Here is a 72,089-nt window from a genome sequence, read left to right as displayed (position 1 = left end):
TCATTGAAGGGTGAGGGAGGTGCCAGGACTTCAGTGAGAATGATTATCTTTGTTTCCACTCAATGGAAGGACATCGCCTTCTGTTGGATACTCCATCGCCATATCTGTGGAAGTGTCCAGTGTACTGGCTGCAGGAAGGCACGCCACAGGGGCATAACAGTGGCCCCGCAGCCCCTACGGAGCAGGGGTCCCGCAGGATTACCTATATTGGAGGGGGCCCCTACTGATGTGAGTGTGAGGGTCCCTTCAGCGAATCTTGCAGGGGTGGCCCCTCACGTTTTGTTACGCCACTAGCCTGCCAGCCGTGAGCCTGGTCGTCACCATTGGCAAATGCAGACAGGCTTTAGGGATGTGAGTCCGGTCCACATCGGCCATGGGTCCCCTTCCTGCACTCCTCCTCTTCAGAACTCTTCAGAACTGACCAGATTTCAGTCTCAGTGGCTTCTAAACATGTCTGGGTGGAATGTGTGCTCTCTGGGGAATCTTTTGATAATAGACTGAAGCATTCGTCAATTCTGACATACATGCTCAGTTCCATGATGCCCGTAAGGCTAGAAGCCACTTTATTTCACGTGGTATTTTCTGAACATTTCATGCATCTACTAGTGAAGCGTAGCCTTAGTTTCAATGTTGACAAACAGAACTGTCATTTTAGGAAATTAACCAATTTAGTAACATGCTTACATATCTTTATCTTCATTTCAAGGACTTCTCACATTATCTCTCTGGGAAGATCCTGCCTCCTGCTGATAGTTTCATCTACTAGCGGTCACCAGTAGGTAGTTATAGTTAGGCCCAAAGTTTTCATAGGAAAAGTGTTTTTTGTTTTGCCAAAAACTTTGGCTCAATTTGACAAATCTCCACAAAATTTTCACAAAACTTTCACTTTCTGGCTCACCTGCTGTGTTGAAAGTTTTGGGGTGATCCGGCAAGCAGGGGCCGAGAAAAAAGGGAGGGTTCTCAAAACGCATTTTCCCCATGTTGTGTGTAGGGGGATGTTTTGTTTTCTGAACATGGCTACAGCTGTAACTACTGAGTGAAATTACACCAAATTTGGCAAAAAGCTAGATGTTGGTCCAGAATGTTTGCTTTTTGTAATTTGGTTCAATTCTGTTTTAGCAGTTTCAGAGAAATTACATTTTAAAAACTATTGATATCTGGGACGAGTCCTTGCAGTATACTCATGGATCCTACTAAAATTTGATTGGCTGCCAACACTTCAACCAGGAAGTGTTGGCACCCATCTTGGGACTCGGCTTGAAGCTGAGTCCCAGAAAAAAAGTAAAAAGTAAAGAAAAGGGGACAGGGTAGGAATACTTTGACCCCCCAGATATGGGAGGTGTTGGTCCCATAAGGACCCCGTGGGGTGTAAAAGCAATTTTTTTTTTAATTTAGCTGCAGACTCGTGAGTGTACCTACAAATCCGAGGCAATTTTGAAAAAATAAGACCCACTTCTTTTTCTAAAGCCCCCGGGTGGGCCAAATCCCGGTGGCATGAAGTTAATGAAGGAGCAGGGCTCATGCGGAACCCTCCTAGGCTTTCCTTAAGCCCTGGGGACCGCCACCTCCACAGGGCACTGAATACTATAAATGTGGGGGGCTGCACGGCCCCCCTGCTGCCCTTGGGGCTACCACTTCCCAGGGAAATGTGCATTAATTAAATTTAAAAAACAATGCGGGCGAGACTCTAGGCCTTTCCCGCTGCCCCAGGGACTGCCGCATCCCCGGGGCCATAACAAAATGTGGGGAGCTACGTGACTCTCTCAATCCCATGGGGTCCACCACCTTGCCGGGGCACAAACATTAATTTTTTTTTTCTTAATCAATGTTGGACACGGCCTCGTTGCGTGGTCCTTACCCCCGTGGATTGTGCCCGTTCCCCGCCCCGGCCTTCACGGGCCACCCTTCCGAACTGCACCAAGACCCCTCATCCCGAGCCGCACGAGGTCGCATACCCCTCGTGGCTCCGCCATCTTGTTGGCATCCACGTGACTCTGTGCACCAGCCGGCGCGACCCCGCTCAACCCGGCCTCGGCCCCAGCGAAGCCCCGACATCGAGGCACCAAGAACTGGCCAGGGGGTGCCGCAGGAACCATTCACCGCCCCCGGCGGAGGACAGTATCGATGAGACCCCCAACTGTCCTCCCATCCCTAGGTGTGATCGCCCTGCAACTCTCTTTGGCCTGGCACCTCTCCTGCTGGGCGTCTGGCCACCTCCACCCGGCCTCTCCGCCCCCCCCGGGCGCCAGGGTCCGGACATCAAAGGGCTCCAGACCTATATCTGGGGCGACCCCGCCACAGATCGGCAGTTGTATCCCGGAGTCGAGAGCCCTGCTGATTGAATCGCGGCTGACCCTACGGAGAAGAACTCTTGTCGGAACTATCACGAGCCCTGCAGACTGCGTCGCGGCTCCTTCTTGTGAACACCTTGAAGCTCCCCCGGAACATCGGGGCCCTGCTGACGCTGTCGCGGCCCAACCTCGCCGAAGCCTCCCTCGGAGCCCTGCTGACGACGTCGCGGCTCGAGCTGAGCAGAAACCATCTTGAGAGCCCTGCTGATCTGATCGCGGCTCTCCACGAACTGTACGCCAGAGCCCTGCTGACGCCGTCGCGGCTCGACCCCTCTGAGATCCGGAGGTCCTCCAGCTTGAGGATAAGAACTGGGCCCCAGGTACCCTCGTACCGAGCTCCTGCCAAAGACTGTCCCGCTACCCCTACCCTTCCAAAGAGACACTGAGACTTTTGTGGATCCCTCGATCCCTTCGTGTAAATATTGATCTCGTAACCTTTTAATACTGATAAAGAATTGCTCGTCTTGAGACAACCTCTGTGAGTCCTGTGTGGTGGTGTTACTGTGCTAGTACGTGATAGGAGAAGGATCTCTCAGGAGGCTTCTCGGCAGCGCTCGGCTACTTCGTGCAGTGTGAGGGCCCCCCTTGGTGGTCTCGCCGACTCCTCGGGGTCCGCCTTCCAACAATCAATGTGATGGAGGCCCTATGGCCTCCCCCTCAGCCCTGGGGGCTGCCACCTACCTGGGACACAAATACAATAACAAAGGGGGTCAGTTGCGGACCCCAGGCCCTGTGGATCACCACCTACCCGGGGCTTACTTAACAAAGGAGGGGGGCAGATCAGCCCCACTCATGGAGATCTACATTGCTCGGGGACAGCCACCCCACAAGGCCAGCTCCAGCAATTTCCCGCGTTGCGGTTTGCAATGGCTTAATCCATAGCAAACATGGGCTCTGCTTTCAGCAAGCAAAAGCACAAAATGCACTTGCTGAAAGCAGAGCATTTGTCTGTTTTCCCGCTGGCTGTAAAGCGAGCAGGGAAACAGACACATTGCTTTGGGATCCATGGAGCTGCATTTTAGCAGCTTCCTGGATCTCAAAGCAATGCCTGCTCCCGCAGGAGTCAGAAAGCCAGTTGGGGCTATGGGGTCCTTGAGGCTCCTTCCCGGTCCTCAACATTTTAAATGTTGGTACCCTGGGTGGGACCAGGGCACCTACTACAGGCTGGGCTCCGGGGGATGGGATCCTTTGGGCCGTGTAGGCCCCTCCCTTTTTTTTTTTTTAAAACTGGTGCAGGCCCCCGGAGATAGGGTACCCAGGGCTGAAATTGGCAGAGGAAGGGGGCTGTCTGGCACCCCTCCCTTTTTTTTATATATAACATTTTGTTTTTAAGGGGCATGTCCCAGGGGATGGGGTCCACAGGGTCCAATAAAGTCCAGGGACGGGCATATGTGGCCCTCCTTCTAAAAGAATAGATAAAGATACATTTTTTAAAAGCCGGGAAATCGCCGCAGGCCCTGCCCTTTTCTTAACCACTCTGCAAACGCACTCCTGGCACGCTGCTGGTTGTTAGAAAAAGTCCCCTTGACTGCTGGGGTCCGTGGGTCCAATAAGACCTCCTGTTACCTCCAGTAAACCCCAAATCTATGCAAACATTTTGCATGGCAAATATGAACCATGATAAAGTCACTTTTAGAAATGATATTGTATCATGTTGGTAGCAATGGGAATGTGCTAAAGTAATGTTTTGATCATGTACTAGACATATGAGCAAACACAATAAAAACTTGTGTATATTACATCGCAATCAAAAAGAATTGTATAAAATGTTGATAACAAAAAAGTATTGCCAATATGCATTAAAAAGTAAAACCTCCCACAATGCTTCATAACAAGCAAGTGTGGGAGCAGTATACAAGCATCAACACTACTGTGACAAAGGCCCTGTGAGGTCGAAACGTGTTAGTGGAGTAGAGGTGAGCTGATTAAACAATAATTAACCAAGATTTATCAAGTGTGGCATATCCTTGGACTTGAAATTGATTTTGAGCTACATGGATCAGCCCCACGACAACCCCGCAGATGTGTGCTCCAAGCAAAACCACATTGTAGGCTCGCGTGCGCACCCACACACACAAACACATATATATATATAGAAGGGGGAGCACACTGCCTCACACTCCAGCCCTCAGTTTGCCCGGATGCAGCATAATAAATGCAGTGCATGATAACCCTTTCTTCGGTGTCAGGCTTTAGTTTTTCACCCTTGTTGGTGCAGCCAGTGCTGTGTATCTCTAGACACGTGTTTCAGGATAATTGTCCTTCTTCAGTAGAGAGAAACACTTTTTTTGGGGCTGCTGGAGATTCTGCCCAAAGTCTTCTCAGGTCTCAGTACCACTCGCTGGTTGCAGCTGCATCAACCAGAGCTCATCAGATTGTTAGCTCAAGGGAACCTTTTCAAATAGGAGGGGGGTGGGCGCACACTGCCTCACACTCCAGCACTCAGTTTGACCCGATGCATCATAATAAATGCAGTGCATGATAACCCTTTCTTCAGTGTCAGGCTTTAGTTTTTCACCCTTGTTGCTGCAGCCAGTGCTGTGTATCTCTAGACACATGCTTCAGGATAATTGTCCTTATTTAGTAGAGAGCAACACTTTTTTGGGGGCTGCTGGAGATGCTGCCCAAAGTCTTCTCAGGTTTCAGTACCACTCGCTGGGCACAGGTGCATCAACCGGAGCTCATCAGCTCGTCAGCTTGTTAGCTCAAGGGAGCCTTTTCAAATAGGAGCGGGGTGGGCGCACACTGCCTCACACTCCAGCTCTCAGTTTGCCCCGATGCATCATAATAAATGCAGTGCATGATAACCCTTTCTTCAGTGTCAGGCTTTAGTTTTTCACCCTTGTTGGTGCAGCCAGTGCTGTGTATGCCTAGACACGTGCTTCAGGATATTTGTCCTTCTTTACTAGAGAGCAACACTTTTTATGGGGGTGCTGGAGATGCTGCCCAAAGTCTTCAGCTCGTTATCTTTTTCAAATAGGTGGGGGCTGAAACACATGTCTAGAGATACACAGCACTGGCTGCACCAACAAGGTTGAAAAACTAAAGCCTGACACCAAAGCAAGTGTTATCATGCACTGCATTTATTATGATGCATCGGGGGAAACTGAGTGCTGGAGTGTGAGGCAGTGTGCGCCCACCCCCCTCCTATTTGAAAAGGCTCCCTTGAGCTAACGAGCTGACGAGCCCTGGTTGATGCACCTGTGCCCAGCATGTGGTACTGAGACCTGAGAAGACTTTGGGCAGCATCTCCAGCACTCCCAAAACAAGTGTTGCTCTCTACTGAAGAAGGACAATTATCCTGAAACACGTGTCTAGAGATACACAGCACTGGCTGCACCAACAAGGGTGAAAAACTAAAGCCTGACACCGAAGAAAGGGTTATCATGCACTGCATTTATTATAATGCATCGGTGCAAAGTGAGTGCTGGAATGTGAGGCAGTGTGCGCCCAACCCCCTCCTATATATATATATATATTTGCGTGTGCATGTGTGTGTGTGTGTGTGTATGTGTATATATATATATATATATATTCACTGAAAAAACCATAGGTTTCACACATGTTATAGTTAGCGGAAATTTTACTGATAAAAAACCAGTGAAATTGCCCCGTTATAGTTAGTGCTGGCAACTATAACTCACGCGACCGCAATCCTCTGCTGATGCTAATACTGTATTTAGACACTTATTTGCCCATGTCTTCTTCCATACATTTTTAGCTATACATACATTACAAATATTTTATTTTCATAAAGACACATATGTCATCAGCAGAAGATTGCCGTCGCGTGAGTTATAGTTGCCAGCACTAACTATAACGGGGCAATTTCACTGGTTTTTTATCAGTAAAATTTCCGCTAACTATAACATGTGTGAAACCTATGGTTTTTTCAGTGAATTTGCAAGGTTTTTTAAATGCTAATTCCTAACTATAACGTGTGTGAAACCTATGGTTTTTTCAGTGAATTTGTACGGTTTTTTAAATGCTAAGTTACTTTACGCCATTCGAGGCGTGCGCGCCCACTTAACGCAGTTCGTTCCGTGCACGGTTTTTATCAACTTTAATAAGCCCTGTACATTTGGTGGCCTTTGGCCACCAAAAGCACAGGGGGTGGGGTCAATGTGGATAGTGTTTTTTTTATTTCGATTTTATAATTTCATGTTGCCAAAATTTAGTTTTTTTTACCTATTAATAAGCCCTGTACATTTGGTGGCCTACGGCCACCAAAAGCACAGGGGGTGGGGTAAGTGTGGATAGTGTTTTTTTTTTTTTTTTTTTTTTACCGTACGCTTACGGTAAGCGTACGGTAAGCGTACTCTGCGAAATTGCCGAAAAAAAAATAAAACCGTTTTTGCTCTTGGGGGATGTTTGGGGACTCCCTCAACATGACTATGTGGGAGGGAGTTGTCAAAACAGCCCCGTAACATGTTTTTGGCCATCTTGTTTGATAAACAACACTCAGTGCGAGAGACAAAATGGCGGCCGCCGCTTCCTGGTTTCGGCCGATTCGAATGTTTACTAAGATCTAAGAGCCAATCAGAATCGCGCTCGCGCACGCCACCGTACGCTTACGGTAAGCGTACGGTAAGCGTACCGTAAGCGGGCTCAGATATATATATTGATTTAAAGGCTATTTTCTCAGAATCTACTGAACAGATTTACACCAAACCTACAAAAAGGCACTTCCTTGACCTAGGGACTACCTCTCTGCCAAATTTCTAGTAATTCTGTTCAGCCGTTCGGGCTGTAGCTCGTTCTAAAGGTCCTATGGAAAAATGCATGGGAAAAACGCGTTTTGGGACCCCCCTTTTATCTCAGCCCCCGCTTGACGAATCCCCCCGAGACTTTCAGGGTAGGAGCGGAGCGTAGCGCCCCACCTATTTTGAGAAATTCGCGAGGATTCATCGACCGGCGCCAAAGTTATTCAAAATAGAATGTTGAGGTTTTCCTATGGAAAAGGGGTCCTAACTATAACTACCTACTGGCGACCGCCAGTAGGTAATATATATATATATATATATGCAAAAAAGAAGCAGAGAACTCTGGGTAGTTCTCAAGTTTAGGTGGAAAGCAGCTCCTGTATGGAGCACTCTCAACACCAGCGACACTCTAGATCTGCTCACCTCAAATGTCTGTTTTTCTATCAAAATCTTTAAGCATAGTATTAGCACAGTGCCATCCACGCCGAGATAGAAAAGGACAAAGTCTTTTGCCATTTGTACAGCAAAGTCTTTAAGCATAGGACTAGCACAGTGCTGTCCTTGCCGAGCTGTAAAATGACAAAAGCCAATTACCACTCCAGGCACAGTATTACAGCTTTGAGTTGGTAAAATACCAATCAAGCCAACCTGAAATGAGTAAAAGCAACCCCTGACACAGTGTTTCGCTCTAATTAGAGCTCTTCAGAGAGGTATAGCTTTGTCCAGACACAAGGGAGCACCCAGTATAAGTCAAAGAAATACCCTTTCAGGCATAGAGTGACGAATAAATTATGCAAAAAAGAAGCAGAGAACTCTGGGTAGTTCTCAAGTTTAGGTGGAAAGCAGCTCCTGTATGGAGCACTCTCAACACCAGCGACACTCTAGATCTGCTCACCTCAAATGTCTGTTTTTCTATCAAAATCTTTAAGCATAGGATTAGCACAGTGCCATCCACGCCGAGATAGAAAAGGACAAAGTCTTTTGCCATTTGTACAGCAAAGTCTTTAAGCATAGGACTAGCACAGTGCTGTCCTTGCCGAGCTGTAAAATGACAAAAGCCAATTACCACTCCAGGCACAGTATTACAGCTTTGAGTTGGTAAAATACCAATTAAGCCAACCTGAAATGAGTAAAAGCAACCCCTGACACAGTGTTTCGCTCTAATTAGAGCTCTTCAGAGAGGTATAGCTTTGTCCAGACACAAGGGAGCACCCAGTATAAGTCAAAGAAATACCCTTTCAGGCATAGAGTGACGAATAAATTATGCAAAAAAGAAGCAGAGAACTCTGGGTAGTTCTCAAGTTTAGGTGGAAAGCAGCTCCTGTATGGAGCACTCTCAACACCAGCGACACTCTAGATCTGCTCACCTCAAATGTCTGTTTTTCTATCAAAATCTTTAAGCATAGGATTAGCACAGTGCCATCCACGCCGAGATAGAAAAGGACAAAGACTTTTGCCATTTGTACAGCAAAGTCTTTAAGCATAGGACTAGCACAGTGCTGTCCTTGCCGAGCTGTAAAATGACAAAAGCCAATTACCACTCCAGGCACAGTATTACAGCTTTGAGTTGGTAAAATACCAATCAAGCCAACCTGAAATGAGTAAAAGCAACCCCTGACACAGTGTTTCGCTCTAATTAGAGCTCTTCAGAGAGGTATAGCTTTGTCCAGACACAAGGGAGCACCCAGTATAAGTCAAAGAAATACCCTTTCAGGCATAGAGTGACGAATAAATTATGCAAAAAAGAAGCAGAGAACTCTGGGTAGTTCTCAAGTTTAGGTGGAAAGCAGCTCCTGTATGGAGCACTCTCAACACCAGCGACACTCTAGATCTGCTCACCTCAAATGTCTGTTTTTCTATCAAAATCTTTAAGCATAGGATTAGCACAGTGCCATCCACGCCGAGATAGAAAAGGACAAAGTCTTTTGCCATTTGTACAGCAAAGTCTTTAAGCATAGGACTAGCACAGTGCTGTCCTTGCCGAGCTGTAAAATGACAAAAGCCAATTACCACTCCAGGCACAGTATAAATATATGAAGCCCACCTCAGAGTAATTCCACAACTTCTCAGGCACATATTAAATTCACCTAAGAGTAGATTCCGCTGCATATTAGGGTCTTACTTTACCCCCTTTACACAATATCTTACGGAATCTCCAGGGCATATCATACAGTAGCTCAGTTTCATAATATACATATTATTTGGGGAACAATCTGCAAACCTTGGAACAGGTCATGTCATGTTGTGTAAATTTTACACCAAAGTCCACTGTGTGTGCTGGGCACAATCTTCACTTTCTGTGACATTGATGTTACTGCAGCTCAGTGTGGATTTCTGCTTCATCTCATGGGGACATTCACCAGCCTCTGTGGGCAGCCTCTGTGCCATCACAGTTGTATATTTATTACCAACTCAGGAGCAGCTTGCACAGCTCTTCAAGAATTACTTCTGAAGCATCCTGGGTAGTACATTCTGCATCTCATGGGGAAATAGTTCAGGTCCATGGGGGTGGATTAGTGGCATCTCTGGGGCGGTAACTTTTACCTTTCTGGTACACGCTAAGCACTGCAGCGTTATTTACTGCATTATCTGACAACAGATTCTGCAGCACTGAGAGCACTATTCTAACAACCTCAGGCTGAGGGTTTGATTCTAACAAACTCGGGTTGAGTGCTCGATTCTAACAACCTCAGGCTCGATTCTAACAACCTGGGAGTGAGGGATTGATTCTAACAACAAGTTGAGGGCTCGATTCTGTCCACCTTGGGTTGTGGTCTTGATTCTAACAACCTCGAGATGAGGGCTCGATTATAACAACCTCAGGCTGAGGGCTCGATTCTGTCAGCCTCGGGTTGAGGGCTAGATTCTAACAACCTCAGGTTGAGGGCTTGATTCTAACAACCTTGGGTTGAGTGCTCGATTCTAACAACCTCGGGTTGAAGGCTTGATTCTAACAAGCTGAGAGTGAGGGATGGATTCTAACAACCTCAAGTTGAGGGCTCGATTCTGTCCACCTTGGGTTGAGGGCTCGTTTCTAACAACCTCGGGTTGAGGGCTGGATTCTAACAACCTCAGGTTGAGGACTGGATTCTAACAAGCTCGGGTTGAGGGCTTGATTCTATCAACTTCAGATTGAGAGCTGGATTCTAACAACCTCGGGTGAGTACTCAATCCAAACAACCTTAGGCTGATGGCTCGATTCTAACAGCCTTGAGATGAGGGGTCAATTCTAACAACTTCAGGGGAGGGGGGTCGCTTGTTTCTGTCAATCTCGGGTTGAGGGCTCGATTCTGTCAACCTCAGGTTGAGGGATTGATTCTGTCAACCTCGGATTTATGGCTCGATTCTATCAACCTCGGGTTGAGGGCATGATTCTAACAACCTTAGGCTGAGGGCTGGATTCTAACGACCTCGAGTAGAGGGCTCGAGTCTAACAACTTCGGCTTGATGGCTCGATTCTAACAACCTAATGTTGAGGGCTTGATTCTAACAACCTAAGGCTGAGGGCTCAATTGTGTCAACCTCGGGTTTAGGGATAGATTCTAACAACCACGGATTAAGGGCTCGATTCTAACAACCTCGGGTTGAGTGCTTGATTCTAACAAACTCAGGCTGAATTCTCGATTCCAACAACCAGGGAGTGAGTGATTGATTCTAACAATCTCAAGTTGAGGGCTCGATTCTGTCCGTCTCGGGTTGAGGGCTTGATTCTAACAGCCTCGGGGTGAGGGTTCAATTCTAACAACCACTGGGTGGGGGCTCGATTCTGTCAACCTCGGGTTGAGGGCTCGATTCTGTCAACCTCAGGTTGATGGCTCGATTTTGTCAACCTCGGGTTGAGGGTTCGATTCTATCAACCTCGGGTTGAGTTCTTGATTCTAACAACCTCAGGCAGAGGGCTGGATTCTAACAACCTCGGGTTGAGGGCTCGATTTTAACAACTTTGTATTGAGAGCTCAATTCTAACAACCTCAGGTTGAGGGCTTGATTCTAACAACCTAAGGCTGAGGGCTTGATTCTGTCAACCTCGGGTTGAGGGCTCGATTCTAACAACTACGGATCAAGGGGTTGATTCTAACAACCTCGAGTTGAGGGCTCAATTCTAACAACATCAGGTTGAGGGCTTGATTGAAACAACTTCGGAGTAAGGGCTCGAATCAAACAATCTCAGGGTGAGGGTTCATTTCTAACAACCTCAGGGTGAGGGCTCGATTCTGTGAACCTCGGGTTGAGGGATCGATTCTGTCAACCTCTGGTTGAGGGCTTGATTCTGTCAACCTCAGGTTGAGGGCTCGATTCTGTCAACCTCGAGTTGAGGGCTGGTGTCTATCAACCTGGAGCTGAAGGCTCGATTCTAACAACCTCACGCCGAGGGCTGGATTCTAACAATCTCAGGTTGAACAACTTCGGATTGAGGGCTTGATTCTAACATTCTCTGGCTCAGGGCTCGATTCTAACAACCTCAGGGTGAGGGCTTGATTCTGTCCACCTCGGGTTGAGGGCTTGATTCTAATAACCTCAGGCTGAGGGCTGTATTCTAAGAACCTCAGGTTGAGGGCTAGATTCTAACAACTTCAGATTGAGGGATCGATTTTAACAACCTCAGGTTGAGGGCTCGATTCTAACAACCTAAGGCTAAGGGCTCGATTATGTCAACCTCGAGTTGAGGGCTTGATTCTAACAACCACAGATTGAGGGCTCAATTCTAACAACCTCGGGTTGAGGGCTCGACTCTAACAACCTCGGGTTGAGGGCTCGATTCTAACAACTAAGGATTGAGGGCTCGATTCTAACAACCTCGGGTTGAGTGCTCAATTCTAACAACCTCAGGCTGAAGGCTCGATTCTAACAACTTGGTAGTGAGGGATTGATTCTAACAACCTCAAGTTGAGGGCTTGATTCTGTCCGCCTCGGGTTGAGGGCTTGATTCTGTTTTTTTTCCTTTTTTATTTGGAGGAGTAAGCACAGTAATCAAACAAAAAAAAAAAAAATCGGACCCGCAAGCAATACATATACAGCAGGGAGAGCAAGAAAAGGGAGGATTCTAACTGCCTCGGGTGAGGGCTCAATTCTAACAACCTCTGGGTGAGGGATCGATTCTGTCAACCTCGGGTTGAGGGCTCGATTCTGTCAACCTCGGGTTAAGGGCTTGATTTTGTCAACCTCGGGTTGAGGGCTCGATTCTATCAACCTCGGGTTGGGGGCTCGATTTTAACAACCTCAGGATGAGGGCTGGATTCTAAACAACCTCGGGTTGAGGGCTCGATTCTAACAACTTCGTATTAAGAGCTCAATTGTAACAACCTCAGGTTGAGGGCTCGATTCTAACAACCTATGGCTGAGGGCTCGATTCTGTCATCCTCAGGTTGAGGGCTCGATTCCAACAACTACAGGTCGAGTTAATACACCTGGAGTTCCTCTCGATATATGCTGTCCTTTATATAGTCTTCACGCAGCAATCGTGGTTTGCGGAGGACCCTCTATCCGGAAATTAGATGTCATCAAATAAATAAATCCTTGCACTAGCGGATTAATATATCGAAATCAAAATAAAAGGACAGCATATATCGAGAGGAACGCCAGGTGTATTACAATCCTGGGTTGGAGGTGTAAAATACCCATTTATATGGGAGACTAATTATTCAAGTTTATCTTCACCCTTGGCTAAGATGCAACCAATACTCCACAGCTTTCAGCAGTAACAGTCACTACCTGATCATCCCAGTGCGAGATATAAGAAACCAACTTTGACAAATAGTGGCCCCTTTCCTGACGAAGGCACTGTCTAGTGCCGAAACGCGCGTCGAATACAACAGTTTACTAATTTTGTTTCTCCACAATCATCAGAAACAGATTGTCATCATTGTCTTGTTAAACACAAAGAAAATTGTGATTTTTATATTGATTGCCAGTCACATGTTGTATGAATGAAGATGAATGAATGGGTGTAAATGGGGTGTTATTTTAGCATGAAATAATTTGTTCGCTATTTAATTGATTATTAATAAAAACTTATTTTTGTAAAGAAAAACAGATATGTTGGTTCCTCCCTTGTTTTCTATATAGTTTGTTTAAATATTGTAATGGTGGTATTATTGTTTCCTTAAGTCTGAGGGCTCGATTCTGACATCCTCGGGGTGAGGGTTCAATTCTAACAACCTCAAGGTGAGGGCTCGATTCTATCAACCTCGAGTTGAAGGCTCGGTTCTAACAACCTCAGGCTGAGGGCTGGATTCTAACAACCTCAGGTTGAGGGCTCGATTCTAACAACCTCGAGTTGAGGGCTTGATTCTGTCATCCTCAGGTTGAGGGCTCGATTCTATCAACCTCGGGTTGAGGGCTAGATTCTGACAACCTTAGGCTGAGGGCTGGATGCTAACAACCTCGGTTGAGGGATCGATCCTAACAGCTACGTATTGAGGGCTCGATTCTAACAACCTCGGGTTGAGGGCTCAATTCTAACAACTTCAGATTGAGGGCTCGATTCAAACAACTTCGGATTGAGGACTGGATTCTAATAACCTAGGAGTGAGTGCTCTTTTCTAACAACCTCGGGCTGAAGGCTCGATTCTGTCAACCTCAGGTTGAGGGCTCGATTCTAAAAACTTTGGGTTGAGGGCTGGATCCTAACAACCTAGGAGTGAGGGCTCAATTCTAACAACCTCGGGCTGAAGGCTCGATTCTGTCAACCTCGGGTTGAGGACTCTATTCTAACAACCTCAGGCTGAGGACTGGATTCTAACAACTTCAGGCTGAGGGCTCTATTCAAACAACCTCAGGATGAGGGCTGGATTCTAACAACCTCGGGTTGAGGGTTCGAGCCTCACAGCTACAGATTGAGGGCTTGATTCTAACAACCTCGGGTTGAGGACTGGATTCTAACAACTTCGGGTTGAGGGCTCGATTCTAACAACTTCGGGTTGAGGGCTCGATTCAAACAACTTCAGATTGAGGGCTGGGTTCTAACAACCTCGGAATGAGGGCTGGATGCTAACAACCTCGGGGTGAGGGCTGGATTCTAACAACCTTGGGGTGAGTACTCAATTCAAACAAACTCGGGACGACGCCTTGATTCTAACAACCTGGGAGTGAGAGATCGATTCTAACAATCTGGGAGTGAGGGTTCAATTCTAACAACCTCAGGTTGAGGGCTCGATTCTAACAACCTCAGGTTGAAGGCTTGATTCTGTCAACCTTGGGTTAAGGGCTCGTTTCTAACAACTTCGGGTTGAGGGCTCGTTTCAAACAACTTCAGATTGAGGGCTGGATTCTAACAACCTTTTGGTGAGGGCTCGAATCTTAAAACCTCGGGGTATATTCCTCGCCAGCTCTTGGACAGAGTCTAAACCAGCCAGGGTTTTAAGTGGGCCCGTTCTCACCGGGTCCTGAGCACCGGCAGTTTTTTAAAGGGGACCTCGAAACGGGTATCTATCAGGCTCTGTTTTGAGCCCTGGCACAAGCGGTCCGTTGTTTTCCGGACTGCAGTGACAGCATGCACATAAATGTGCACTGCTCACACTGCTCACTTCTCACTAGTGGAGAAGTTACAGCGTGACCTAATACCAAGTGAGCGTTGTAGTGGAAGGGATATCCTTGCTTCTTACATCTCCCCTCTGCCTGCATTTTAAAACACAAGACTCCGAGCGCTGTTGCAAGTGAGGGTGTCGTATTGAATAGCGCACACTGCACATTGCCACTTCTCTTTTTAAAACTCAGGAGCAGCAACATTGTTGTGGTGTCACCAGGGCTTTAAGTGGAAGGTTTTTCAATATTATACACAAGCCGTAGTTGCTGCTTATTTATCTTATGCAGCCAACAACCACTGACGAAGCCAATAGCCCTGACTTGTAGGTATGATGTTACTCAAGCTACAGAACATCCAGAACGCCGCCGCAAGACTGGTCCTCAACCTGCCAAGACACTGCCACATCTCCCAGCATCTGCGCACACTCCACTGGCTCCCCATCGAAGCTAGAGTCACCTTCAAGATGCTCACCCACGCACACTAGGCCCTCCACGACACCGGACCAGCATACCTGAACAGCTGACTCAAATTCCACGCACCCCAAAGGACAATACGATCAGTCCAGCTCTCCTATGCCATGATCCCCCGCACCAGAAAGACCAGATCAGGCGGCCGCTCCTTCTCCTTCCTCGCGGCCAGAGCCTGGAACGCCCTCCCTCTCCACCTCAGACAGACAACACCTCTCCCCATCTTCACAAGAAACCTCAAAACCTGGCTCTTTGACAGATCCCCTCCTTGATGGACTGGAACCTGCGAAACCTCCCCTCCCCCAGCCCCTTGAGACCCTCACGGGAGAGTAGTAGCGCTTAACAAACACATGATTGATTGATTGATTGATTGATTGTATCATATCAGGATGCAATGACAGAAACAGCAAAATACAAGTCGGGTGGCACACCATGCTAAGCACAGATTGTTAGCTTATGTGTTTTAGGCCACGCCTTTAATTACGTTGGCCACGCCCCTTGATAGACCCCCTTCAGTTTTTTCATCCCACTTAAAGCCCTGAAACCAGCCCTGTTCCAGCCACAACTGCACCTCGGATTAAAACATCCAATCAGAGACTGTGCAGTCTCTTGGGGAAGATTTTACACCTTCTCAGACCTCAGTACCCGGGGATGGGTTGAGAGACCCTACTATGACCATCCAATCTGTGCACAGCTTCGCGCACTACCCGCTGTCAGACTTCCACAGGTCATCAGCAACCCTCCACCTCCGCTTGGTTATTTCCATCTCTTGTGTTAGCGCCTAGACAGCTCCGGGTATTAGAGCGCCTTATGCATTTATTTTTCATTTCATCGGGTTCTTTAATCCGTGGTTCATAATCCGAGTTATCCGTTCCTCCTCCGAGGGGCTATGGCGTGTCGCCCCCTTCCCTTTGCCCTCCCCTCCTCAGACATCTTGCTCTGCGCGCGGGGCTGTGCCGAGGATGACTGCGGGGGGCTGCGGGCCACGCTTTGCATCAAGCACGGCTCGAAAATGAAGAGAAACACGTGTAGCTCATGTGTAAAAATCTGTCGTTTACAAACAGATCTTCACTTTCCATGTACACAGAAGGAATAAATCCGTGAGCGCGGAAGGGAGCCGGAGAAGGGTTTAGAAATTCAGCAGGTGAACAGCGAGCAATACCTTACGTCACTGGGCAAAAGGGAGAGCGAAGCATTCCTTGAAAGTGACTCTGGTCGCGTGCCAGCATGGATTCGCACAGACCTTTGCAATGACACGTGGCTTGACATTGTGCAGAATAATGAAAAAAACGAGGAATAGCTGACATTCTTACACATAAATACTGAACTCAGTTATAATACTTATATTGAGAGAGAGGGAGAGAGATAGAAGAGGAGAGAGAGGGAGGGAGATAGAAGAGGAAAGAGAGAGAGATGGTTGATACTAGGAAGAGAGAAAAAGAGAGAGACAGACTCACCCTCCCGCCTGCCTGGCTTGGTTTATCTCGATCCGATAAACGTGAAACCAACCTCTGCTTCTCGCTGCAGCGTGCGCCCATTGGCCCTCTCGGTGATCAATGTGATTGATCCGAGCTCCTAGGGCGGGAGGTGGGAGCGGTATAAAAGGGCTGGCACTGCACCAATCCTGGAGTACCGCAGTGGTCCAGCCGAGCTTCTCTGCCTGCTGTCGAGCTGGTCTGTGCCCTCCGCCTCTGCCATCATGAGCTACGACCTCTACAGCCAGCGCAGGCCCTGGGACGAGTACCGGGGCACACGCCCCTCCAAGCCAGCGCTCTCCTCCAGCTATGCCAGCCACAGGTCCACGCTGCCCATCAAGCGGTCAGTGAGGATGGGCGCGCTCTCCGCTGCGCCTGACTACCACGAGAAGATTGATGTGGCTCAGGTCAGCACGCTCAACACCGAGCTCCTGGGCCTCCGGGCTCAAGAGAAGGAGCAGCTGATGAACCTCAACGACCGCTTCATCGGCTACATCGAGAAGGTCCACCAGCTGGAGCAGCAGAACAAGCTGCTGACCGTGGAGCTGGAGGCGCTGAAGCGCCGGCAGGCCGACCCCTCCAGGCTGCACATGGTGTACGAGCAGGAGCTGAGGAACCTCCGGGCCCAGCTCGATGACGAGGCCAACGAGAAGATGCGGATGGAGGGCGAGAGGGAGAACCTCAGGGACGTCTGTGGCCAGATAAAGGAGAGGTATGAGGACGAGGTGCGCCTGCGGATGGAGGCGGAAGATGCCCTGCAGAAGGTCCGCGAGGAGACCGACACGGCACTGTTGGCCAACAGCGACGTGGAGGGCAACATCAACTCCCTTGTAGATGAGATTGTCTTCCTGAAGAAGGCCTTCAGCGAAGAGAACGCGGACCTGGTGGCCCAGATCCAGTCGGCCAGCATTAGCGTCGAGGTGCAGGTGGCAAAGCCGGACCTCTCGCTGGCACTCAAGGACGTGCGCTCGCAGTACGAGAAGTTGGCCAACAAGAACATGCAGACTGCCGAGGACTGGTACCGCTCCAAGTTTGCCTCTGTGGCCGAGCTGGCCAGCAAGAACAACGACGCCGTGAGGACCATCCGAGAAGAGACATCCGAGTACCGGCGCCTCCTGCAGTCCAGGTCCCTGGAGATTGAGGCCCTGAGGAACCTCATCGACTCCCTCAACAAGCAGCTGGAGAACATGGAAGACAAACAGTCCAAGGAGGTGTCAAAATATCAGGTAAGGCACCTTGGACTTCAATTCTAAACAAGGTCAAATCCTGGTCATCAGGTAAAAATCATGGCCATGGTCAGATCACGGCCATCAGGTAAAATCTATGGCCATGGTCAGATCACGGCCATCAGGTAAAAATCATGTCTATCAGGTAAAAATCATGGCCATGGTCAGATCACGGCCATCAGGTAAAATCTATGGCCATGGTCAGATCACGGCCATCAGGTAAAATCCATGGCCATGGTCAGATCACGGCCATCAGGTAAAATCTATGGCCATGGTCAGATCACGGCCATCAGGTAAAAATCATGTCTATCAGGTAAAAATCATGGCCATGGTCAGATCACGGCCATCAGGTAAAATCCATGGCCATGGTCAGATCACGGGCATCAGGTAAAAATCATGTCCATGGTCAGATCACGGCCATCAGGTAAAAATCATGCCCATCAGGTAAAAATCATGTCCATCAGGTAAAAATCATGGCCATTATCTTATCACGGCCATCAGGTAAAAATCATGTCCATCAGGTGAAAATCATGGCCATGGTCAGATCACGGCCATCAGGTAAAAAGGCTCAGCTGATGTAGCATCCTTAGCTGAGTTCATGTTGGCAGCATGCTGCGCACTCCAATCCCAGCTGGGCCAGCACAGCCTTTCATCCTTATGTTGTCCACAAAAGCATCGCTGAGATGGATAATAATACCTCTAGTTAATGAAGAGTTTCGCTTCTACAAATGGAAATAGTATCTCATCTTTCGCTAAGATAGCACTGCGGGTTAGCACACATGCGGCTGATAGCCATGTGTAACCTGCAGGTGACCAGTGTGATCCCCGGCAGAGCAGGCGCCGCCTCCCATCACTCTGAGAGATCATCTAATTTATTGAAATTCCAAGTCTGCTGCTGCACAAAGAGACGTGGAGCGATGGCCCTAGACAGGCCTCCCTCCCACCCATTCTAAGAAGGGACATTCATTGACTCACGCTGCATGCAGTCATTGAGTCGAGGCGCTATGCTGGTCTGTGTGATATTCATCAGCAAACACAGGCTTGCAGCGGTTAGAATGTGCAACTCAACATCCCTGCAGGCGAGATGTAAGTCCTACATAGATTCGCCTCCAATGACATAACACGACGTAAACTCCCACAAAACAAGCCTCGTCCAGCAGAAACACGGCACGATACAGGAATACTGAATGTATGAGGGGGTAGAGGTCGGGATGTAGCTGTCCCTGCTGGGCAGTGCTGAAGGAAAGCCTGGGCGCCGGGGCCGGGCCAGCCTCGCCTTTCTTCGAGCGTTTGTCATCGCCACCTGCAGCTGCAGGGTACTCTGTACACAGGTGCATTAACCCACTGAGCGATCTCCCTGGCTAAACCACCAGGCGTGCTAAATGCTGTCTGAGCTGGACTCAGTTTCATGGGCTTCATTTAAGGGTCGCCAGGGGTTGCAGCTGTGACCCCTGGCTGGCCCTGCCTTTGCGACCTCTGGTTCAGAGGTGGCACGATCAATGCCAGAACCGCAGGGGCAGCTCGTCCTATGCACGCCGTTTGAGGAATCACTCACTTTGTTTTCTGCTAGTTTCTTTATCACACTTTTAGTGAATAATATTTACTTATCAGTGTATTAACATGGAGTTTAATTAGCCGGGATGTGACATTCCTTTGCAGCTGAAGTAAGTAAGAATGTGATGCTTTCAAATGTATGTGGGGTGCTTGCTTTTGGGTGAAAGTTTGTTTATGTGAGAGTGTTTGTAAGTATGAATGTCTGAATATGTGTAAGTGTGTGTGCGAGTGAAAGTCAAAGGACGTGGGATGTCACTTCCGCTGCCCCTCGAATTTGGTGAATTGACGTCAATGCGCAGTATCAGGCAGGGGACTGGATTGGATTCGTCGTGATTTCATTAAACACAAGTGAACTATGCGCCGCAAAGCACGCGCACGCGTCCTGCGCACCCTGACGTACTGGGATCATGTATATTAGATAACTCCACATAGAAGTTAACAGCTTCGTACCCACGCTGTGCATCACCCAGGTGTGGGTCCTGTGAAGGCCTAGTCTGTGCCACTTCCCCTCATCATCATCTGTGCTACTGCCCCCAGTCATCACCTGTGCCACTGCCCCAATCATCACCTGTGCCACTGCCCCCAGTCATCACCTGTGCCACTGCCCCCAATCATCATCTGTGCCACTGCCCCCAGTCATCACCTGTGCCACTGCCCCTCATCATCATCTGTGCCACTGCCCCCAGTCACCACACGTGCAAATACCCCAGTCACCAGCCGTGCCACTGCCCCAGTCACCACACGAGCAACTGCCCCAGTCACCACACGTGCCACTGTCCCCAGACACCATCCGTGCCACTGCCCCCTTTCACCACACATGCGTCTGGCTCAGTCATTATCCGTGGCCCTGCCCCCAGTCACCATCAGTACCACAGCCCGAGCAGCCAACAGTGCCACTGCCCCTGTCAGGATTAGTGCCAGAGCCCCAGTCACCATCAGTACCACTGCCCCAGTCACCATCAGTGCCACTTTCCCAACTGCCATAACTGCCTCAGCCCCAGTCACCATCAGTGCCACTGCCCTCATTCACCATGAGTGCCACTGCCCAGTCACCATCAGTGCCACTTCCCCAGTCACCATCAGTACCACTGCCCCATTTACCATCAGTGCCACTGCCCTCATTCACCATGAGTGCCACTGCCCAGTCACCATCAGTGCCACTGCCCCAGTCACCATCAGTGCCACTGCCCTCATTCACCATGAGTGCCACTGCCCTCATTTACCATCAGTACCACTGCCCTCATTCACCATGAGTGCCACTGCCCTCATTTACCATCAGTGCCACTGCCCTCATTTACCATCAGTACCACTGCCCTCATTCACCATGAGTGCCACTTCCCTCATTTACCATCAGTGCCACTGCCCTCATTTACCATCAGTGCCACTGCCCTCATTTACCATCAGTACCACTGCCCTCATTCTCCATGAGTGCCACTGCCCTCATTTACCATCAGTACCACTGCCCTCATTTACCATCAGTACCACTGCCCTCATTTACCATCAGTACCACTGCCCTCATTTACCATGAGTGCCACTGCCCTCGTCACCATTAGTACCACTGCCTTCATTCACCATGAGTGCCACTGCCCTCATTCACCATGAGTACCACAGCCCAGTCACCATCAGTGTCACTGCCCCAGTCGCCATCAGTGCCACTGCCCTCATTCACCATCAGTGCCACTGCCCTCATTTACCATCAGTGCCACTGCCCTCATTTACCATGAGTGCCACTGCCCTCATTTACCATCAGTGCCACTGCCCTCATTTACCATCAGTACCACTGCCCTCATTTACCATGAGTGCCACTGCCCTCATTTACCACCAGTACCACTGCCCTCATTCACCATGAGTGCCACTGCCCCAGTCACCATCAGTACCACTGCCCTCATTTACCATCAGTGCCACTGCCCTCATTTACCATGAGTGCCACTGCCCCAGTCACCATCAGTACCACTGCCCTCATTTACCATCAGTGCCACTGCCCTCATTTACCATGAGTGCCACTGCCCCAGTCACCATCAGTACCACTAAACTCATTTACCATCAGTACCACTGACCTCATTTACCATCAGTGCCACTGCCCTCATTTACCATCAGTGCCACTGCCATCATTTACCATGAGTGCCACTGCCCCAGTCACCATCAGTACCACTGCCCTCATTTACCACGAGTGCCACTGCTCAGTGACCATCAGTACCACTTCCCTCATTTACCATCAGTACCACTGCCCTCATTTACGATCGGTGCCACTGCCCTCATTTACCATCAGTGCCACTGCCCTCATTTACCATGAGTGCCACTGCCCCAGTCACCATCAGTACCACTGCCCTCATTTACCATGAGTGCCACTGCCCTCATTTACCATGAGTGCCACTGCCCCAGTCAACATCAGTACCACTGCCCTCAATTACCATCAGTACTACTGCCCTCATTTACCATTAGTGCCACTGCCCTCATTTACCATCAGTACCACTGCCCTCATTTACCATGAGTGCCACTGCCCTCATTTACCATGAGTGCCACTGCTCCAGTAATAATCAGTGCATCCTTATGAGGAACACAACTTTAGCGTCTCAAACCAAAGCTGTGACTGTGTCATTCCAAATAATCTCTTTTTCTTCATGAACCCTGACCCGCCGCCCTCAGTCACAATCTGTGTTACTGCCCTCAGTCACCATCAGTACCCCTGCCCTCATTTACCATCAGTGCCACTGCCCTCATTTACCATCAGTACCACTGCCCTCATTTACCATGAGTGTCACTGCCCCAGTCACCATCAGTACCACTGCCCTCATTTACCATGAGTGCCACTGCCCCAGTCACCATCAGTACCACTGCCCTCATTTACCATCAGTGCCACTGCCCTCATTTACCATCAGTACCACTGCCCTCATTCACCATGAGTGCCACTGCCCAGTCACCATCAGTGCCACTGCCCTCATTCACCATCAGTACCACTGCCCTCATTCACCATCAGTACCACTGCCCTCATTTACCATCCGTGCCACTGCCCCAGTCACCATCAGTGCCACTGCCCTCATTTACCATCAGTGCCACAGCCCTCATTTACCATCAGTACCACTGCCCTCATTTACCATCAGTGCCACTGCCCCAGTCACCATCAGTGCCACTGCCCTCATTTACCATCAGTGCCACTGCCCTCATTCACCATCAGTATCACTGCCCTCATTCACCATGACTGCCACTGCCCTCATTTACCATCAGTACCACAGCCTCAATACCATCAGTGCCTCTTCCCCAGTAACCATCACTGTCACTGCCCTAGTGCCATCGGTGCCACTGCCCCAGTCACCATCAGTGTCACTTCCCCAGTTCCCATCAGTGCCACTGCCCTCATTTACCATCAGTGCCACTGCCCTCATTCACCATCAGTACCACTGCCCTCATTCACCATGACTGCCACTGCCCTCATTTACCATCAGTACCACAGCCTCAATACCATCAGTGCCTCTTCCCCAGTAACCATCAGTGTCACTGCCCTAGTGCCATCAGTACCACTGCCCTCATTTACCATGAGTGCCACTGCCCTCATTTACCATGAGTGCCACTGCCCCAGTCAACATCAGTACCACTGCCCTCAATTACCATCAGTACTACTGCCCTCATTTACCATTAGTGCCACTGCCCTCATTTACCATCAGTACCACTGCCCTCATTTACCATGAGTGCCACTGCCCTCATTTACCATGAGTGCCACTGCTCCAGTAATAATCAGTGCATCCTTATGAGGAACACAACTCTAGCGTCTCAAACCAAAGCTGTGACTGTGTCATTCCAAATAATCTCTTTTTCTTCATGAACCCTGACCCGCCGCCCTCAGTCACAATCTGTGTTACTGCCCTCAGTCACCATCAGTGCCACTGCCCCAGTCACCATCAGTACCACTGCCCTCATTTACCATGGTGCCACTGCCCTCATTTACCATCAGTACCACTGCCCTCATTTACCATGAGTGTCACTGCCCCAGTCACCATCAGTACCACTGCCCCCATTTACCATGAGTGCCACTGCCCCAGTCACCATCAGTACCACTGCCCTCATTTACCATCAGTGCCACTGCCCTCATTTACCATCAGTACCACTGCCCTCATTCACCATGAGTGCCACTGCCCTCATTCACCATCAGTACCACTGCCCTCATTTACCATCAGTGCCACTGCCCCAGTCACCATCAGTGCCACTGCCCTCATTTACCATCAGTGCCACTGCCCTCATTTACCATCAGTACCACTGCCCTCATTTACCATCAGTGCCACTGCCCCAGTCACCATCAGTGCCACTGCCCTCATTTACCATCAGTGCAACTGCCCTCATTCACCATCAGTACCACTGCCCTCATTCACCATGACTGCCACTGCCCTCATTTACCATCAGTGCCACTGCCCTCATTTACCATCAGTACCACTGCCCTCATTTACCATCAGTGCCACTGCCCCAGTCACCATCAGTGCCACTGCCCTCATTTACCATCAGTGCAACTGCCCTCATTCACCATCAGTACCACTGCCCTCATTCACCATGACTGCCACTGCCCTCATTTACCATCAGTGCCACAGCCCTCATTTACCATCAGTACCACTGCCCTCATTTACCATCAGTGCCACTGCCCCAGTCACCATCAGTGCCACTGCCCTCATTTACCATCAGTGCCACTGCCCTCATTCACCATCAGTATCACTGCCCTCATTCACCATGACTGCCACTGCCCTCATTTACCATCAGTACCACAGCCTCAATACCATCAGTGCCTCTTCCCCAGTAACCATCACTGTCACTGCCCTAGTGCCATCGGTGCCACTGCCCCAGTCACCATCAGTGTCACTTCCCCAGTTCCCATCAGTGCCACTGCCCTCATTTACCATCAGTGCCACTGCCCTCATTCACCATCAGTACCACTGCCCTCATTCACCATGACTGCCACTGCCCTCATTTACCATCAGTACCACAGCCTCAATACCATCAGTGCCTCTTCCCCAGTAACCATCAGTGTCACTGCCCTAGTGCCATCAGTACCACTGCCCTCATTTACCATGAGTGCCACTGCCCTCATTTACCATGAGTGCCACTGCCCCAGTCAACATCAGTACCACTGCCCTCAATTACCATCAGTACTACTGCCCTCATTTACCATTAGTGCCACTGCCCTCATTTACCATCAGTACCACTGCCCTCATTTACCATGAGTGCCACTGCCCTCATTTACCATGAGTGCCACTGCTCCAGTAATAATCAGTGCATCCTTATGAGGAACACAACTCTAGCGTCTCAAACCAAAGCTGTGACTGTGTCATTCCAAATAATCTCTTTTTCTTCATGAACCCTGACCCGCCGCCCTCAGTCACAATCTGTGTTACTGCCCTCAGTCACCATCAGTGCCACTGCCCCAGTCACCATCAGTACCACTGCCCTCATTTACCATGGTGCCACTGCCCTCATTTACCATCAGTACCACTGCCCTCATTTACCATGAGTGTCACTGCCCCAGTCACCATCAGTACCACTGCCCCATTTACCATCAGTGCCACTGCCCTCATTTACCATCAGTACCACTGCCCTCATTCACCATGAGTGCCACTGCCCTCATTCACCATCAGTACCACTGCCCTCATTTACCATCAGTGCCACTGCCCCAGTCACCATCAGTGCCACTGCCCTCATTTACCATGAGTGCCACTGCCCCAGTCACCATCAGTACCACTGCGCTCATTTACCATCAGTGCCACTGCCCTCATTTACCATCAGTACCACTGCCCTCATTCACCATGAGTGCCACTGCCCTCATTCACCATCAGTACCACTGCCCTCATTTACCATCAGTGCCACTGCCCCAGTCACCATCAGTGCCACTGCCCTCATTTACCATCAGTGCCACTGCCCTCATTTACCATCAGTGCCACTGCCCTCATTTACCATCAGTACCACTGCCCTCATTTACCATCAGTGCCACTGCCCCAGTCACCATCAGTGCCACTGCCCTCATTTACCATCAGTGCAACTGCCCTCATTTACCATCAGTGCCACTGCCCTCATTTACCATCAGTACCACTGCCCTCATTTACCATCAGTGCCACTGCCCCAGTCACCATCAGTGCCACTGCCCTCATTTACCATCAGTGCAACTGCCCTCATTCACCATCAGTACCACTGCCCTCATTCACCATGACTGCCACTGCCCTCATTTACCATCAGTGCCACTGCCCTCATTTACCATCAGTACCACTGCCCTCATTTACCATCAGTGCCACTGCCCCAGTCACCATCAGTGCCACTGCCCTCATTTACCATCAGTGCAACTGCCCTCATTCACCATCAGTACCACTGCCCTCATTCACCATGACTGCCACTGCCCTCATTTACCATCAGTGCCACAGCCCTCATTTACCATCAGTACCACTGCCCTCATTTACCATCAGTGCCACTGCCCCAGTCACCATCAGTGCCACTGCCCTCATTTACCATCAGTGCCACTGCCCTCATTCACCATCAGTATCACTGCCCTCATTCACCATGACTGCCACTGCCCTCATTTACCATCAGTACCACAGCCTCAATACCATCAGTGCCTCTTCCCCAGTAACCATCACTGTCACTGCCCTAGTGCCATCGGTGCCACTGCCCCAGTCACCATCAGTGTCACTTCCCCAGTTCCCATCAGTGCCACTGCCCTCATTTACCATCAGTGCCACTGCCCTCATTCACCATCAGTACCACTGCCCTCATTCACCATGACTGCCACTGCCCTCATTTACCATCAGTACCACAGCCTCAATACCATCAGTGCCTCTTCCCCAGTAACCATCAGTGTCACTGCCCTAGTGCCATCAGTACCACTGCCCTCATTTACCATGAGTGCCACTGCCCTCATTTACCATGAGTGCCACTGCCCCAGTCAACATCAGTACCACTGCCCTCAATTACCATCAGTACTACTGCCCTCATTTACCATTAGTGCCACTGCCCTCATTTACCATCAGTACCACTGCCCTCATTTACCATGAGTGCCACTGCCCTCATTTACCATGAGTGCCACTGCTCCAGTAATAATCAGTGCATCCTTATGAGGAACACAACTCTAGCGTCTCAAACCAAAGCTGTGACTGTGTCATTCCAAATAATCTCTTTTTCTTCATGAACCCTGACCCGCCGCCCTCAGTCACAATCTGTGTTACTGCCCTCAGTCACCATCAGTGCCACTGCCCCAGTCACCATCAGTACCACTGCCCTCATTTACCATGGTGCCACTGCCCTCATTTACCATCAGTACCACTGCCCTCATTTACCATGAGTGTCACTGCCCCAGTCACCATCAGTACCACTGCCCCCATTTACCATCAGTGCCACTGCCCTCATTTACCATCAGTACCACTGCCCTCATTCACCATGAGTGCCACTGCCCTCATTCACCATCAGTACCACTGCCCTCATTTACCATCAGTGCCACTGCCCCAGTCACCATCAGTGCCACTGCCCTCATTTACCATGAGTGCCACTGCCCCAGTCACCATCAGTACCACTGCCCTCATTTACCATCAGTGCCACTGCCCTCATTTACCATCAGTACCACTGCCCTCATTCACCATGAGTGCCACTGCCCTCATTCACCATCAGTACCACTGCCCTCATTTACCATCAGTGCCACTGCCCCAGTCACCATCAGTGCCACTGCCCTCATTTACCATCAGTGCCACTGCCCTCATTTACCATCAGTGCCACTGCCCTCATTTACCATCAGTACCACTGCCCTCATTTACCATCAGTGCCACTGCCCCAGTCACCATCAGTGCCACTGCCCTCATTTACCATCAGTGCAACTGCCCTCATTCACCATCAGTACCACTGCCCTCATTCACCATGACTGCCACTGCCCTCATTTACCATCAGTGCCACTGCCCTCATTTACCATCAGTACCACTGCCCTCATTTACCATCAGTGCCACTGCCCCAGTCACCATCAGTGCCACTGCCCTCATTTACCATCAGTGCAACTGCCCTCATTCACCATCAGTACCACTGCCCTCATTCACCATGACTGCCACTGCCCTCATTTACCATCAGTGCCACTGCCCTCATTTACCATCAGTACCACTGCCCTCATTTACCATCAGTGCCACTGCCCCAGTCACCATCAGTGCCACTGCCCTCATTTACCATCAGTGCCACTGCCCTCATTCACCATGACTGCCACTGCCCTCATTTACCATCAGTACCACAGCCTCAGTGCCTCTTCCCCAGTAACCATCAGTGTCACTGCCCTAGTGCCATCAGTACCACAGCCCCAGTCGCCATCAGTGCCACTGCTTCAGTAAGCATCAGTACCACTGCCCTCATTCACCATGAGTGCCACTGCCCTCATTTACCATGAGTGCCACTGCCCAGTCACCATCACTGCCACTGCCCCAGTAATAATCAGTGCATCCTTACGAGGAACACAACTTTAGGGTCTCAAACCAAAGCTGTGACTGTGTCATTCCAAATAATCTCTTTTTCTTCATGAACCCTGACCCGCCGCCCTCAGTCACAAACAGTGCCGCTGCCCTCAATCATCATCAGTGCCACTGCCCTCAGTCATCATCAGTGCCACTGCCCTCAATCATCATCAGTGCCACTGCCCTCAGTCATCATCAGTGCCACTGCCCTCAGTCATCATCAGTGCCACTGCCCTCAGTCATCATCAGTGCATCCTGTGACTGCATCATTCAGAGTGATCAATTTTTCTTTATCTATCAGTCAATCAATCAATCAGGGTCTTGTATAGCACGGCTACTCACCCGTGAGGGTATTAAGGCGCTGAGGGGGCGGAGCTGCTGATCCGTCTGGGCGCTGGGGTTCAGTTGAAGAGCCAGGTCTTGCAATCCTTCCTGAACTGGGTCAATGACGCAGATTGCCCGAGGTGGAGGGGCAGGGTGTTCCAGGTCTTGGCTGTGAGGTAGGAGAAGGATCTTCCTCTGGTTCTGGTCTTGTGGATCCGTGGGATGGTGGCCAGGGCCAGTTGGGCAGAGCAAAGGTGTCTGACGTGTACGTGAAATGAGAGGCGGTGGTTCAGATATTCTGGTCCTGCGTCATGTAGGGCTTTGTAGACATGTGTGAGGAGCTTGAAAGTGATTCTTTTGTTGACTGAAATCCAGTGGAGTTCTCAAAGGTGTGCGGCGGGGATGTTGAGGACAAGTCTGGATGTGGCATTTTGAACATTCAGTAGTTTCCTGAGGAGTTTCTGGGTGACACCAGTGTAGAGTGCCTTGCCATAGTTGAGTCTGCTGATGATGAGTGCATAAGTGAACCCTGTTTCGCACTGTCCCGCTGCCCCTCAGGCAGCATAGACCACACTGGTGCAATGAAAGTCTCCTCGCACTGTCCCGCTGCCCCTCTGGCAGCAAAGACCACATTGGTGCAATGAAAGTGTCCCCGCACTGTCCCGCTGCCCCTCAGGCAGCATAGACCACACTGGTGCAATGAAAGTCTCCTCGCACTGTCCCGCTGCCCCTCAGGCAGCATAAACCACACTGGTGCAATGAAAGTGTCCTCGCACTGTCCTGCTGCCCCTCGGGCAGCAAAGACTACATTGGTGCAATGAAAGTGTCCTCGGACTGCCCCGCTGCCCCTCGGGCAGCAAAGACCACATTGGTTCAATGAAAGTGTGCTCGCACTGTCCCGCTGCCCCTCTGGCTGCAAAGACCACATTGGTGGAATAAAAGTGTCCTTACACTGGGCACTGCCATGGCTTCTATAGTATTCACTTGTACAACTGCAGTGGCCGCCAAATGCCTCACCTCGCCCGGTTACTGGTCAAGCTGCATTCCCAATAATCACCCATTGGTAAAATCTTCATTAGTTCTCAGTTGGGCACAGAATATACTTCAAGGCGCTTTGTGCTTAGCCAAAAAGTGGGCGTGCTTAGTTTTCTAGCTGTAGTGTGAGAGAGGAGGGAGCGTGCTTCACCCCTTGGCTGCAGTGTCAGATCCGACCGTGCATTTGTTCCTTCCTTTGCAGTAGTTATGGGGCAGCTCTTTTACTTACATTGTGGCAGGGGCAGTGGCACTGATGGTGGCTCAGGGCAGTGGCACTGATGGTGGCTCAGGGCAGTGGCACTGATGGTGGCTCAGGGCAATGGCACTGATGGTGACTGGACCTGTGGTACTGATGGTCACTGAGTCTGTAGTACTGATGGTGACTCGGGCAGTGGCACTGTGGCGGCTCAGGCCTGTGGCACTGATAGTAGCTTGGGGCAGTGGCACTGATGGTGACTGGGGCTGTGGTACTGATGGTGAATGGGGTTGAGGCAGTGATGGCAGTTGGGGCAGTGGCACTGATGGTGACTGGGGCAGTGACACTAATGGTGACTGGGGCATTGGCACTAATGGCGACTGGGGCAGTGGCACTGCTAATGACTGGGGGTAGTTGTATCCATGGAGACAAGGGAAGTGGCTCTAATGGTGTCTTAGGCGGTGGTACTGATGTTGAGTGGGATAGAGGCACTGATGGTGACTGGGGCCGTAGTACTAATGGTGCATCGTACTGTGGCCCTGATGGTGGCTTAGGGCTGGGACTGTGGTACTGATTGTGACATGAGCTGTGTTACTGATGCTGACTGGGGCAGTGGCACCGATGGTGGTATGGGCAGTGGTACTAATGGTGACTGGGGCTGTCGCACTGATGGTGACTGGGGCAGTGGCACTGATGGTGACTAGGGCTGTCACACTGATGGTGAATGAGGGTAGTTGCACTGATGGTGGCTGGGGCTGTGGTAATGATGGTGACTGGGGCAGTGGCACTGATTGTGACTAGGGCTGTGCAGTGATGGTGACTAGGGCAGTGGCACTGATGGCAGCTGGGGCAGTGGCATTGATGGTGGTTGGGACAGTGGCACTGATGGCGGCTTGGGCTGTGGCCCTGATGATGGCACAGGGTTGCGCACTGATGGTGACTGGCGCTGTGGTAAAAATGGTGACTGGGGCAGTGCAATGATTGTGACTGGGGCAGTGGCACTGATGGCAGGTTAGGGCTGTGGCACTGATGGCAGGTCAGGGCTGTTGCACTGATGGTGACTGAGACTGTGGTACTGATGGTGCCTGGGGTTGTGGTATTGATCGTGACTAGGGCAGTGGCACTTTTGGCAGCTTGGGCCTGTGGAACTGGCAGTGACTGGGGCTGTGGCAATAATGGTGACTGGGGCTGTGGTATTGCTGGTGACTGAGGCTGTGGTAGTGATGGCGAATGGTGCAGTGGCACTGAGAGTGACTGGGGGTTGTTGTATCAATAGAGACTGGGGCAGTATGACTGTAGGTGGCTTAGGCGGTGGTACTGATGGTGACTGGGGCAGTGGCATTGATGGTGACTGGGGCTGTGGTACTAACGCTGTTCTGACTGTGGTACTGATGGTGACTGGGTCAGTGGCACTGTTGGAGGCTCGGGCCTGTGGCATGGATGGTGACTGGGGCAGTGACTGGAGCAGTGGCACTGATGGCGGCTTAGGGCTGTGGTCGTGATGGAGGCACAGGGCTGCGGCACTGATGGTGACTCATGCTGTGGTAATGATGGTGACTGGGGCAGTGGCACTGATGGTGACTGAGGCAGTGACACTGATGGCAACCCGGGGCTGTGGCACTGATGTTGACTGGGGCAGTGGCACTGATGTCAGCTTAGGGATGTGGCACTGATGGGGACTGGGGCAGTGGCACTGATTTGACTGGGGCAGTGGCACTAACAGTGTCTCGGACTGTGGTACTGATGATGACTGGGGCAGTGGCACTGACAGTGACTTGGGCTGTCGTATTGATGGTGACTGGGGCAGTGGTACTGCTGGAGGATCGGGCCTGTGGCGCTGACGGTGACTGGGGCAGTGGCACTGATGGTGACTGGGGCTTTGGCACTGATAGTGACTGGGACAGTGGTACTGATGGTGATTGGCGCTGTAATAATGATGGTCACTGGGGCAGTGGCACTGATTGTGACTGGAGCAGAGACACTGATGGTGACCCAGAGCTGTGGCACTGATGGTGACAGGGGCAGTGGCACTGATGTCAGCTCAGGGATGTGGCACTGATGTCGGCTCAGGGCTGTTGCACTGAAGGACCAGGGCAGAGGCACTAACGGTGTCTCAGACTGCGGTACTGATGGTGACTGGGGCAGTGGCACTGTTGGAGGCTTGGGCCTGTGGCACTGATGGTGACTGGGGCTGTGGTACTGAAGGTGAATGAGGCAGCGGCACTAATGGTGACTGGGGATGTGATACTGATGGTGACTGGGGCAGCGGCACTAATGGTGACTGGGGATGTGATACTGATGGTGACTGGGGCAGTGGCACTAATGGCAACCGGGGCAGTGGCACTGATCATGCCTGGGTCTGTTGTATCAATGGAGACTGGGGCAGTGGTACTGATGGTGACTTAGCCGGTGGTACTGATGGTGACTGGGGGGTGACACAAATGGTGACTGGGGCAGTGGCACTGATAGTGAAAGGAGCAGTGACACTCATAGTGACTGGGGGATGGTGCACTGAAGGAGACTGGGGAAGTGGTACTGATGATGACTGGTGGCACTTGCACCCTTATGAGAAAGACATAGGATGAGTCTATGTCAGCCAGTGTACACCCCACTTACTCCCTGGAGAACTCCTCTGAGAAACGCTAGAGCTTAGTCAACCAGTTTACAATCCACTTGCCACCCCCTCCCCACTCCTAGAGGAACTCTTCTGAGAAAGACTAAAGGTGGGTCTATGTCAACCGGCTACACTCCAGATGAATTCTTGTGAGAAAGATGTAGGATTGTCCTAAGGTAACCTGTTCCCACTCTCCTCCCTCCTCCAGAACACATCTGAGAAGGATATAGGATGGGTCGAAGGCAACCAGTTTACTCCCTCCAGCCCAAGGGACTCCTCAGAGAAAGACATAACATGGGTCTAAGTAAACCAGTTCACACTATACTTCCCCCTGAAGGACTCTTATGAGATGGACGTAGTATGGGTCTACGTCAATCAGTTCACACTCTTTTTCCTCCCTGGGAGCTCTTCTGAGAAAGACGTAGCATGGATCTCAGTAAACCATTTTACAATCTAGTTCACGACGACAGACTCTTCTGAGAAAGACATAGCATGCGTCTATGTAAACCAGTTTACACTCTACTTTCTCCAGAAGGACTCTTCTGAGAAGGACATTGTATGGGTTTCGGTAAACCAGTTTACACTATACTTCCCCATGAGGGACTCTTCTGAGAAGGACTTAGCATGGGTCTAAGTCAATCAGTTTGCACTCTTTTCCTCCCTGGTAACTCTTCTGAAAAGGATGTAGTATGAGTCTAAGTAAATGAGTTTATACTCTTTTCCCCTGAGGGAATCAACCAAGAAGGACCTAGCATGGGTCTAAGTCAACCAGTTTACACACTACTTCCCCCGAGGGACTCTTCAGAGAAAGACACAGCATGGGACTAAGTTCACCAGTTTACACTCTACTTCTCCCGAGGGAGTCTTCCGAGAAAGTCGTAGCATGTGTCTAAGTCAACCAGTTTACACGCTACTTCCCCGAGGGATTCTTCCGAGAAAGACATAGCATGGGTCTAAGTCAACCATTTTACACTCTACTTCCCCCAAGGGACTCTTCCGGGTAAGACGCAGCATGGGTCTAAGCAAAGCAGTTATCACTATACTTCCTGCCCAAGAACTAGTCTGAGAAAGACGTAGCAAGGTAGCATGGTCTAAGTCGACCAGTTTACACTCTACTTCCCCCGAGGGAGTCTTCTGAGAAAGAAGTAACATGGGTCTAAGCAAATCAGTTTACACTCTACTTCCCCCGAGGGACTCTTCTGAGAAAGAAGTAACATGGGTCTAAGCAAACTAGTTTACAGTCTACCTTCCTCCGAGGGAACCTTCTGAGAAAGACGTAGCATGGGTCTAAGTAAACATATTTACACGCTGCTTCCCCCTAAGAACTCTCCTGAGAAAGGCATAGCATGGGTCTAAGTCAACCAGTTTACATTCAACCCCTGAAACACTCTTCCGATAATGATGTAGGAAGGTTCTAACTCAACCAGTTTACAGTACACTCCCGTCCCGCCCCCACCTCTGAGGAACTGTTTGGAGCAAAGCATAGAATGACTCGGAGATGGTGAAGTGGAGGCCTATAAGTACTGCATGGCCATCAGTGCACTGTCAGTGCTTGTTGTATCTCAATTCCAGGGACACTACTGATCCACAGAACACCCACACATCCTTCGGTGACAGCGTACCCTCTGGAAGGTACAGGGAGTGGTGGTACTCGGTGGGAACCAATATCTAGATCACAGCAGATGTAAAGCAGCAGAGAAGACCAGAGACTTTATCTCAAGGTGTCAAGTGATTGAGATAAGGTCTATATTTTGAAATCACGAGGTCTGAGCAGCTGTGCTGAACTTTGCTTCTGACATATCTATTTCTATTCTTCCTTCACAGGAAAAAATTAATGAACTTGAGAATGATATCGCAGATGCTAAACAGGAGATGTCAAGATACTTGCGTGAATACCAGGAGCTGCTCAATGTCAAAATGGCACTAGACATTGAGATTGCTGCATATCGGTAAGAGAACAAGTCTTCAGATATGGTGATACCAGGTGTAGTGCTGAACAATTGATGATGGGGTGTGATAGCGAAGCACTGTCGGTACCTGGGAAGGAGCAAGACTGATAAAGTATGAAACTAAGAAATGATAAACTGGACTGACAGGTTATGAACTTGGGACAATATGAGGGAAAGGAGAATAAAAACACTTAATTTTATTGAAATTAGTAAGTAAAACTATGTTGCAGACTGTATATTACTGAGAGTATTGAAGGAAATACTGGTGGTATTAGCAAGTGAGATATTTTCATCACCACAGAAGGTTGGCACAGAGTGCTCACGCTAGGCAGTCAGCTGTGACTTTCTGCAATTTTTCTTAACCTTTGACTTAAATGATAACATTTCCATTTTGTTTATTTCAATGAAAGAACTGTTCTCATTCCCTGTATGACCTCACAGAACTGGTCTCACTCTCTGTATGACCCAACAGAAGAACTGTTCCCATTCTCTGCATGACCCAACAGAAGAACTGTTCCCACTCTCTGTATGACCCAACAGAAGAACTGTTCCCACTCTCTTTATGTCCTACCAGGAGAATTGTTCCCATTCTCTATATGACCGAACGGAAGAGCTGGTTCCAGTCTCTGTATTACCTTACAGAACTGTTCCCATTCTCTGTATGACCTAACAGAATTACTGTTCCCATTTTTTTCTGTTGACCTCACAGAACTGGTTCCATTCTCTGTATGAACTCACAGAACTGGTTCCATTCTCTTTATGACCCAACAGAAGAATTGATCCCATTCTCTGTATGACCAAATGGAAGAACTGGTTCCATTCTCTGTATGACTCAACAGAAGAACTGTTCCCATTCTCTGTATGAGAACGGAAGAACTGGTTCCATTCTCTGTATGACACTACAGTAGAATGGGTTCCATTCTTTTTATGACCCAACAGAGGAACTGGCCCCATTCTCTGTATGAACTCACAGAACTGGTTCCATTCTCTGTATGACCCAACAGAAGAACTGTTCCCACTCTCTGTATGACCCAACAGAAGAACTGTTCCCACTCTCTTTATGTCCTACCAGGAGAATTGTTCCCATTCTCTATATGACCGAACGGAAGAGCTGGTTCCAGTCTCTGTATTACCTTACAGAACTGTTCCCATTCTCTGTATGACCTAACAGAATTACTGTTCCCATTTTTTTCTGTTGACCTCACAGAACTGGTTCCATTCTCTGTATGAACTCACAGAACTGGTTCCATTCTCTTTATGACCCAACAGAAGAATTGATCCCATTCTCTGTATGACCAAATGGAAGAACTGGTTCCATTCTCTGTATGACTCAACAGAAGAACTGTTCCCATTCTCTGTATGAGAACGGAAGAACTGGTTCCATTCTCTGTATGACACTACAGTAGAATGGGTTCCATTCTTTTTATGACCCAACAGAGGAACTGGCCCCATTCTCTGTATGAACTCACAGAACTGGTTCCATTCTCTGTATGACCCAACAGAAGAACTGTTCCCATTCTCTGAATGACCCAACAGAAGAACTGTTCCCATTCTCTGTATGACCGGTTCCATTCTCTGTATGACACTACAGTAGAACGGGTTCCATTCTTTTTATGACCCAACAGAAGAACTGGTCCCATACTCTGTATGACCCAACAGAAGAACTGTTCCCATTCTCTGAATGACCCAACAAAATAACTGTTCCCATTCTCTGTATGACCGAATGGAAGAACTGATTCCACTCTCTGTATGACATTACAGTAGAAATGGTTCCATTCTTTGTATGACCCAACAGCAAAACTAGTTCCATTCTCTATATGACCAAACAGAAGAACTGGTTCCATTTTCTGTGTGACCCAACAGAAGAACTGGTTCTATTCTCTGTATGACCCAACAGAACACTAGTTCCCATTCTCTGTATGACCCAACAGAAGAACTGGATCCATTCTTTGTATGGCCACAGAGAAGAACTGTTCCCACTCCATGTATGTCAAGTCAAGTCAAGTCAGGGGCATTTGTATAGCGCAACACATCACTCAAAGAGTCTCATGGCGCTTGCAGACGGCTCTGATCAAGAGGAAGTGATCTTACTGGTCAAACAGCCATGACTTCAAATTCTTACGAAAACAGCTGTGGACGGGGATAGAGCGTAAGTGTATGGGTATTTTATTCCAGGATGCCGGCGCAAGATACGAGAAAGATCTGCCACCTTGCCTTGCTGTGTGTATTCTAAAGGGAGTGAGCAGTGAATCAGTACTGGACCTGAGTGTCCTCGGAGGCTTATACCAATGAAGCTTTTTAGTCCCGTATCGTGGGCTTTTCCATACAAATATTTATGCGTTAAGCAGAGGACTTTGAAGAGAATTCGCTTTTTCACCGGCAGCCAGTGTCGGGTTTTTAAACATGGGGCAGAGGATGATCTGTACGGAAGATTCAGGACCAATCTGGCCGCAATATTCTGTAAGATCTGAAGCTTATTTAAAAGGTTTTCATTTATTGAGAGGAGAAGGGCATTGCCATAATCCATTCGATTTATAATTAGTCCCTAAATCAATGGTTTTCTTGCATCGATGGGAATCCATTTGAAAACTTTCCGCATAGTACGCATTATTCCAAAGCACCTGCTGATAATATGATTTATTTGGCTTTTCATGGACAATTGATTGTCCATGTAAAAGCCAAGATTGCGGACCACCTCTTTAGGAGTTGGGCAGGTGCCCAGATCGGATGGCCACCAATCGGGTGACCAATGTTCTGGAGCTTTTCCAAAGAGCATAATCTCTGATTTAGTGCCGTTCAATTGGAGATGGTTACTTTTCATCCACCTATCAATGTGGGACATGCAGCTTTTAAAACGTGACTTAGTTTCGATAGGATCCGGACCCAGTGTGATCAGGATTTGTGTGTCGTCAGCATACGATATGACATCAAATCCAGATTTTCTGATCACCGGGGCCAGTGTAGTCATGTACAGATTAAAAAGTGTAGGACTCAAAATGGAGCCTTGTGGCACTCCCATCATAACAGATCTTGCGCAGGAAATGCTGTTTCCCATCTGAACAATAGTTTTGCGGCCAGATAGATAGCTTTTGAACCATTTCAGGGCGTTGCCTCTGACACCAATCTCCCAAAGCCGTTGTTCTAAAATACTGTGGGAGATGGTGTCAAATGCAGCCGACAGGTCGAGGAGGACGAGGATAACTGACTGATGTTTATCCAATGCCCGTCTGATGTTATCAGTAACCTCGACCAGGGCTGTCTCAGTACTGTGTGCTGCCCTGAAACCGGACTGTGAAGTGTCCAAAAGACTGTGGCTCTCAAGATGGTCAATAAGCTGTTGGTTGATAAGGGATTCCAACATTTTCCCTAGGTAGGAGAGTAGAGAAATTCGACGGTAATTTGGAAGGAGTTTGGAATCGGCCGTGGGTTTCTTCAAAATTGGTCTCACTCGGGCTACCTTCCAGGTCGAAGGAAAAACTGCATCCGAAAGTGACTTGTTGAATAGGTCCGTTATATTATCCATTAAAGCAGGGGCAATAATGGAAAAGAATTTAGGGGGTACAGAATCGGTGGGAGAGCCAGATTTTATCTTTCGCATGGCACTTGAGACTTGTTTCGTATCACATTTGGCAAATTCGTCCAGAATATAAGGAGGGTCAAAGGAGGTGTAAGGCTCGTCATCTGGAAGAAAATTATTGCTTTGTGATGAAAAAGATAGATGGATTGCTAAAAAACTTTCTTCAAAAAAATTGGAAAGGGAGTCAGCCCAGCGTTGAGAGTCAGGTATTGACGGCTGATTTCTCGGAGTTGTAAATTCCTTCAGGATTTGGTAGAGTTCCTTGGAGGAATTTTCAGCCTTATTAATCCTATCAATAAGAAAAGATTTCTTTGCCGCTTTTATTTCCTTCATATAGCCATGATGTATTTTTTTTATATATATAACGCGGTCGGCCGAATTTTTACTCTTGCGCCATTTTCGTTCCGCCATACGACACACGGACTTTGTAGTTCTTAGTTGGTCTGTGAACCAGGGGGCGATTCTGATCTTGGTCTTCACCTGTGTAAGAGGAGCAATTTTATCTAGTGTGGTTAAGATTGCCTCATCCAAGATTAGTAATATTTGGTTTACACCAATGTGAGGGCTGATTTGATCAAATGCTCTAAAAAAAAAAAAGAGGCAGGGTGACTTTACGCCAAGGCCTACGTAATGTAGAATCCTTTTTCTGGTTTTTTTTATCAGAGTGATTGGAATCGAAAATTTTAAAAGATAGTGATCAGTCCATAATAACGGAACTGGGGATTTTACAGTCATTTCAGACAGATTGGTAAAAAGAAGGTCAAGGGTGTGACCGGCGTTATGCGTAGGTTCTAGTACCAATTGGGCAAGTCCGAGAATGTTCATATTGGAAATCAACTTATCAGTGTTGGTATTAAATGGTACTTCTACATGGTAATTAAAATCTCCAAATAGGAGAAAATTGTCTTATACCAGTACATGAGGAGCTTAAAGCTCTAATAATTTCTCAGAAAAATCCCCCTTAGGTCCTGGGGGGCGATAAATTAGGGTCCCCCTCCATGAGCCATTGGAAAGGCCATTTATCTTAAAGATGCAGCTCTCCAGATGTCTTTGGACATGAGTTTCTAAGACAGTAATGTCAAGATCGTGAATAGAGGCTATTAACAGACCGTCACCTCTGATCTCTGTCCTATCTGATCGGATTATCTTATATTGGGGGGGAAAGGCAGTATATATGTCCGGAAGAGCATGTTCATGTAGCCAAGTCTCTGTGATGAAACAGATATCAGGGACCTCTTGGTCTAGCAGACTCCATATCTCAACAGAATGTTTGGGAATAGAGCGAGCATTAAAGTAGATGGCACTAAGTTGACGGGGAGCCGTAGATTTATTTGTACAGTGAGGTTCGGCGACTGTAGGTCTTGCTATACACGAAATTTCTAGAGCACCGAGAAATTCTGCTACATGTGCATCAATCAGAACAGAGTTAGGGGTATTTAGCTCTATGAGTTCTTTCCTAGAGTATTTTAGGGTCGTCATATTACTTCTAGATTATAGGGTATCCTCCAGTCTTTCGAATACTGAGATGATAATATCCAACAATTCAGGGGTCCTGGCGTCTAGCGACAGTCAGGCGCGGATGGGCGCAGACGGGCTTGCCTTTGGCACGCCTTCGGTATGCCGATGCGCACGTCCGCACCCTTCCCCTGTTAAAATTGGAATGGTGGGGAGAAAGACTAGAGTGCTACCTGCCACTTCCGGTGGAACCGGAAGTATGACTGCCGAACGACCCTCCGTTCAATCGGCACAAGCCGTGACGGACTGGGGTCTAAGGCAGCTGACTATGAGGCCAAGAAGATTAGAGCAAGTAAGTGCGGCGCAAATAGATTTTTATGTTAAAAAATTGGTCACATACATATTCAGTAAATATAAAATAAAATTAGGCTTGTAATATCACCAGTACAATCATGAGAAGCAGCGGGGGCACAAGATTATCTCAGGCGCCGCTGCGCGCGTCCGCGCCCTTCCCCTGGTCAAATAGGAATGGCGGGGAGAAAGACTAGAGCGCTACCTGCCACCCTCGGTGGAACCGGAAGTATGACTGCCTAACGACCCTCCGTTCAATCGGCACAAGCCGTGACGGACCGGGGTCTAAGGCAGCTGACTAGGAGGCCAACAAGATTAGAACAAGTGCGGCGCAAATAGATTTTTATGTTAAAAATTGGTCACATACATATTCAGTAAATATAAAATAAAATTAGGCTTGTAATATCACCAGTACAATCATTGTCCTACAATTGTTCGCGTTCTTTGTATGACCAAACAGAAGAGCTGTTCCGATTCTCTGTGTGACACAACAGCAGATCTGGTTCCGTTTTCGGGATGACCCAACAGAAGAACTTGTTCCATTCTCTCTATTATCCAACAGAAGAACTGTTCCCATTCTCTATATGACCTAAAAGAAGAACTGGGTTGATTCTCTGTATAACCCAACAGAAAAACTGGTTCAATTCTCTGTATAATCTAACATAAGAGCTGTTCCAATTGTCTGTCAATCAATCAATGGCATTTATAAAGCGCGCTACTCACCCGGGAGTGTCTCAAGGCGCTGGGGGAGGGGTATGTCACTGCTCGAACAGCCAGGTCTTGAGCTGCTTTCTGAAGGAGAGATGGTCCTGGGTTCGCCGCAGGTGGGTGGGGAGGGAGTTCCAGGTCTTGGCAGCCAGGTAGGAGAAGGATCTTCCTCCGGCGGTGGCTCTGCGGATGCGTGGAATGGTGGCGAGGGCGTGGCTGGTTGATCATAGCTGGCGGGTGGGCGTGTAGAAGGTCATGCGGTCGTTGAGGTACTTGGGGCCCAGGTCGTGGAGCGCCTTGTGTGCGTGGGTGAGGAGTCTGAACATGATTCTCTTGCTGAAGGGGAGCCAGTGCAGGTCTCTCAGGTGTCCGGTAAAGTGGCTGTGTCGGGGGAGGTCCAGGATGAGTCGTGCGGAGGCGTTCTGGATGCGTTGGAGTCTTTTTTTAAGTTTGGCTGTGGTTCCGGCGTAGAGGGTGTTCCCGTAGTCCAGTCGGCTGGTGACGAGTGCCTGGGTAACGGTCTTCCTGGTTTCGGTGGGGATCCATCTGAAGATCTTGCGGAGCATGCGCAGGGCGTTGAAGCATGAAGATGAGACGCCGTTGACTTGTCTGGTCATCGACAGGGAGGAGTCCAGGATGAAGCCCAGGTTGCGTGCGTGGTCCGTTGGTTTGGGAGCGGTGCCCAGGGCCGAAGGCCACCAGGAGTCCTCCCAGGCGGAGGGTGATGATCCCAGGATGAGGACTTCCGTCTTGTCTGAGTTCAGTTTAAAGAGGCTGTTCCTCATCCAGTCGGCGACGTCTTTCATCCCTTCGTGTAGGTTGGCTCTGGCGGTGGTGGGGTGGTTGGTGAGGGAGAGGATCAGCTGGGTGTCGTCGGCGTAGGAGATGATGTTGAGGTTGTGTTGGCGTGCGATGGCTGCGAGGGGGCTCATGTAGACGTTGAAGAGGGTTGGACTGAGTGAAGATCCTTGTGGTACGCCGCAGATTACTTCGGTGGCTTCTGATCTGAACGGAGGGAGGCGGACTCTCTGGGTTCTTCCGGCGAGGAACGAGATGATCCACTCCAGTGCTTTCTCTCGGATTCCGATGTTGCTGAGGCGCTTCACGAGGGTGCGGTGGCAGACGGTGTCGAACGCCGCAGAGAGGTCCAAGAGGATGAGCGCCGCTGTTTCCCCGTTGTCGATCAGGGTTCTGATGTCGTCGGTGGCTGCGATGAGGGCGGTCTCGGTGCTGTGGTTGGCCCGAAACCCGGACTGCGAGGGGTCGAGGGATTCGGTCGTCTCGAGGAAGGCGGCAAGCTGTCTGTTGACGGTCTTCTCGATGACTTTGGCGGGGAAAGGAAGGAGCGAGATGGGACGGTAGTTCTTGAGGTCGGTGGGGTCCGCCGTTGGTTTCTTCAGGAGGGCGGTAAGCTCGGCGTGCTTCCAGCTCTCCGGGAAGGTGGCGGTGTGGAAGGAGGAGTTGATGATGTCCCGGAGATGGGGTGCGATGATGGCGTCGGCTTTGTTGATGACGTGGTGTGGGCAGGGGTCGGTTGGTGATCCGGAGTGGACGGAGTTCATCGTGCGGGTGGTGTCTTCGGTGCTGATCGGGGTCCAGTTGCAGAGGGTGGTGGTGGCGGACGTTGGTTCGGTGATAGGGTGCGTGGTCTGTGTGTTGAAGCTGTTGTGTATGTCGGTGATCTTGCGGTGGAAGAATGCGGCGAGTGAGTTGCACAGGTCTTGCGAGGGCGTGATGTCGTTGTTTCCGGCGTTGGGGTTGGAGAACTCTTTGACGATGCTGAAGAGTTCCTTGCTGTCGTGGGCGTTGTTGTCCAGTCGATCTTTGAGTGCCGATTTCTTGGTGGCGTGGGTGGCGTGCTTGAGGGCGGTCCTGTTGTCTATGGTCTGGTCGAGCCTCCAGGCTTTCTCGAGGGTGCGGCAGTTCTTCTTGGATTCCTTGAGTTTTTCGGTGAACCATGGGGTTTTCTTGCTGCCGGGCCTGCTGGGAGGGTTCTTTAGTGGTGCGAGGTCGTTGGCGCAGACGGTCAGCCACTTGGTGAGGTTGCTGGCTGCTTCGTTGGGGTTTGTTGTGTTGGTGGGTGTGTTCTGGCTGAGGGAGGCTGTGAGCTGCTCGGCGGTGATCTTGCTCCAGCTCCGGCGGGGAACCTGTTGCGGGTGGTAGTGGGTTGTAGTTTTTCTGAAGCTGAAGTGGACGCAGCTGTGGTCGGTCCAGTGGAGTCTGGTGGCGTGGCTGAAGGAGATGTACTTGCTGGATGAGAAGACGGGGTCGAGCGTGTGACCGGCGTAATGGGTGGGAGTGTTCACCAGTTGCTTGAGTCCGAGGTTGTCGAGGTTTTCCAGCAGGGCGGTGGTGTTTCTGTCGTTGTTATTCTCCAGGTGGAAGTTGAGGTCCCCTAGGAGGATGTAGTTGGCGGAGGGCAGGGCGTGCGGGCTGATGAAGTCTGCGATGTCTTCGCTGAAATGTGTGCGTGGTCCCGGGGGTCTGTAGATGAGGGTGCCTCGGAGGGTGGTCTTGGGGTCAGTGTGAATCTGGAAGTGCAGGTGTTCGGCGGCGGTGAAGGTTTCGTCGGAGTTAGTCGAGATGCGGATGGTGTTCTTGTGTACGATGGCGATGCCTCCTCCCGTCTGGTTGATGCGGTCCTTCCGGGTGATCTTGTATCCGTCCGGGATGGCTATGGCGATGTCGGGTGCTGAGGAGGCGTTCATCCAGGTTTCGGTGAGGAAGGCGATGTCCGGTGCTGTTGCGTCGAGCAGGTCCCAGAGTTCCACGGCGTGCCTGTGGATGGAGCGGGTTTTTAGCAGGATGCACTTCAGGTGGTTGCTGCTGGTGCTCGACTTGGCGGGGGTGGTGCTGGTCCGGAGGCAGGTGAATCGGCAGGCTTGGCAGGTGAAGGGTCCGTGGGTGCGTTTCGGGGTGGCTCGGTAGCAGGCAGGGTTCCGGCCGGTGTTGAGTGCGTTGAGGGTGGCGGCGTCGTAGGTCCGTCGGGTAGTCTGGCATCGGCGGGGGCCAGGGGTCCTGGCGCTGGGCGCGGTCCAGGCGAGGACGGGCGCAGACGGGCTTGCCTTAGGCATGCCTTCGGTGCGCCAGTGGCGCGCCCGCTGCGCGCGTCCGCTGCGCGGCCGCCCAGCGGTCGCCATAAGAGTGAGGGAGGGGAAGAGGGGTCAACTGGAAGGACCAGTAGGGGCAGGGGGGCGGGGCCGCACGGGAGGCAGCGGCGGGAAAAAACCGGCGCAGGGAAGGAGTGTGCTGACCAGGGCAGGCAGCGCAGGCACACGGGGTACAGGGGGAAAAAGGGGCACACAGGCACACGGGGTACAGAGAGGAGAAGCGCACACAGGCACACGGGGTACAGTCTAGCAATCCGGCGTCAGGTGAAGGTGCAAGGCGGAGCTGCAGCGGCGGGGGAAGTGACCTACCCGAGGGTCAAGGGTCACTTGACCCAACAGAAGAACTTTAGGCATGGGAAAGGAATTTTATCTTTAATGTTAGGCCCCCATACCTAAAATCTCCACAAGTGCTCCCTGGAATATGGTTGAGCTACCCTGACGTTTAGGAGCAAGGGTGAGCCCAATGATGAAGCATGTCAATATTAGAGTGAGTGAGGGCTATATTAACAAAAGGGTCTCCCTCTCTTCCCACCTTACAACCCGGGGACATTACTGAATCAGTAAGATGCAGACTCTTATAGGTGTTCTGTTCCTCTCCAGAACAACCCCTCCTACAGCACTGACGGTTGTTCTCCCCTTCCTTTACTTTTTCTCATTTCACTACCATAGGACCTTTCGAGGTCCCAGTAGGGATATCTTTTTGTAAAACTAAATGGCAAAAGTACCCACCACCGACACTGAACAGTAACCCCTGACTGGCACAGGACCCAGCGAGTGGGATACTCGAATGCCAGAAGGTGCAGTGGTGTTTTCATGCACATAGATATTGATGATGCAGGAGATGCTACCAATGATTAGATCTGTGAAAAAGGTATTGCTATTCATATTGCTTGCAACCACCAAGCATCTAACTCCCCATACCCTGCTGAGAAGGCAAAATCTACCCTCTACCCTAACCTGCTGAGAAGGCAAAATCTACCCTCTGCCCTAACCTGCTGAGAAGGCAAAATCTACCCTCTGCCCTAACCTGCTTAGTAGGCAAAATCTACCCCCTGCCCTAACCTGCTTAGAAGGCAAAATCTACCCTCTGCCCTAACTTGCTGAGAAGGCAAAATCTACCCTCTACCCTAACCTGCTTAGTAGGCAAAATCTACCCTAACCTGCTGAAAAGGCAAAATCTACCCTCTGCCCTAACCTGCTTAGAAGGCAAAATCTACCCTCTGCCCTAACTTGCTGAGAAGGCAAAATCTACCCTCTACCCTAACCTGCTTAGTAGGCAAAATCTACCCTAACCTGCTGAAAAGGCAAAATCTACCCTCTGCCCTAACCTGCTTAGAAGGCAAAATCTACCCTCTGCCCTAACCTGCTTAGAAGGCAAAATCAACCCTCTGCCCTAACCTGCTTAGAAGGCAAAATCAACCCTCTGCCCTAACCTGCTGAGAAGGCAAAATCTACCCTCGCCCTAACCTGCTAAGAAGGTAAAATCTACCCTCTACTCTAGCCCGCTGAGAAGGCAAAATCTACCCTCTACCCTAACCTGCTTAGTAGGCAAAATCTACCCTAACCTGCTGAAAAGGCAAAATCTACCCTCTACCCTAACCACTGAGAAGGCAAAATCTACCCTAACCTGCTGAGAAGGCAACCTCTACTCTACTCTAACCTGCTCCGAAGACAACATCTACCCTAACCCTGCTGAGAAGGCAACACCTATCCTCTACCCTAACCTGCTGGGAAGTCAAAATCTATCCTCTACCCTAACCTGCTTAGAAGGCAAAATCCACCCTCTGCCCTAACCTGCTGAGAAGGCAAAATCTACCCTCTGCCCTAACCTGCTGAGAAGGCAAAATCTACCCTCTGCCCTAACCTGCTGAGAAGGCAAAATCTACCCTCGCCCTAACCTGCTGAGAAGGCAAAATCTACCCTCTACCCTAACCTGCTTAGTAGGCAAAATCTACCCTAACCTGCTGAAAAGGCAAAATCTACCCTCTACCCTAACTACTGAGAAGGCAAAATCTACCCTCTGCCCTAACCTGCTTAGAAGGCAATATCTACCCTCTACTCTAACCTGCTGAGAAGGCAACATCTACCCTAACCTGCTGAGAAGGTAACCTCTACTCTACTCTAACCTGCTGCGAAGACAACATCTACCCTGCTTAGAAGGAAACATCTACCCTAACCTACTTAGAATGCAGAATCTACCCTCTGCCCTAACCTGCTGAGAAGGCAAAATCTACCCTCTACCTTAATCTGCTGAGTAGGCAAAATCTACCCACTACCCTAACCTTCTAGAAGGCAAAATCTACCCTCTACCCTAACCTGCTGAGAAGGCAAAATCTATCCTAACCTGCTGAGAAGGCAACCTCTCCTCTCAACTCTAACCTGCTGCGAAGGCAAAATATACCCTTTACCCTAACCTGCAGAGAGGGCAAAATCTACCCTGTACCCTAACCTGCTGAGAAGGCAAAATCTACCTTTTACCCTAACTGCCGAGAAGGCAAAATCTACCCTCTACCCTAACCTGCTGAGAAGGCAAAATCTACCCTTTACCCTAACCTGCTGAGTAGGCAAATTCTACTCTACCCTAAACTGCTGAGATGGCAAACTCTACCCTCTACCCTTACCTGCTGTGAAGGCAACATTTACCCTCTACCCTAAACTCCTGAGTAGGCAAAATTTACCCTCTATCCTAATCTGCAGAGTAGGCAAATTCTACTCTCTACCCTAACCTGCTGAGAGGGAAAAATCTACCCTCTACCCTAACTGCTGAGCAGGCAAAATCTACCCTCTCCCCATATGTGCTGAGTAGGCAAAATCCACCCCTTCCCTAACTGCTGAGAAGGCAAACTCTACTCTCTACCCTAATCTGCTGAGTAGGCAAAATCTACCCTCTACCCCAACTGCTGAGAAGGCAAACTCTACCCTCTACCCTGGGTGGAGTTCCTCTTTGATTGCCAAAAGTCGATGGTACATACATGTAAGAACATAGTGATAATGTGCAGTGTAAAAGGTTTTCATGGAAAATTCACAAACGTTTTGTGAAAATGCTTTTTGATACAGAAAAAAGTAAAGGTCTGATGATCTTGAGAATTGAAAATAATATTGTGGATATGAGATCAACAAGCCTAGAAGTATATATTTACCAATTAATAATAAAAAGTAAATAAATCTATGTAAATGTAATAGCTATAAGTTGTTTGAACTTGTCTTTGGTCAGGCCACCATGCACTTTGAACTACAAAAGAAGAAATGCAGGTCATGTGGGATACTGTGTTTAGTTTATGGTTTCTGTCTTTCCCCCGATCCCAGACCTAACATTAATCAAGTAGGGCGTTCCTTATCCTCATGTGAAGTTCTGAAAAAGACTCAATGTTAGAATTGCTTTTCAGAATTAGCAGAAGTTTGCAGATAGGGGACAGACTTTCATATATCTTTCAGACCAGGATTGTTGGTGTTGCTAATGTACAATGCAGTATTATGAAGCACTCCGAGACCATAGAATGTTTCTAAATAATCTTGTATTTTTGTTTTGCTCTTCAGGAAACTGCTGGAAGGGGAAGAGATCCGATTGAGTTACACCTCCTTTCCTGGGTTCAGCTAAAGGCATTCACTAGCTGCCTTCTCTGCCCTACCAGGACCTGTTCCATTTCACATGTCCATGTCCACTCTACTCACACATCTCCCTTGTTCCTTCTGGCATCACCCCAGCCTGTTGAGAAACCTGTGTGTGCTGCAGATATTGGCTGATGGGACCAGTCATCTGACTTCCTCAGGTCATTCAGCTGTAAATCATCCCCTTGCCATGGTGCTATGAGCTGCCGGTGCAGCGGATCCTGCTCAAACCTCGGTCACATGGTCGTTGGGATCCATGCTTAGGTCACCCCCTAGTTCACCATCCTCTCAGATAACATTTCAGGTCACACAGTTTTATTCTATCCATCAAAGTGCCCCACCTTTGTTGTCAACATCTTCAAGTTATTTGCCGTCCATTGGTTGTTCCAGTAGTCAGTGTTCAACACTGTCCTCATCGTCAATTCCTTCCATATTGAGAAGTCTTTGACCTTCTTCTTGATGACGAAACAATAGGTCATGAAACATGGACATGGAGAAACTAATCTGGCACAGTACCTCGTTTATGAAGGTTACACACCACATGCACATTGTCTCACTGGCAGTTGGTACCTCCTACACCTGGAGTAGGTCCTAAACCACAATGTCTGTTGTTAAGAGTCTTCACTTACAGCACCTTGGCCTTGTCTAGCATTGTCTCATGGTGGGAATGTTCTGACTCTATTTATGAAGCATTATTTGAAAAGGGGGCACTATGGGATGGTCCATCTCCTGGTACTGATAATACTGCACAACTGTAGGGAACGAGAACACAGTATTAAAAGGGTGCATTTTCAGATGGACTCAGAAGTAAAGATGGTTGGTTTCAGAAGACTGGGGAGGGGTGTCCAGAGATGCGAGTCCTAGGCTCCCAGGCATTCAGCATTTTTATAGTACTTCTGAAGTAGGGTAACCAAAGGGACCTGTGTTGCCCATTGCTGACTTTTGTCTCATAAACAAGAGGGGAAGGAGGCGCCTGTAAACCAATAAATATGCCTTAATTTGTACCTTAAGAGCAATGCACAACAAGAATATAGATGGTATGTTTCTTCGGGCCACATATTAAACACATGGGGCGTGATTTAGATCTTGGCGGACGGGTTACCCCATCACAGCAGTGACAGATATCCTGTCTGCCGAAATATAAATCAGGCCGAGAGTCATGTTCTGGACCTTGAGAGGTTTAATTACAGCATTGGCCAGAAGACCAGAGTGTAGGGAGTCAACACAGTCAATCCTAGCAGTAATGAGTCGCCTGCTATGAGAAGTTTATCTAAAGGGTTGGAAGAAGAAAGTGTTTGAGTTTCTTAATGTCAGTTGAAAGTAGTACGCATATATGACATCTGCTGTACAGTTTGGTGTCAAAATATTTAGGTCAGGAATATATTGGCCCTCACTTATATCAACTGCACAAATGTTGACTTTCAACATATCGTCAAAGTAAGCAAACACTGGGGAGAATAGATTTAATATTATGACTCCGCATTAACTTACATTGACAATATGTTTGTAGTCCATATTGTGCAATGAAGAGAAGTGTGGAGCGTTGTACAGATCTAGATAGTTGGTTGAACACCTTGATGTACACGGTAAGAGTAAAACTGGCGTCCAAGGAAGACAACACATTCAAAACATATTCCTAGGTGTAAGTGTGAATAAACAGTGGGGAAGCAAAATAAAATGACACTGGACGTTCGCAAGCTTGGGTGGTCCAACAGTAAGCCCTTTTCATGCTTCAGATAGATCGGCTATTAGACATGTCCATGTTCATCGTATTTAGACAGTTTGATGAAATGTCGATATTATTGGGCTAGTTCAAAGCATTTACGTATAGCGGGCTGCAGTCAGCACAGCACTGGCAATTCATTTATTTGAAAAGTTTTATAAAGAGCGAACATGACCCATACGGGTATCAAAGCGCAGTACAAAGGAGCGTAAGTGAAAGGAGGTAGAGGCATGAATACAACACCATAGAGGACCTTAACAAGCACTAATACAAATAAACAACAGCAGCAACCCATCTTGTGGGACAAGTAAAGTACCAGAAAAGCAAAAAATCTTATAGAGCACGTGGAGAGACAAAATTACAGTGATGAACAAAGGTATGAAAGAGTATTAAAAGGAAATAAAAGTTAAGGTGGCTTCGGGACTATTGCAGTAGATGGTCATTCAGGAGTAACCATTTAACTTGTTTTTTGAATGAGGTGGCAGAGGGGTTGGATCTGATACTGGGAGGAAGAGAGTTCCATATTCTTGGTGCACGACCAGAGAAGGCACATTGTAGATTCTTTTCGTTTTGAATTTGGGAAGTTTGAACAGGAGGGTGTTAGAGCTTCTCAGGGTCCGATGACCACTATGTCATAAATAATGGAGAGAGTGAATATGAAGATTAGAAAGAAGTATCGATAGCGAACAGTCGTGGAGGATTCCACGAGTAGGGTATGTGATCAGGAATGAGAAAAGGCCCACTGCTGTCGCGAAAGTTTTCAGATCTGATGTTTGTCTATGAAATCCATTTAACTGAGAGACGGTTCGCTGTTCATTATGTTCTTTTATCTGATCAGTGAAGAGGTTTGGACTCTGTTGTTGGTCTACAGGGCCCCGGTTGTGTTTGTTCTGTTACTTTACTACTGACATATTTGGAATCTGTTATTGCCCCATGTGCTCTCAGTTCCATTTATTGATAACTGAACAGGGTTGTGACTCTTTTTGTCATCAGCTGCTGTATTCTAGATAGTCTAATGTGTGGTGATTGTTAGATTCCAGTACATTGAGACATTTCTACCTTTGTTTTCCATCTATGTTCCCTGTTTTCAACCTGTTGGTGGTCTGTGCTTTTCAGGTTCTTTATGCTGTTATGCCTCATGATGGAGATGCTCCTGTTCTGTTATTGGTCCATGACCCATGTGATCTGCATATCCGCGTGACATATGATGGAGACGATCTCAGTCTGTTGTTCATTTATAACGCATGTTTTTTTCATGTCCAATTTTCGCATGGTGGATACGTTTTTAAACTGTTCATCATGAGGTTCTCAGTAGGGTGAGGTTCTCAATCTATTGTTTATTACTTGTCTGCATTTTGTTTACTTCCCTTTGTTTTGTTTCTGTTCTGATATTCAATATTCAATGAAAAAATGTACAGGTTTTGCATTGTCGAACCTTTCCCACCATGTTCTCTACTCTCTCTTGTCTGATCATTTAGTATTTTTTAGCTTCATTTCTCTCTGCTCTGTATGCCCTGGCACCTTCTGATGGACGGTTATCAATCTGAAGCCTCTTGATGGAGAGGTTCTCAATCTGTTTTTGATGCATGATCTGTGTGTTCTCCATGTTGGGTTGTCTTGAAATGGAATGGTTTGCAATTGAACGGTGGTCAATGCCCTTCAAGTTCTGTGTGTGTTTTTTGTGCTATGATGGACAGTCTTTAGAAGATCCATGACCTTCAGTTTGGATTTGATCTAATGGTTCATGATGGAGACGTTCTTAATATGTTGCTTGTCCATGCTTTCTATATTCTTTCTGTTCTAGAATGTCATGGCGGGCAGGATATCAGTCTGTTGGAGGTCCATGAATCCTTTATTGTACATTTTCATTTTTCTGGTCTGTGGTCTTCATGTTCTGTGCGCTCCACTGCCACATGTTAGAGAGGATCTCAATCTGTTGCTCATCCGTGTACTTCATACTCTGTGTGCTCCGCAGTCTCATGATAAGGACGTTCTAAATCTGTTGCTGATCTGAGCACTTCATGCTATGTGTGTTCCAGACCAACAGGATGGGGAGGCTCCCCATATGTTGCTGGTGTGTGCTATTTGTACTCTGTGGACTCCACAGCTTCACGGGGAAGAGATTCCCAATCTGTTGCTGGTGTGTGCTCTTCGTACTCTGCGGGCTCCATAGTCTCATGATAAAGAGGTTCTCAATTTGTTGCTGGTCTGTGAACTTAATGTTCTGGGTGCTTTGCTGTCTCATGATTTATAGGTTCTTTATGTTCTGCATTTTTTAACTTCATGATGGAGAGGTTCTCAGTCTGTTGCTACTCTGTTCTCTTTATGTCCTGTATCTTGTAAAGTCTCGCGGTGGAGAGGTTCTTGGTTTGTTGCTACTCTGTTCTCTTTATGTCCTGTATCTTCTAAAGTCTCACGGTGGAGAGGTTCTTGGTTTGTTGCTACTCTGTTCTCTTTATGTCCTGTATCTTCTCAAGTCTCACAATGGAGAGGATCTCAGCCTGTTACTACTCTGTTCTCCGTATGTCCTGTGTCTTTTTAAAGTATGATGATGGAGAGGTTCTCAGTCTACTGCTACTCTGTTCTCTTGGGGTTCTCAGTCTGTTGCTACTCTGTTCTTTTTCTGTCCTGTGTCTTCTCAAGTCTCAGTATTGAGAGGTTCTCAGCCTGTTGCTACTCTGTTCTCTGTGTGTCCTGTGTCTTTTAAAGTCTCACGATGGAGAGGTTCTCAGTCTGGAGGTTCTCAGTCTGTTGCTACTCTGTTCTCTTTATGTCCTGTATCTTCTAAAGTCTCGCGGTGGAGAGGTTCTTGGTTTGTTGCTACTCTGTTCTCTTTATGTCCTGTATCTTCTAAAGTCTCACGGTGGAGAGGTTCTTGGTTTGTTGCTACTCTGTTCTCCTTATGTCCTGTATCTTCTAAAGTCTGATGATGGAGAGGATCTCAGCCTGTTACTACTCTTCTCTGTATGTCCTGTGTCTTCTCAAGTCTCACAATGGAGAGGATCCCAACCTGTTACTACTCTGTTCTCGTTATGTCCTGTGTCTTTTTAAAGTATGATGATGGAGAGGTTCTCAGTCTACTGCTACTCTGTTCTCTTGGGGTTCTCAGTCTGTTGCTACTCTGTTCTTTTTCTGTCCTGTGTCTTCTCAAGTCTCAGTATTGAGAGGTTCTCAGCCTGTTGCTACTCTGTTCTCCTTATGTCCTGTGTCTTCTAAAGTCTGACGATGGAGAGGTTCTCAGTCTGTTGCTCCACTGTTCTCTGCATGTCCTGTGTCTTCTAAAGTCTCACGATGGAGAGGTTCTCAGTCTGGAGGTTCTCAGTCTGTTGCTACTCTGTTCTCTTTATGTCCAGTGTCTTCTAAAGACTCATGATGAGGAGGTTCTCAGCCTCTTGCTGCTCTGCTCCCTTTGTGTCCTGTGTCCTCTAAAGTCTCACGGTGAAGAGGTTCTTGGCCTGTTGCTACTCTGCTCTCTTTATGTCCTGTGTCTTCAATAGTGTCACGATGAAGAGGTTCTTGGCCTGTTGCTACTCTGTTCTCTTGAGGTTCTGAGTCTCTTGCTACTCTGTTCTCTTTCTGTCCTGTGTCTTCTCAAGTCTCAGTATTGAGAGGTTCTCAGCCTGTTGCTACTCTGTTCTCCTTATGTCCTGTGTCTTCTAAAGTCTGACGATGGAGAGGTTCTCAGTCTGTTGCTCCACTGTTCTCTGCATGTCCTGTGTCTTCTAAAGTCTCACGATGGAGAGGTTCTCAGTCTGGAGGTTCTCAGTCTGTTGCTACTCTGTTCTCTTTATGTCCAGTGTCTTCTAAAGACTCATGATGAGGAGGTTCTCAGCCTCTTGCTGCTCTGCTCCCTTTGTGTCCTGTGTCCTCTAAAGTCTCACGGTGAAGAGGTTCTTGGCCTGTTGCTACTCTGCTCTCTTTATGTCCTGTGTCTTCAATAGTGTCACGATGAAGAGGTTCTTGGCCTGTTGCTACTCTGTTCTCTTGAGGTTCTGAGTCTCTTGCTACTCTGTTCTCTTTATGTCCTGTGTCTTCTAAAGTCTCACTATGGGAGGTCCTTGGTCTGTTGCTACTCTGTTCTCTTTATGTCCTGTGTCTTCTGAAATCTCACGATGAAGCGGTTCTTGGTCTATTGCTACTCTGTTCTGTTAATGTCCTGTGTCTTCTAGAGTTTCACGTTGGAGAGTTTTTCGGTCTGTTTCTACTCTGTTCTCTTTATGTCCTGTGTCTTCTCAAGTGTCACGATGGAGGGGTTCTCAGCCTGTTGCTACTCTGTTCTCTTGGGGTTCTCAGTCTGTTGCTACTCTGTTCTCTTTATGTCCTGTGTCTTTTAAAGTCTCATGATGGAGAGGTTCTCAGTCTGTTGCTACTCTGTTCTCTTTATGTCCTGTGTCTTCTAAAGTGTCACGATCAAAGGTTCTCGGCCTAATGCTACTCTGTTCTCTTTGTGTTCTCAGTCTGTTGCTACTCTTTTCTCTTTATGTCCTGTGGCTTCCAAAGTCTCACAATAGAGAGGTTCTCAGACTGTTGCTGCTCTGTTCTCTTTGTGTCATGTGTCTTCTAAAGTCTCACATTGGAGAGTTTCTCAACCTGTTGTTTCTCTGTTCTCTTTATGTTCTCTGTCTGTTGCTACTCTGTTCTCTTTATGTCCTGTGTTTTATGTCTTCTAAAGTCTCACGATAAAGAGGTTCTCGGTCTGTTGCTGCTCTGTTACTCTTTATGTTCTATGTCTACTAAACTCTCACAATGGAGAGGTTCTCTATCTGTTCCACTCTGCTCTCTTTTTGTTCTGTGTTTTGTAAAGTCTTACAATGTAGAGATTCTCAGTCTGTTGCTGCTCTGTTCTCTTTATGTCCTGTGTCTTATACAGTATCACAATGGAGAGGTTCTCTATCTCTTCTACTCTGCTCGCTTTATGTTCTGTGTCTTGTAAAGGTTCACGATGGAAAGGTACTCTGTCTGTTGCTACTCTGTTCTCTTTATGTCTTGTGTCTTCTAAAGTCTCACATTGGAGAGGTTCTCATTCTGTTGCTACTCTGTTCTTTGTGTGTCCTGTGTCTTTTAAAGTCTCACGATGGAGAGGTTCTCAGTCTGTTGCTCCACTGTTCTCTGCATGTCCTGTGTCTTCTAAAGTCTCACGACGGAGAGGTTCTCAGTCTGGAGGTTCTCAGTCTGTTGCTACTCTGTTCTCTGTGTGTCCTGTGTCTTCTAAAGTCTCACAATGGAGAGGTTCTCAGTCTGTTGGTGCTTAGTTCTCCTTATGTCCTGTGTCTTATGAATTCTCATAGTTGAGAGGTTCCCAACCTGCTGCTACTCTGTTCTCTTTAGGTTCTCTGTCTGTTGCTACTCTGTCCTCTTTATGTTCTATGTCTTCTAAAGTTTCACTATGGAGAGGTTCTCACTCTGTTCTACTCTGTTCTCTTTATGTCCTGTGTCTTCTTAAGTTTCACGATGGAGAGGTTCTCAGTCTGTTCTACTCTGTTCTCTTTATGTCCTGTGTCTCCTAAAGTGTCACAATGGAGAGGTTCTCAGCCTGTTGCTACTCTGTTCTCTTTAGGTTCTCTGTCTGTTGCTACTCTGTTCTCTTTAATGTCCTGTGTTCTTTTTAAAAGTCTCATGATGGAGAGAATCTCAGCCTGTTGCCACTCTGTTCTCTTTATGTTCTATGTCTACTAAAGTCTCACAGTGGAGAGGTTCTCTATTGGTTCTACTCTGCTCTCTTTGTGTTCTGTGTCTTGTAAAGTCTTACGATGGAGAGGTTCTCAGCCTGTTGGTGCTCTGTTCCCCTTAAGTCCTGTGTCTTATAAATTCTCATAATGGAGAGGTTCTCTGTCTGTTCTACTCCGCTCTCTTTATGTTCTGTGTTTCGTAAAGTCTTACAATGTATAGATTCTCAGTCTGTTGGTGCTCTGTTCTCTCTATGTCCTGTGTCTTATAAAATCTCAAAATGGAGAGGTTCTCTATCTGTTCTACTCTGCTCTCTTTATGTTCTGGGTCTTGTAATGGCTCGTGATGGAGAGGTTCTCAGTCTGTTGCTACTCTGTTCTCTGTGTGTCCTGTGTCTTCTAAAGTCTCACAATGGAGAGGTTCTCAGTCTGGAGGATCTTAGTCTGTTGCTACTCTGTTCTCTGTGTGTCCTGTTTCTTCTAAAGCCTCATGATGGAGAGGTTCTCAATCTGTTGGTGCTTAGCTCTCTTTATGTCCTGTGTCTTATAAGTTCTCACAATGGAGAGGTTCTCAGTCTATTGCTACTCTGTGCTCATTATGTTCCGTGTGTTTTAAAGTCTCATGAAGGAGAGGTTCTCAAACTGTTACTGGCCTATGCTCTTCATACTCTCTGTGTTTCTTGGTCTCATGCCTGAGAGGTTCCTAATCTCTTGTTGGTCAATGCTCTTTAGTTCTCTAGCTTCTAATGACTGATGAGAAGAGGTTCTCAGTTTGTTGTTCGTTGATGATCTTTATTGTCTGTATGCTTTATTGTGTGATGCTTGAGCACTTTTATTTCCATTTTCCAGTTACAGGTCACATGTTCTTGTTCCCAGGTCCTATGTAATTAATCATGCTGTGATCAAGCTGCCTAGATACTGATACTGTGTGCATGGTCGTTCCCGATTTTCTGTAAGCTCTGATGCACAATCATTCAGAGATTCTAACCCTGTTATGATGTTGAAGATATCCGTGGCCAGTGTGGTCTGCTGACTCTATTAACAGGTTCTGAATCTACAAGTCAACCATTTGTCTGAGCACTGAGAGGTACTGGCTCACATGATGTGTAGGGCGGGTCCACAATCCTCACACTTTGTATGTTCTGTTGTCTCATATTGGGTACGTTCCCACTCTCCATGATTGCAATGTTTTGAAAGTCCATTTTCTCATTTATAGGTTGCAAAGATCCTGTGTTTTCTACTGTCTCATGATCTGTAGGTTGCAGAGGACCTAGTGTTTTCTACTGTCTCATGATTTGTCAGTTGTGGAGATCCTCGTGTCTTCTACTGTCTCTTGATCTGTCAGTTGCAGAGAGCCTTTGTGTTTTCTACTGTCTCATGATCTGTCAGTTGCAGAGATCCTCGTGTTTTCTACTGTCTCATGATCTGTCAGTTGCAGAGGTCCTGTGTTTTCTACTGTCTCATGATCTGTAGGTTACAGAGGTCCTTGTGTTTGCTACTGTCTCATGGTCTGTCAGTTGCAGAGATCCTCGTGTTTTCTACTGTCTCATGATCTGTAGGTTGCAGAGGTCCTTGAGTTTTCTACTGTCTCATGATCTGTCAGTTGCAGAGGTCCTTGTGTTTTCTACTGTCTCATGATCTGTCAGTTGCAGAGATCCTTGTGTTTTCTACTGTCTCATGATCTTTCAGTTGCAGAGATCCTTGTGTTTTCTACTGTCTCATGATCTTTCAGTTGCAGAGATCCTTGTGTTTTCTACTGTCTCATGATCTGTCGGTTGCAGAGGTCCTAATGTTTTCTACTGTCTCATGATCTGTCGATTGAGTCTATCCCCTTATTTTGCATGTTCCAGTGTCTTATAATAATCTGGAGGTGCCCACTCTTTTGTTGTGTCCATAGTCCTCCTTTTTTGTATTTTCATAGTTTGTATTTCATTGTTTAATGATTGAGAGATTCCAAGCCTACGGTTGGTCCTGCACCTGGGTTATATGTTGTGCATTGCATCATGACCCATCTCCTGTGTGTGTCATCATCGTGTCATGGGTGAGAAATTCTGGTCCTTTGATGCTGAGATGGAAATTAATATTAGCAACTGCAATGCTATATATGGCAATAATGCTGAGCTGTTGCAATGACGAAAACAGCCAGTAGGATTTTCAAGGCATTATTTATTTCTCATTATTTATTTAACTATTTTTATCTTTCCATCATCTATTAACATTTTCAACAGAAATGACCATTAGGTCAGGCTTACATTGTTGTACATAGGATAAAACATGCATGAAGTGAATTTACCAATGGATGCCAAAATGTAAAGCAAAGCTAGCAAGCTTAACCTTCTCCTAGTACCAGGGATCGCTTTAGGGCAGGAGAAATTTGTGATCGCTTCAAACAATGGGTTTGACACAACATTTTATCCTGAAGTTTACCCCTCCTTTGCTCCTCCCAACGCTCTCTATGATGTCCGTACGGGGGCCAGGTATGCACAATTATCCTGCAACTGCACACACACACAGGTTGACACAGTTGCTGCCTCTTTGACACCCATCAACATCTCATTAGGCTCATAACCTCATTTTGATCACTCTAGGCAGCTTATGGAGTTGGTTCAGGCACCCAATCACTGATGGAGTCTGGGTGGCCGAGTCACAGCACCTGCAGCAATAAAGCGATTTCTTCCAGCAAGTTCAAGCTGCTTTCTGCCCAGATGCTCCAAGGATCTGATGTCACGTGATTGCGGCCTGCCATGAACTACTGAATGTTTACCGGTAGATCCGGTCATGTCTCCAGCATACTGTAGATGACCAATGACCAGCCTCTCTATAATGTGAAACAAAGATCCTTAATAAAGTAAAGATGGCATTAACTTGTGAGTGTTGTGTTCATTTGGATGGAGCGACTCACTGTGACTACTGGGATATGCATTAAAGCTAGCGGAAATAATAATGTCCTGGTCAGTTGAGTTGAACTTTATTCCCTGTCCAACAATCCAGCAAGATACATCAGGCCTCTTCAGAGAAGGCAGCTGAAGGGGCCATCAAATGATAAGAGAAATTAGAGTATTGGAATATTCATTGAAGACAACTGAGTGCTCCGGGCTTCTAATGGCCGGTAACAGCCTGGAAGATCAACATTCCAATGTTTTACTTTCACAGGTGTTGCTGTGAACAAATGTCACACGGAGCCCAAGTGGATTTCAACTCCCTCGGGCTCCGTGAGGCCTTTTTTTTTACTAATTAGAACATTCTACCCTCTTAGGGAAAAAATGCTCCAATAGCCCTCCATAGCAGGCTATATTGTTCATTAAAGGCCTGCTCCCTAGTTAAAGGCCCTCAAGGCCCACAACGTCGGGCTCTAAGGCTATATTAGAACATTGTAATGAGAGATCCACTGAAGGCAAAGGACAGTAATGCAGCAGAGTATCAGCGGGCAATAATAGGAGATAGAAGTCTACTGCTCTCAACATTACAGAGAACCAATCCAAAGCTACTGTCCCTCCATGATATGTAGACTGGGCAGCGGAAAGTGATAGGCAGAGGCAGTGGATCAGGGCGCACAGGAGCCTTCCTCCTGAGGTGTGGCTTAGTGGTGAGATTCAGGGGGGGGGGGTGAGTTTGGGATTTCCCAACTATTTCAGCCCTGTGCCCAAATAGAAAAGATGGAGTTGCAAGCCAGGTGTCAGGTGCTGAGAGATGATTAGTTGTAGGGTAGAGGGCTTAGCTTTTAAGGATGTCAAAGGCCGGGACGGCAATATTCTGAGAAGTAATAAATTCATGCGGTCCTTAAAGTCTGTGCAATTACTGAGCTTTGATAACACCTGGCAGAACATTGGTGAGTTGGACCCATTGTCTTGGAGACTGTGCCACGTGCTGTTTACATTGTCCAATCCCAATGACATAGTACAGAAGCTTGAGCACCTCCTACAGGAACTTGTAGGTAACAAATGTGATGTCACAGTTTCCAATGCGGGGAGGTAGTTTGAGGGGCTAATGACCTCGCTAATGTGTGTGTGTGTGTGTGTGTGTGTTTTGTGTGTTGGTGCATGTGAGTACAACTTCAAGGCTGTTCTGGTTTTCCATTAGGTATTTGATCTTGAGAATTGCTAGGAGCAGTGAGGTGCTACACGGTGAACATTGGTACACCGGCACTGGCATCTCAAGCCAGAAGATTGTCTGTTCAAAAACAGTGGGTCTCATTTACAATGAATTGGCGTCCGGCAGCGCCACAAATGTTTTTGCTGCACAGCCCTACACCACTTCCAAAGGGCAGGAAAGCACTGTAATTACAGGATACTGTGCATTCCTGTCCTTTCATCCAGCGTTTGCGTACAATGTGGTGCCTAGCACCAATGCAGGCCCCCTTGCACCGTGGTGCAAGCACGTCTGCATTGTTAGCAGGATTGCTTTTGTGCAAGAAGGGACACCTTCCTGCCCCAAAACAATCCATGGTTGCGTTTTCCTCTATCTATGTGTGCTGCAGAGTGCAGTACACATAGAAAGAGGAAAAAACAAGGAGAAATAAAAATATTTCTCCTCGTTACGCCTCCCCTGGGGAGGTGTACAAATTTGACACATTCCCAGGTTTACAGATCCTTGTGAATCTGGGACTGTGTCAAAACCCATGGGTGTTGCATCGGGAAACCCACTGCAACGCCCATGGAACTCCCACCTGATGCAGTGTAAGGCAACGCAGCGACGTGCGCTGCCTTACACCATATCTACGAGGCCATGAAAAACCAAGCACAGGACTTTGCGTGGCCTTGTAAATATGGGTCTGCACTCTGCGCCGCCAGAGCATCAAAACAAAAGTGATGCACCTGTGGCATAAGGGGCTTGAAAATATGCCCCGGTGTATTCTGTAGGGAGTCCAAAAAACAGAATGATGTGAGGAGATGGGAGACACAGGAATCAGTGGGTAATGAGTGTGGCCCAGATTCCACGGGTGAGCTCTCCAACAGTAAATAACGGTGCCTTCCAACATTTGCAGAATGCATTTTAAATTAAGATAAAGGCTCATGTGAAGACGTGCATTAAACCCTAGAAGCCTGAAAGTCAGGATAGCTTTGCTGGCAAAGGCCGCTCGGAAGTATGAACATCTATACGGGAGGGGACTACTTCTTGTACATTTAGGGGCTTATATACAAGGCCCTTGCACCACTTTTGCGTCATTTTTAACATGGGAAAAGTGACAAAAGAGTAGGGCAAGGGCCTTATAAATCTGCCCCTTAGTACTTTCCTCTATACAGAGTTAAAGTACAAAGAGGGATGTTGTGTTCTTGTTCAGTGAATCCGCATCCGTGCCTTCCATAAACAAAGACTGAACTGAGGACCACTGATACTTAACCTGCTTTCTCCTGTCCCACTAAATGTTTTAACAGCCATGCAAGATGCCAAGGACCTGATAAAAATAGACAACTAAAAAGGTTCGGGCAGATTTACAAGGAACTGACACCTCTGCATGTATGTGACAGTTTCGTTGCGCCAGCGCCAAATGTCCTTCGCCAGGATTAACAGATGCTGCAGAAATACTGACGCATCTGTTGGCACAAAAGTCACGCATTGCTTGAGTTGCTCATGAAAGTAATGCAACTCCAGCAATGCGCCACAACAGATAGGTGAGTCCCATACAAAAAGACCTGCGTCAATTCTTGCACCTGGTCTGAGCAGGCATAGGAATTTTGACGCAGTGAAGGCATAGAGTGACGCAGTGAAATGTTGTAATTTCACTGCGTCAGTTCTACATGGATCTTTGCGTGTGAACGCCTAGCCTACATACATTATACCTGGCGCAGGTATAATGTGACGCAGGGCTTTAAAATGTGACGCATCTCCCTAGATGTGTCACGTAGTAAATTCGCTGCATTGTTTGCATCACCGTTGCATCAAAAAAAGTGACGCAATGGCGGCGCAAGGAGGCTCAACGGCCTTCTAAATCCTCCCCTTCACCTCTTAGGGCCAAAAGGGTGTGAATCAGATTTACTTATCAAAGGGTTCTCTGCATCAGATGATACTAGAGTTATTTGATCTAGGCACTGGCAAAATGAGAATTACAGCATATTAATTTGTGTCATTTCGGGGATTTTACATTGCCCGTTTGTGAGAAGTTGGCCTGATGTATGATGTCACTAGTTCTAGTGTACACCTTATATCAGTCCAAATACCCTTATGGTGATTGGTTGTAAAGTCAACCTTATAGACCAGCTATCCTAGTGGTAGCATGGACAAGAGCAGTCTTAGGCTAAACTCTGAATGGCATGTGAAGCCAGCTGTGATACCATATATAATCCCTTGAATACCAAATGAAAGGACACCACAACAGATATATATATAAAATAAAGTGTATTTATTCTAGTCAAACCCTCAGCACTCTTTATGAGTTTAGAGGTAAGTACAACACAGTCTTATTTAAGCATACATTAAGTCACACAGGTAAGTAATACAGTTAGGCCCTAGGGGCCACGCAAACCATATACTAAGTAAGTGGTATAAGGACCACTGTCACGGAAATAGAATAGGCCTAGACCTAGGGAATCGCTGGGGCTACACTACACTAGCGTTAGTTAGGAAGTGGGAGGCCCACGGGATTCGTGTGCAGAGTGGAAACACTCACGCGTAATGCGTAAAAGTCAATAGCAATAGTACAGTTTAGAAAACAGTAGATTTAGGACACTTCCGGAGTAGCTAGGAAGTTGAGACTTGAAAACTAGACACTAGGATAGTCACTATCCTGATGAGCACCGGAGTACCCAAGTTACCTAGCCCACAGGCTGCGGGGGCATAGGGGTGAAGATGCGTCGTTTTCGTCGTCGACTCCTATGGATGCCTGAAGAAAGATGCTGACAGGCAGTCAGTGAAGAGTGTCCGGTGGATCCCAAGGCTGGGATCAAGAAGAGAGGAAACCTGCAAGCAGAAGGGACAGAGTCAAGGTCACTAGCCAGTGACCACGTGGAACCAGGAAGGAACCAGGCGATGTCGTGAAGATTGCAGGTGAAGGTGAAGCTTGTCACTGCAGCCAGGAGGACCAGGAAGCGTCGAGGACGACCAGGACCAGGAGGCGAGCTGTCCCACGAAGGCTCTTGCTGTCGGCGGCGTCGAAGTTGGACTAGGACTCACCAAGCCTTGGCAAGCGGAACCCACGAAGAACGGAGGACTTGCTTCTGGTGCAGACCAGGAAGGTCTGGGGTGCTTCTTCTTTGCAGAGAAGCGGGAGCCAGTCTGGAGGAGCCAAACCAGCGCAGAAGATTTCAGGGAGCGTCGTCACAAAGGCCACTAGCCAGCGGGCAAGCAACCGGACAGACGCGGCAAGCAGGAAAATGCAGAAGGGCCCCACGCAGGACTCGTGGAGTGTGGGGGGCTGATCTTCGGTGCAGATGGGGGTTGGGGCTTCTCAATCCCCGGTGCACAACTTCGAGGGTACCTCAGAAGCTGCGCTTTAAGTTACTAGCCACTTTTTCCAGGTAGCCGGTCCCACGTCGCTCGTCGCCTCCACGGATCTCAGCTTTGCTGTGGATGTGGATCAGGGTCGGAGAAGTCTGGAAGTCAAGGCTCTGGTCGGGCTCTGCAGTCGGTTCCTCGTAGAACGTGGGCAAAGCAAAGGGTAGTCTCTTGATGGTGCCTGTTTGCACAGGGTAGCCACTCCTTGGCTACAAGGGAGATTCTTCAGTCTTCTTCTTTCGTCGAATGTCGAAGGTCCAGAGTTTCTGTTCAGTTTTGCAGGTTCAGGATAATCTAATCTCTTGAGGCCCAACTCCCACTCTTATACTAATCTGGGGGGCTGGGATACCTGCTAGGTCACGCCTTATGGGTGGGACCTGGGAGGGGGTGGTTACACCCACTTCCCTTTGTCCAGTTTCGCGCCAGAGCTGGGGCTGGAGTGCCCCAGCGCCGGTTTGAACTGGACTATGCAAGGAACACCTTGTGTGCCCCAGGCATGTCTCATTCCTTTCAGCCCACCCTGCCCCAATACACTAAAGGCTGTCTGGGGAGGTGCTAGCACCTCCCCAAGCAGGAAACCTATTGTCCAGGCCTCCCTGGCTGGGATCACTCCCAGCAGCAGGAGGTCAGACTTGTGTCTGTGGCAGCAGCATCCATTTTGTGATGCTGAGGCTTTGGTTAGAGTTAAACAGCAAAGTAGGATTTTAACATGTCTCTCCCTCTAGAAGGGAGGAATAATATCCTCATCACCAGAAATGGTATGGGGGTATTATTCCAAAGTGTTAGACACCTTACACGACATGTTTTGATAAAGCCAAACCATAGTTACCATAACCGTTTAAGATTATAAGGCACTTTAAGAGTATATGGTAGGCTATATCATAGAACAGCTATAAGGACATGGTTCCGAAAGCTGCAGACAGGCTCAGCTCATGCTAGAGCACCATCTCACATGTTACCAAGCACTCTGCCTCCAGGATTGTTAAGGCCTGCCATAGGAGTGACTGATAGGTACACATGTGTCTATATATAAGGGTAGATATAGGCATACTATATCTAAGCAAGGGGTGATTACACGACCTTGCCCCAGCTGAGTGATCAGCCAGTTGTGTCTGATTGGAAGGCCAGACCAGGGGTGGCATAATACATGCTGCAGCCCCTGGGAGGCCTAGGGTACACCTATGCCCTGGGTACCTAGGGTACACTGTACAGGGTCCAATAAGGTGATCCTTACCAATTGGTTATGTACCTAGGGTACATGGAGTCCATTTTAAAGAGAGAGCAGACAGCCTGAGACCCTGAATGGCAGGATCTCAGGCCAACTAAGTCGAAAAACCAGCTAGACACTAGGCAAAAAGTTGGGGGTAACCATAGTCATATATCCACCTTCCTACACCGTTGTAGGAGAGAAGGATCTACTTCACACGGTTACCGCCACTTTTTGCTGGTGTTTCACTGTTTTTCGACTTTAGTCTGGCTGGGACCCAGCTATTCAGGGCCCCAGCCTAGCTGCTTCCTCTCTAAAATGATTCCATGTACTTTAGGTACAGTTCAGATTGGATCTGAGGTGCCCTTATAAGTCCCTAGTATATGGTATACTATGTACCCAGGGCATAGGTACACCAGAGGCCTACCAGGGGCTGAAGCATGTATTATGCCACCCCTGGAAAGCCACCCAAAATGGCACCACAGGTCTGCTACTGCAGCCTGGGTAAGGTTGTGCATGCACCCCTTACTGTGATATAGGTTACCTATATCACTATATATATACACTCTGATAAACCTATAAGTCACTCCTATGGCAGGCCTTATCAATCCTGAAGGCAGAATGCTTGGTTCTTCTGTGAGAGGGTGTCCCTGCATGAGCAGAGCCCCTCTGCAGCGTTCGGAGACCCTTCTCTGATGCTGTTTGTAGTGCAGCCTGACCATATACTCTTAAGTGTATTATAACCAAACGGTAAATGCTAACTTTGGACTGGCTGCACGGAAACATGTCGTGTTTGGTGTCAAACACCTTGGAATCATACCCCCACACCAGTAACTGGTGTGGGAGTATGATCCCACCCTTCTAGAGGGAGAGACATGGCAGCACTGGTATACCCGGTAGAAACTTAATAGAGCCATGGCATCACAAAACGGATGCTGCAGCCACAGACGCAAGTCTGGCCTCCTACTGCTGACCGAAACTCCAGCAGGGGAGGCCTGGACAATAGGTTTCCTGTCACAGGGAGGTGTAACCACCTCCCAGGCAGGATTATGTGCATTGGGGCTGGGTCGGAGCACTCTCTGAGTGCTTTGAAGTCCTGCATTGGGGGCACATTTGGTGTCCCTGTGCATAGTCCAGCTCAGACCGGTTCAGGGGCTTCCAGCCCCCTCTCTGGCACAAAACTGGACAAAGGAAATGGGTGTAGCCACCCCTCTTTCCAAACCCTCCCATAGGTGGGTCCCCAGAGCTAGTTCAACCCCTTCCTTAGGTATAAGTATGGAACCCCTGTAACCAGAACTTTAGATATCCCTGGACGAAACTCTGAAGCCAAATCCTGGACCTTCAACCTCTGCTAAAGACCTGAGGACTGAATAAATCTCCCTTGGGGTCAAGGAGTGACTCCCCTGCTTGGCAGGCACCAACAAAGCAATTTGCCGATCTGCATTATCGAAGCTCCCGCCGGACTCCAAAGTATTTGTAGCCCAAGAAGAGGATTTCCAGACATCTCAGAGGCCGTCCCGAGGCCCCAGCAAAGCTGAGGCCCGCAGCCCTTGTGAGTAGCGTGGAACTGGAACTCCTGGTCACCATGCATTTCTGCAAGTGCATTGACTTCTCGACGTCTCTTGAAGTAGTGCTTGGGCTGACTTGTAGCCCCCACCTCGAGCACTGAATCCACCGAAGATTGGTCACCTGGTTATTCCGAGTGACCCGTGGGCTGCCATTTTGTGTTTCGTCTTGAGGTCCCTTTGCGATCCCTGGTCCGTTGACTGGGGTGTCCCTGAGGGGGTAACTTTGAATTTCGTTGGGCTTCTCTGGTTGCTCCAGACGTCCCCGACTCCCTACCAAGTGGTGAGTCCCACAGAACTTGCTGGTCTGCACCGAAGCATCTTTCTCGTTTCTGCATGGGTTGCTGTTGCCAAGGCTTGTTGTGTCCAATCCGGGCACCTTCACTGCAGCACTCAATATCCTTCGTGGGACAGCTCGAATCCAGGTCCTGGTTGTCCTCGACACCTCCTGGTCCTCGTGGCTGAAGAGTCAAGCTTCTCATCTTTCACCTGAAATCACCCAACATCGGTGGGCATCTGCTCATCGCCTTCCTGGTCACTGGCTAGTGACCCAGACTCTGTCCCCTATGCTTTCAGGTTCTTCTCATCTTCGATCCAGGCTTGGATCTCTTCTGACACTTCGCATCTTCACGTCAGCAGCACTTCCTCGCCAGCTCTCATTGAAATCGACAACGCGACCCGACACCAAAAGACACCTATGCACCTGGCTTCCCTGGGTGAGGTAACACGAGTTCTGCGGTGCTCCCGTGGGTGCTAGCCCTAGAACTTCTTAAGTCCTAAAGGGTTTGGTCCTGACTCCTTTCTAAGTGTCCCTAATCTTTCAAAATCTAACCGCGACTTTCCCCATAGAAGCTAAAAGGAGCTCGCAGCTGTGTTCACACACTGCACACGGCCCCTGTGGGTCCCCTGTGTCACTACCTTGGGTGGTTCCTTGGGGTCCCAGCGATTCTACAGGCTCTAGGCCTTGTGTCTAGTTAAGTCATGGTTCTTATACCACTATTTTAGTATATGGTTTGGCTCGCTCTAGGGCCTGACGTGTATTTGTGCTATTTTACTGTGATTATTGAAGTGTGGCGTATGTGTTTTGACCTCTAGTCTCATAAAGAGACTAGGAGGGTGTGTTTAGTAATACATACATATATTTTATATATCTACCTGGTGTGGATATCTTTCATTTAGTGACTCAAGAGAATATAGACTGGTAAAACAAGCTGCTTTACATTCCTTCAAGACTTAGCACGAAGGCTGCTCTCCATAGCTACCACTAGGATAGCTTTCAATAAAGGTTGTCTTTAACCTATAACCAATAAGGGGTTGTTTGGACTGATACAAGGTGCCCACTATAACTAGTAGACAGCATATATCAGGCCAACTTCTCACATTGGTGTGCAGGGTGTGGGATTCCAGCTTGCTATTGTTTTACCAGATAATTTCAATTGAGTAACTAACTGAAAACCACTAAATGTACTGTGAGAAGTTGGCCTGATATATGCTGTCCACTAGTTATAGTGGGCACCTTGTATCAGTACAAACAACCCCTTATGGTGATAGGTTAAAGACAACCTTTATTGAAAGCTATCCTAGTGGTAGCTATGGAGAGCAGCCTTCAGGCTAAGTCTTGAAGGAATGTAAAGCAGCTTGTTTTACCAGTCTATAATCTCTTGAATGATCAAATGACAGGACAACCACACCAGGTATATATTTAAAATATATGTATTTAAGATAAAACACCCCCCTCTAGTCTCTTTATAAGGCTGGAGTTCGAAGTACTTAAGTTACAAGTCAGTATTCAACAGTAAAAGCACAAATACACGTTTGGGCCCTAGGGGCGTACCAAACCATATACCAATAAAGTGGTATAAGAACCACAACTGAACTAGACACAAGGCCTAGAGCCTGTAGAAGTGCTTGGACCACAAGGAACCACCCAAGGTAGTGACACATGGGACCCGCGGGGGACGCGTGCAGTGTGAGAACACAGCCGTGAATCGCTGTTAACTTCTATGGGGAAGGTCGTGGTTGGAAATTAAAGAGTTTAAGGACACTTAGAGGAATACTACAAGCGAACCCTTTTGGACTTAGAGGTGTCTAGGGCCAACACCCATGGGAGCACTGGAGTACTCGAGTTACCTCACCCAGGGAAACCGGGTGCGTAGGTGTCTTTTGGTGTCAGGTCGCGTCGCTGTTTTCAATGGAAGCTGCTCAAGAAGTGGTGCTGCCGTGAAGAGATGAAGTGTCCGGAGAGATCCAAGTCTGGATCTAGGATGGAAGGAACCTGAAAGCAGAGGGGACAGAGTCTGCATCACTTACCAGTGACCAAGGGCACGGTAGTCCAATGCCCACTGATGTCGGGTGCTTCAGGTGAGTTGATGGGTGTCTTGACTCTTCAGCCACGAGGTCCAGGAGGTGTTGATGAAAACCAGGAGCTGGATTCGAGCTGTCCCACAAAGTTTGTCGAGTGCTGCGGTGTCGGTGACCAGATTGGACCCAACAAGCCTTGGCAACGGCAAGTCACTTGGAAACAGAGAAAGGACGTCGGTGCAGACCAGCAAGGTCTGGGGGACTCACCCAGTGAGGGTAAGTCGGGGCACGTCGGGAGCAACTAGGAAAGCCCAATTAGAAGAGGAGTCACCTTCGTGGGGACCCACTAGGCAACGGGCTAGCGATCGCGAAGGAGCCAAGAGCGGTCACTCTTGAAACAGGCCCACAAGTCACTTGTGGACTGGAGGTCAGAGATCTTCAGTGCAGGAGGTGCTCAAGGCTTGGGCTACTTGGAGCCCAAATCACAACTTTGAGGAGGACCAGGAAAATGATGGATCAGCAAAAGATCATGGTGTCCAGGGTTTAGGGTTCCACGTCACCCACGATAGCCACGGGCCTCAGCTTTGCTGTGGACTCAGGGTAGCCTTGGGGAAGTCTGTGAATCCACCTCTGGGGATGCAGAGACTTCAGCGTCCGGCGGGAGCTTCAGAATTGCAGACCATACAGTTGCTTCTTTGGAACCTGCCAAGCAGGGGAGTCACTCCTTGATCCCAAGGGAGATGTTTTAAGTCTTCTAGTTGAAATGGAACGTCGAAGGTCCAGGATATATGTTGCAGAGTTTCGTCCAGGTTAATCTAAAGTCTCAAGGACTAGGCTCCCATACTTATACAAAGTTTGGGGGTTGGACATACTCTAGGAACCCACCTAAGGGAGGGTTTGGAAAGAGGGGTGGTTACACCCATTTCCTTTGTCCAGTTTCACGCCAGAGCAGGGGCAGGTAGCCCCTGCAACCGGTTTGAACTGGACTTTGCACAGGGACACCAAGTGTGCCCCCAGTGCAGGACTTCAAAGCACCAGCGAGTCCTCCCCAGCCCCAATACACATCTGCCTGTCTGGGGAGGTGGTTACACCTCCCTGGGACAGGAAACCTATAGTCCAGGCCTCTCCTGCTGGAGTTTCGGTCAGCAGCAGGAGGCCAGACCCGTGTCTGTGGCAGTGGCATCCATTTTGTGATGCCAGGGCTTTAGAAAGTCTTTACCGGGTAGACCAGTGTGAACATGTCTCTCCCTCTAGAAGGGTGGAATGCTACCCCTGCCGCCAGAACTGGTGAGGGGTAGTATTCCAAAGCGTTTGACACCAAACACGACATGTTTCCGTGCAGCCAGTCCAAAGTTAGCATTTACCCCGAGGTTATAATGCACTTAAGAGTATATGGTCAGGCTGCACCACAAACAGCATCAGAGGAGGTACTCCGAACGCTGCAGAGGGGCTCTGCTCATGCAGGGGCACCCTCTCACATAAAAACCAAGCACTCTGCCTTCAGGATTGTTAAGGCCTGCCATAGGAGTGACTTATAGGTTTTATATGTGTGTGCAATGGTAGTGATATAGGTAGCCTATACCACAGTAAGGGGTGCAAGCACCACCTTACCCAGGCTGCAGTAGCAGAACTGTGGTGTCATTTTGGAGTGCTTCCAAGGGGTGGCGTAATATATGCTTCAGCCACTGGTAGGCCTCTGAGGTACCTATGCCCTAGGTACATAGTATATCATATACTAGGGGCTTATAAGGCACTCCAGAATCCAATTAGAAATGTACCTAATGTACATGGAAACCATTTTAGAGAGGAAGCAGCTAGGCTGGGGTCCTGATTAGCAGGGCCACAGCCAGACTAAGGTAAAAAAAAAACAGTGAAACACCAGCAAAACGTGGGGGTACCCATGTGAAGCAGATCCTACTCTCCTACACAACCCCCCCTCAAATGCAGGGACATTAAACTAACCTTGACCAGTTGAGTCTTCATGTTCTAAGTGGAAATACCTAAAGAGTCCATCTGCATTGGCATGGTTACTCCCAGGTCTATGTTCCACTGTAAAGTCCATCCCCTTTAGGGAAATGGACCACCTAAGCAGTTTGGGGTTTTCACCCTTCATTTGTTTTAGCCATAAGAGGGGCTTATGGTCTGTCTGAACAAGGAAGTGAGTACCAAACAAGTATGGCCTCAACTTCTTCAGAGCCCAAACCACAGCAAAGGCATCCCTCTCAATGGCTGGCCAACGTTTCTCTCTAGGGGTCAGCCTTCTGCTTATGAAAGCTACTGGCTGATCCTGACCTTCATCATTTAATTGTGACAATACAGCCCCATCCCCAATTCAGATGCATCATTTTGGACAATGAACTTCTTGGGGTAATCAGCACTCTGTAGAATGGGAGAAGTGCACATGGCCTGCTTCAGGTCATCAAATGCCTTTTGACAGCTAGCTGTCCACTGAAACTTTTTGGGCATTTTCTTAGAAGTTAAGTCATTCAGGGTTGTCACTATTGATCCATACCCCTTGACAAATCTACTATAGTACCCAGTCAGGCCTAAGAAGGCTCTCATCTGAGTCTGGGTAGTTGGAGCAGCCCAGTCCATGATGGACTGGATTTTGCTCTGAAGTGGTTGAACCTGGCCTCCACCTACAAGGTGGCCCAGGTACACAACCTGACTCTGCCCTATCTGGCACTTGGTGGCCTTGATAGTGAGGCCTGCCTTTTGCAGGGCCTCCAAAACATTTCTTAGGTGGACCAGGTGATTCTCCCAGGTGTAGCTAAAGACAGCAATATCATCTAGATAAGTTTCACCGAAGGCTTCCAGACCTGTGAGAACTGTATTCACCAACCTTTGGAAAGTGGCAGGTGCATTCTTCAAACCAAAGGGCATCACCACAAATTGGTAGTGCCCACTTGGGTTCGAAAATGCTGTTTTTGGCTTTGCATCATCAGCTAGTCTGATCTGCCAGTAGCCAGCTGTCAAGTTAAATGTGCTAAGGTACTTGGCTGAGGCCAAAGTATCTATGAGCTCATCTGCCCTTGGAATTGGTTGGGCATCAGTCCTAGTGACTGCATTGAGACCCCTGTAGTCCACACAAAACCTCATCTCTCTTTTCCCACCACTGGTGTGAGGTTTTGGCACAAGGACCACTGGACTAGCCCAAGGGCTATCTAAGGATTCAATAACTCCAAAATCCAAAATTTTCTGGACTTCTGTCCTCATACAGTCACCTAACATGGTCAGGTTGCCTATAAATCTTATTTTTAATAGGCAGACTGTCCCCAGTGTCCACTTCATGAGTACACCAGGTAGTCTGACTAGGAGTCAGAGAAAACATGTTTCTGAACTGATTGAGCACCTTTCTACAATCAGTTTGCTGCTGGGCAGTGAGACTGCCTGCCAAGGCTACAACATCAACTGATCCATCATCAGGGTTCGGTGAGAGGAGGTCAGGGAGTGGGTCACTCTCTTCCTCCTGTCCCTCATTAGTAGCCATGAGCAAGCCCATGTCAGCCCTGTCTACATATGGCTTTAGTCTGTTGACATGGAGAACCTTGTGGGGACTCCTGGGAGTTCCTAGGTCTACTAAGTAAGTAACCTCTTCCTTCTGTTCAACAATAGTGTAGGGCCCACTCCATTTGTCTAGGAGAGCTGCTGGGGCCACAAGCTCCAACACCAACACGTTCTGTCCTGGCTGGTAAACAGTCAGTACAGCCTTTTGGTCATGCCAGGCTTTTTGCAGTTCCTGGCTAGCCTCAAGGTTTTTAGTTGCCTTTTTCATGTACTCAGCCATCCTGGAGCGGAGACTAAGTACATAGTCCACTATCTCTTGCTTTGGGGGCTTGAGAGGTAACTCCCATCTTTCCTTCACCAAACACAATGGACCCCTGACAGGGTGACCAAACAAAATTTCAAAGGGGCTGTAGCCAACCCCCTTTTGTGGCACCTACCTGTATGCAAACAAAAGGCAGGGCAGGAGAATGTCCCATCTTCGACTAAGCTTTTCTGGGAGCCCTTTAATCATGCCCTTTATGGTTTTGTTGAACCTTTCAACTAAACCATTACATTGTGGGTGATAGGGTGTGGTGAATGTGTAAGTCACTCCACACTCCTTCCACATTGCCCTTAAGTAACCAGACATGAAGTTGGTACCTCTGTCTGAAACCACCTCCTTAGGAAAACCCACTCTTGAGAACACTCCCAACAGGGGCCTTGCCACTACAGGTGCTGTAGTGGTTCTAAGGGGAATAGCTTCTGGGTACCGGGTAGCATGATCCACTACTACCAGGATAAATCTGTGTCCAGATGCTGTTTGGGGATCCATGTGTTGAAAACTAAAACAGCGATCTGATTAAGCATTTACTAAAGACATGAATTCCCCTTACTTAGAACAAGTTTCTCTTCTTATGTTGCCTAATGTCTGGACTCCATTTTGTATTGTCGTGTCTCCACGTGCTCTGCACGAGAAGAGTCCTATCTTCGTGTTAGTTGCTCTTGTAATCTGCCTAGTAACAGTCTATAAATAGCTCCTTTGTCCGTCTGGCGCATGCCAAGACTTGACCACATCTGTTATCAGTTAGTCCTTGCTTGACCATGTTTTCGCGGGCTCAGGAAATTGGTTGCTCCGCCCACATATTGATTCTGTATTGAAAATGTCCATAAAAGGTAATACTCTTTGCTTCATGTTGTATCCACCCACTCATGAGCCTCTCTGTCATGTATAAAAGGGGACCACGTACGCAAGTTCTTTGTGCTACCCTATGCAATACTGAAGAGTGTTGTATAGGTTGTAGGACCACCCTTAAGGGTTAATAAACTTTGTCTTTGTATTTGCAGTTTCCGTGCCAACTTCCTTCTAGTTTTCGTTACAGGAGAGCGAACCCTTGTATTCTGCGGGCCTAGCTGGGGCCTGTATTCATCAATTGGCGCCCGTCACGTGGGGCTCATCGGCGACTCGGATGCTCGAAGGACTGGTCGTGACGAAGGTGAGGAATTTGGCCGGGGATGTGATCACTGCCAGTGGCGGTTTTAGCCCTGGCATCCCGAGGTTTTCTTCCTTCCCTTCCGAACTGACCTTCTGGGTGGCACCGGTCCTCGACTGAGACCTCTTCTGTCGGTTTGCCGCGACAGCCGTTTGGGCGAATTTTGGAACTTGGCAGTTGGAATCTGGACTCTTGATTGGTAAGAACCGTTGTATGGTACTTGCTCCGAGTTTTGAAGCCTGGGTTGGCCATTTGAGTTTGATTTGTGATGACCGGTCATATTTTGTGTTGATTATTGTGAGAATATATGCGTTGCAACACATATAGGCAGGTAATGTGGAGATATTTCTCCGGAGTTGTGTAAATCTGAACGGCGCAAAGTTTAAGTGGCATTTTTGATAATACTGCATATTTTGCATTATTTTTGAGCATGCCTGCTTTTAGCGCACCCCGTAAGTGGTGCTGCTGCTTTGGAAACCGGTTAGATCTTGAGGAAGCTGCTCCAGCCCCCCCCAGAGGGGACTCCTAATAGGGATATGTATGT

At 48.4% G+C, this 72,089-nt stretch overlaps 1 protein-coding gene across 1 annotated transcript; it reads left to right on the top strand.

Moving 5' to 3' along the window:
- The first annotated feature begins 16,692 nt into the window (after nt 1–16,692).
- LOC146863466 (neurofilament light polypeptide-like) lies at nt 16,693–56,918 on the top strand. Its single transcript, XM_085642890.1, has 3 exons — nt 16,693–17,747; nt 33,742–33,866; nt 46,605–56,918. Exons 1-3 carry the CDS (start codon nt 16,746–16,748, stop codon nt 46,663–46,665), a joined length of 1,188 nt encoding a protein of 395 aa, XP_085499016.1. The 5' UTR covers nt 16,693–16,745; the 3' UTR covers nt 46,666–56,918.
- Nucleotides 56,919–72,089: the final 15,171 nt, after the last annotated feature.

Source organism: Triturus cristatus, chromosome 2_2 (genome assembly GCF_964204655.1).
Source record: "Triturus cristatus chromosome 2_2, aTriCri1.1, whole genome shotgun sequence".
NCBI classification, from domain to species: Eukaryota; Metazoa; Chordata; class Amphibia; order Caudata; family Salamandridae; genus Triturus; species Triturus cristatus.
Note: the sequence above shows the minus strand (reverse complement) of the source record. Positions and strands in the feature narration are given on the sequence as shown.

Bases quoted from the DNA above. Each gene is read 5' to 3' on its own strand.
- LOC146863466 (XM_085642890.1), top strand. From the start codon at position 16,746: ATGAGCTACGACCTCTACAGCCAGCGCAGGCCCTGGGACGAGTACCGG. The intron at 17,748-33,741 runs GTAAGGCACCTT...CTTCCTTCACAG, and splicing joins AGGAGGTGTCAAAATATCAG to GAAAAAATTAATGAACTTGA. The intron at 33,867-46,604 runs GTAAGAGAACAA...TTTGCTCTTCAG, and splicing joins ATTGAGATTGCTGCATATCG to GAAACTGCTGGAAGGGGAAG.